At 40.4% G+C, this 72,089-nt stretch overlaps 1 protein-coding gene across 1 annotated transcript; it reads right to left on the reverse strand.

Moving 5' to 3' along the window:
- Positions 1-8,315: 8,315 nt before the first annotated feature.
- LOC126484342 (tafazzin) lies at positions 8,316-43,582 on the reverse strand. Its single transcript, XM_050107794.1, has 4 exons — positions 43,218-43,582; positions 42,627-42,755; positions 11,083-11,231; positions 8,316-10,999 (listed from the first exon to the last, which is right to left on the reverse strand). Exons 1-4 carry the CDS (start codon positions 43,330-43,332, stop codon positions 10,601-10,603), a joined length of 792 nt encoding a protein of 263 aa, XP_049963751.1. The 5' UTR covers positions 43,333-43,582; the 3' UTR covers positions 8,316-10,600.
- Between the last annotated feature and the right edge of the window lie 28,507 nt (positions 43,583-72,089).

Below are 72,089 nucleotides of genomic sequence, written 5' to 3' on the forward strand. Positions count from 1 at the left end.
AGCTTACCACCCACAGAGCAATTGTAGTGATGGCACCTTACCCTCAAGGCAGCAATTATGCAACACAAGGAGCAGTACACAAAAGCCTTGCCATGGGTGCTCCTAGGTATTAGAACAGCTTTGAAGGACGGCTTACAAGCACTGTTAGCAGGAATCTTATATAGTGGAGGCCTCATCCTTCTGGCAGGATTTCTCTCTCCTGCACCGTTACTGACTACTACTTATTTAGTTGTTTTAATCCAGCAAATTAGACAGCACAATTCACTTACAAGGAGGTCAAAAAGTTTCTAGCCTAACAAATAATGAATGATAGAAATTTCTTAATACCAATTTATTTTTCAATATAATACTCGTGTACACTAATACACTTGCGGACACGCTCAGATATCTTCTGCAAACCATTCAAATAAAAGGTCTTTGACTTTGAGTCCAACCAAGCATTAACAGCATCAATCATTGAATCATCATTGCCAAATAATGATCCTTTGAGGTCTTCTTTTAGGTTTGGAAAAAGAAAAAAGACTGATGGGCCCAAATCCAGAGAATATGGCAGATGATGTAACGATTTGAACCCGCAGTCGTGCAGAGTTTCCAGTGTTGTAAGGGCTTTGTGAACCGGTGCATTGTCCTGATGCAAAAGAACTCCACGCAACAATTTTCTGTGCCTTTTTTCTTTCTCTCTTCTCTCAAATGATGCAGGAGGGTGCAATAGTATGGCGCATTGATAATTATGCTCTTTTGCAGGTAATCCACCATAATTACCCCAACTGCATCCCAGAAGACTGATGCCATCACCTTACCGGCTGATTTTTGCACCTGAAAGTTTTTTGGAGTAGGGGATGAAGGATGTTTTCATTGTTGTGACTTGTTTTGCCTCAGGATCAAAGTGGTGAACCCACTTTTTGCCCTTTGTCACATACCTGCAAGAAACCCGTCTTCATGTGCTTCAAATTAGTGGATGACTTCTTCACAACACTACACACATTCCTGTCTCTGATCTGCATTTAAGTCTTTTGGGACCCACTGAGATGAAGTTTTCCGCATTCCCAAAATATCCACAACAATGTCATGAGCACACCCATGGGACATTCCAAATTTGGTTTCAGTGTACTGCAATGCTGTTCGACAATCCTGCAAAATTGTATCGTGAATTGCAGTCACTGTTTCACCGGTGGCAATGGTGCCGCGCCTTCCTTTCCTTGGGGCATCTTCCACACTTGTTCTTCCACGTTTGAAGTCTGACACCCAGCTTTTCACTATTGGATAAGATGGAGCCCTGTCCTTAATGTGTATTCCACATGTCCTCTGCAGTTTCCTTGGGCGTCATTCCCTTCAAATGAAGATATTAAATCACAGCACAGTTCTCGATTCTCTTGATATTAGCCATTTTGCTTACATTATGGTACACAACACATCCTAGCGGAAAAGTAACGAAGATAGAGCCGCGAAATTTGACTTGCATACCCGAAGAGTCACCATAAAAGTAGGTGGTGGTGTTTGTGCGAGACATTAAGGTAACTATCTCGGGCTAGAAACTTTTTGACTGTCCCTCGTATATGTAATCAGCCTCTGCAACAACGTGGTGAACATGTCTTCATAAACAAAGCAGATTGAGAATACATTATGCTCCAGGATTACACAGTCCACAGTGCTAAAACCTTCTTAGATAGGACCAGATTCAACCCTCAAGTGAGGAGAGTATACCTTTTACATTGTGTTACATGGGAAGCCTTCCACAGTCTTCTTACATTGATTAAAACCCACCTGGTTCCTGCAGAATATGTCAATGAGCAATATGGAAAATACAGTACTGGCTGACCAATAGTTTCTAGGGGTAGAAGAAATACTAAAACCCAACATCAGCCACTTACACCAGAGGAGGTCAAAGTTCTATGGCTTCAGAGATTGATTGACACAGACCACAACCAGCATTCACATTATGAGTAGTACCATAGGGCTTGTCACAACTTCTGTCAAGTTGTACTACTGAACTAAAACTGTCTGAACAGCCCTCGGAAGGCCCAACGGTACTGACCAACTACCGTGTCATCCTCAGTGGTAGGCATCACTGGGTGTGGATATGGGGGCTTGTGGTCAGCACACCACTCTTCCGGCTGTTGTCAGTTTTTGTGACTCTGCTTCCCAATCAAGTAGCTCCTCAATTAGCCTCACAAGGGCAAAAGGCGCCCCACTTGCCAACGGCACTCAGCAGACCTGGATGGTGGCCCATCCAAGTGTTAGCTAACAACAGTGGTTAACTTCGATGATCGGGCAGGAACTGGTGTTACCACTGCAGCAAGGCCATTGGCATCAGTTGGACTAGTCGGGCACCAAATACCCTTTTACCTGCAAGAAATGACCGAGCTGCTGTTCTGCAAAAGTAGCCAGCCACAAGAATAACTAGCCAGAAGAGAATATTGAAGAAATGATCCAGTTCTCTGCTTTGAAGCCTACCACAGCAGGGTCACACTCTGGCAACTGAGTGAACAGGAAATGGAAGCTCTAATGCCACGGCCAGAGTTTCCTACTGGTGCTCTGCACTGGAGAGGAAGAAACTCTGTGTAGACTTTGCCCTCCAAGCAATGGCTTATTGTGTTAAAATCAGTGTGTAATTATCTTTGTCAGACATTCTTTGAGTTTCTTGATGTCTTTGGGGTTTTGCATGAGAGTTCAGTTTCTTCTTAGCTGTTTGATAGTGCAGATGCCTTGTACATCTACTCCACAATTCTATAAATAAATACTGTTAATATTTTACCTGCAACCAGTGCAAGTGTCATTCCTGCTACCTACCTAGAATCCACAAACGCCTGTTACATTACATCTGCATTTATTTGACCACGTCAGTACCTTGTACAACGAATTAGATTCTTTGTGGGCAGACACGTTACGTGATTACCATACACTATATCTAATATATCGTCTTCACTTATGATGAATTTAGGGCTCTGAGTGCCTTTCTGAAAATTGCTCAGTCCTCACATCGTGTTGACTCTAGATCGACTGCTTCCTTCTTGCACTATGTTCAGCTGTGGTTCACCCATTCCTACTAACATTGTCAAATAGTGGCATTGCTCCTGTTCAAATGTATAGTGATTCATTCATTACTCCAACCCACTTCTTTTACCCCAACTTCATGTCCTCTTTCAAATGCTGACATCTGCTTATATTGTACAGACACACCTGTGAGGCATAGTTACTGCCCAACTGAGTACACAGAACGAAATTCACAGGGACTTTATGCCTTGGTATAAACATCTCCTCTGTTTACTGTCCATGCCAGCTGCACAGTGAAACTGCACTACAGCATCATACATTCGAATGTGAGCCACCAAATTTTACAATTTTGCACTGTCTGTAAATACCTGTGAATATCAATTTATGATCCGTTTGCATAACTTCTTCACGATGTGTGTGGTTTTTTTGTCTTAGAGCATATTTGGAAACAATGACTTATGAAAACAAAAAATCACATTGCATGTACTTGATAATTTATTTGTAAGATTTTATTTAAACTTTACTATGCAATTCCTCATATAAATCAGCTCGTCCCTAACCCTTGTTTTACAGCCACAGTCTTAGTACATGATCATAGAGTATAAGCATTAGTATTTGTATGGATCTGTAAGAAGTGTCATTATATATTAGCTGGGCATAACATGGTCATTCATATTGATCACTGAGCCATTACATTTTTTTATGCAAAGCAGATTGCTGAATAGCTGTCTCATTTGATGAGTATTAATTTTTGCACAAGCTTCATCCTGAAATTTATCATTGGAGGGGGGGGATGAGAATCATTTTGTGAATGCACTATTTCCTGTTCCAGTCAGGATGCGGGGAAATACCAGATTGTGAGGGGTACATGCTGAGTTAAGATTTATTTTTAGGCACAGAGTGCAGTAACGAAATAAAAGAATTTACATGAAAAGTCAAAAAGAAACAGAGGAAAGTTCTCAGGATTGAGGAAGTTTGAGAAGGATGATAGGAAAACCCACTTTTGAGGGAAGAATTCAAACTGCACGAAAGAGTATTGTTCAGTAGTCAAAGGTTTGAGATCCATCTATGGAAGTTATGTACTCTAGGCAAATGTATGGTTTCTTTAATCAGATATGTTCACAATGGGTTTGGCCATCGTGGTGCACATAAATGTTCTAATCATTTGAAAAAAATGTTGTTATTTTAAAGGGATGTGCAAGAATGTTCGAAATGTTATCTCAACATGTGAGCTATGATGCAAAGCAAAGTGGAAGTCCTACAAAATTGAGTACACACATTATTCAATTTTGCCAAAAGAGTTGTGGTGCTCAGTAGCAATGATTTTTATGAACTGTTATCACAAGGACAATGCGTACAGAACATTCTGGTTGTATTGGAGGTCTGTTCAAAACTTACATTACTATAGCTGACAGTTAGAGCTACAGGAAAAACAACAATGTGAATCGTGAGAAATGAATATTTTACCAAAGCAGGGATGCAAGTGAAACTATTGTTTGGCGATGGCCCACAATTTACACCTCAATATTTAAGGAATTATTACAGGAATAGGGAGTAAAGCAAGTTTTGATTTCAAAATTCCACCCACCAGGCAATCCATCTGTATGGTTAATGCGAGAGCTGGGAAGGTTCTTCCAAATCTATACATTGTAGTCATGGTATTTGAAGGAATTTGAAGTGATGTACCTCAAGACAGTACTGGAGAAGCACCTAAAGAAGTTATTGGGGATGAAGCAAAAGGGAAAAGATTTTGAGGGAATTTAATTGACCAAGTAAGGATTAAGCAGACACAAGTGCTATCACTGAGATTTTTAGCAACAATTTAAAACGAGGAGCACAGGGTTTCAAACAAGAGGAAAATCAGGTGTCAGAAGTACCAAATTTCAAAGTAAGAGATGACGTTTATATCACGTAAATAAATTGGCGAACAAATAATGACTTTTTTTCATTTGTATGAAGGGCCTTATGAAGTCATCTTGGTGAAGCACACGCATACCTTTGTGCTAAAAGACCCAATGTCTGGGAAGATTGTAGGCTTGCACAACATATGGAATTTGCTAAAAGGCGTACCAGGGCCAAAAATTAACGTAATAACACAACTTCATCCACTAATGGTTTGAAGCAAGCTTTTTGCAATAGGGAGTGTGTGAGAGAGAGGAGTTAAACTCTGGGGGAAATTAATGGACAGGCGAGACCAATTGTTATTGGGAGAAGTTAAAAGGATGAAAACTGTGTTGATTTTGGATTCAGGAAGTTTGTTAGTATAATTCAGGATGTGCTAAGGGAAAAAATTACTCAGAGTCAAATTTTCCCAGTAGCTGGAGTATATATTAAGGATATTACTGGAAAAACAAAGTTAAGGGGAAAAAAAGGTAGCATTAGTGGAGTTTTCTATTTAAAAAAAAATGAGAGTTATGTAATCAGTGTTAGTTGTTGCTAAAGTGAAGGTGAAAGTTTTCTAGGGAATGGAATGACTAGTAAAAAAATTTTACATACCTGAAGAAAGCTTACGAAGTAAGTATTAAGGAAAGAAGAGGGGTGTCTTTCTAGAGTATATGAAGACAGATGTTGCTATAAAGTGGAAGAAGGAACTTAGATGCAGAATGTGTGTGTGTGTGTGTGTGTGTGTGTGTGTGTGTGTGTGTGTGTGTGTGTGAACAATAGTATTTCACAACACATTGTTTACTTTTACTACTGGGTTGCTTATTATTTAGCATCAGTACTGGACTGTTTATTATCTTTTGTGTGTTTTACAGTATGAATGGACCTCTCAAGTAGATGAGACTTTCAAATACTAATTGTTACCTGTTGATGTGAACTTTCTTAACAGAGGAAGGTTCATTAACAATCAAAAGAATTCATGCTTTTTCCTTTGACATGTGGACTAGCTCAAAAGAGATAGTGGCTGATGAAAGTGTCAACTAAATTATTAACAATGCTGGAAAATTGCTTGTATATTTTCTGGTTCACTTAGTTAAATTATATGCTTTAGGCAAAAGCAATGTTTAACTCGTGTACCAGATTGATTAGCAAAGATAACAGATATTAAAGAAAAACGTTAAATGTAATAAATGACCTTCCTAATGCTTTTTACCTTTATTTAAATGTGGTATTTTGCATGAAAAAGTTACTGGACATGAAACAAAGCGAATTTTTTATCTTTTAGACATGGATGTAAGATGTAGAAGATTGTCTCAAGTAATATAACAGCTAATGGAGTTACTTAACTTCATGAGCACTGAAGAAAATCTGAATTTGTGGAGGCAATGTGTAATGCAGGAGACAAAATAAAAATCTTCAGGAAATTCTATATGTATATTTTCTGAAAAATTTCTATATGTATATTTTCTGAAATCTACAGACTGTAGTTAGGTTCACAACAAAGGCAGCACGCAAATTTTAAAAAAAAAAAAAAAAAAAAAAAAAAAAAAAAAAAAAAAAAAAAAAAAAAACCACACACACACACCATGTTATTTACTTTTGGATACAGGTTGGCCAGGTGACAGTTCTTTTAGATATTTACTACATACAGTACTTTTTTCACCTCATGGACAACGTGTGTGTGATATTACAACCTTATTCCACATTTTGTGTACTTAGCCCCTCCCACCATCACACCCATTTTTCCTCTTATTATGGCTACAGTAACATGATACTAACTTGTATCCATCTGGGCACACCTGTTCAATTTCTGTGACTTCAAGATTCTCTTTTATGCATACTGTTTCTACGGAACTACCTTTAGATGTTTGAGTGCCTTGTACTGGTATGAGAAACTCTTTCTCTAATAAACTTTTTATGTTTTGATGGAAAAGTCCAAGTGCATAATGATTTTTAACCTTCGTAATGTCCAAGCTGCCATCTATTATCACAACTGCCTCTATAGTCATTTAACAAATCTGTCTTAAGGAAAAATTTATCCTAAAAGAAGACCTAATGAAAATATTGGAAATCACAGGGATTGGACGGTGTGTGTGGTGCAACCATCTAAGGGGCGACACATTAGTCACCTCCATATGTGATCATCCCAATCTATCAAGTGACTCACAAAACACTGCATTTATGCATTCAATAGAAGACTTCATCCATGGTGCATCATATCGCTCAGAATGAAACAATTTTCACATTATTGTAATGAGCATTCTCTAGTGCCATCGTAAACCCTATTTGTCAATGTGTACAATTCTCTGGTGTTCTGGCTACTATTGCAAATGGTCTTCCTCAAAACGCCCCCAAACTGGCAAATGGACAAAGGCTACTCTTCAGTGATTTGGTTGGTAAGCACTCCATCTGCACTTCCTGGATCTTTCACTGTGAGATTGTCACACGTGTGTGGATGTCAATTTCAATCAGACAACAAAGTGCATGAGTGGGTGCAGTTGTGGATTCATCACCAGCCAAATGCATTTTACGAAACAGATTGATCGTCTCATTTCCTAGTGGGATAACGGTCATAATGTGTGATGGTTAATACTGAATGGTCCCACGGTGGCGGGTACTCAGTTTTCATTTGATTGCCCCTCATACCAGATAAGCTTTGAGTTTTAATATCAGCTGCTCTGCCGCCACATAGTGACACAATATCCAAACTACAGAAACGCCCAAGGCGAGCCACATATCCATTCAAGCTGGTAGTTTCGCAGCACCCAACATGAAAAAGGTGTAAGCAGTCTTCACATTGTCTCACTAGACTGCAGCAGTTTCCACAATTGTTCATTGTGATCTTTTGTTGCTTTAAGATAGATTATTATTTAACAGTTTGTGTTCAATGAAAAATTCTGATTATACAACTTTTAGTGGTACTGTTTAATAAAAACAATTGACTCATGATACATGTCTGTAATTTATAAGAAACTTGAGTATATGATATGCAAATGTTACTAAAATAGTTAAATGTTTGGTGTCTCCTTTATTTGATATGATTACTACTAGGTGTGCACATTGAGACCTAATTAAGACACATTCACTACAGAAGTAGAAAATCAACAAACTCGATGGGAACACAGTGTTCTTTTTATCATCGAAATTGATAAAGAGCTCACACCTGTTCTGCATAAACATTTAAAATTCCAACTATTGCTTACAACAACACTACAGTACATACTTAGCTTTTTGTCCTTGCAACTCAACTATTACCACTATCTGACAATGTAAGTTCCAAAAATACAAGCATGCTAACACTTATACAGCTGCACTTAAACTTTACCAATAGTTAACTATCACTTCCACAGCAGCCTCAACACCCCCCCCCCCCCCCCCCCCCCCCAAAAAAAAAGCATCCCCTGTTAGACCTGTATGATACAGGTCCCACACACTGGAGCAATATTCTAGGATGAGTTGCATGAGTGCTTTGTAAGCCACATTTCCTCAACTTACGTTACAAACCTATTTGCTGCTTATCTTGATTTGTTTACAGGACCGCGAAGTCAGAATCTCTGCTGTTAGAAATCACACACTTCTATATTAAAAATACAGCTACAAAAATGAGAATTCAATGTTTATAAAAATTTAATTTGCATTTAGAAAAACACAATAAATATGGCATGTGCTTACAATAACTGCACCATACCAGATCTTTTTTAAAAATTATTACAGTTTTTAAAAGCATGTCACCATAAAATACCAACAACCTGAAATATAACTTGTTATAAAAGCATATCATTTAAAAATTTAATGTCAGTTACTTGACATTGTGAAATGTACATATGTAACAAAACAATGGATCAGAATTTGTAAGGCAACAAAAATCTGTAAAGAAATAAAAAATAACTGTAACCTATTGGAGAGAAGTTGAGAATTGTTACAAACCAAGTTACTGCACTCATGGGTAATGTGATATTGCAACTCTACTCCACATACACTGTAAGAACATGCTGATCCTAATCTGTAATACAGTAATGGCAAAACCTATGACAATCATGGCTATTATTACTTTTATTTGCTGTTAGTAGCTTCATAATTTTTTTATTCCGAGTTAAATTCATTTATGTTTAGCACAATAAATTTTTAAATATGGAAAATGATGTTCTTTGACTTTACTCACTTTGCCTTTTCTGCAAAGACTGCTTAACAACTTACAAAAGTCAGACAAAAAATTAGCCATCTCAAATAAAATTATAAACCACAAATCTGATAAAAAAAACTACATCACACTAAAATAGTATGTATATATTCAATTTTTATTCATGTCTCACTAAAGATTATGTAGGAATTATATGTTGCTTTTAATAATGAGAAAGTCAACATAAGATTTAAATGAAACAAGTGTAACTTTAAACTGCTTTATAATCTGTAGTTTTTTTTCCAGGTACACAATAATGGAATATAAAAATATCTGGGACAACAAACCTGTCACAATTAACGTTTAGAAAATAGCTGTGAAGATGGATGATGTAGCACAAAATCATTTTGATTTTCTATAATATTTGGCAGGCACCTAGAAATGCTACCAATGGATTACTTATGATACAGCAAATTACCATTTGACAAAGCTCTCACTTTATCTTCATCAAAAAATAGCTTTCACACATTTTAGTTATTTTAAACATGCTTTCAAATACACCAGTTGATTTCAACTTCACCATAATTATTCATGTTTACCAGTAATACCAAAAGACAGTAAAACGACAATACACAAGAAGGCACTGATTCAATGACTAGAATGTGTTGTTCCACCTGCTGCACTTGTCGAAATAGAACCATATTATTACAAATCTTAAGTTGGATACTTAAGAGTGATGCACCAGCAACTGTGTCTCGGATACGGTTTCTTCCACAAATCCGCTTCTTCCATCAAGTTAGCACACAACAAAATTTGTTATTACACTGTAATATATGTCATAGGTACTAAATTACTGGTACATATACAACGAACAGCATAAAATGATTTTTGCAATAATTCGTTTCACTCTAGTTTATCTCTTTCGTTGCCAAGAAATTATAAATTCACAATTCAGTTCATCTGACTAGAGCTAGAGAGAGAGAGAGAGAGAGAGAGAGAGAGAGAGAGAGAGGGGGGGGGGGGGGGGGGGGGGAAGTAGAAAGGATGAAGGGGGCAGCATTTCTCTTACTTTGCACTTATCTACAGTGCAATTGCTGAAAAACGTTGGGGCATAATTCCATGCCTCCAGGATAAAATAATAACAAATTATATGTTCCATTTCACACAAATGAATAACAAACTTTTTTGTCAGATTTAACTTACTTTTAACTTCTTGTTTTAAAGCATGAAGGTTTAGACCACCAATACTGTAAAATTACCCAGGGCTTACAGGTCTTAACAGGATGAGATGAGTGCACACAACATAACCACTGTGGCAACTAAAACTCACATAATACTTTGAGTCCCGTGTAGGCCTATATATTACAATGGATGGAATTTACAAACATCAATAACAAGAATTGTGCTCTTATAGTCTTCAGAAGTTCCTTTTTGTAAATAATTTGCAGAGAACTATAAAAATAATTTAAAAAATGACTAGCAAAAATATAAATGTAAGACTTTTTCCTTCAATATTAGACTTTGCAGTCTCATGCTCAGCAAGTTAATGCCCACATCACCAAAATCTCCAACATTTTGAAGAAAAATGCAACAAACATTTTAATGTCAAGATTGCAGGGTAATAAGATGAAGTCTTTCAGTTTCTGCCTTCAGCAGCATCAGTGTGTTTTCTATTTTGTCAGTGATAACTTTTCTTGCCTCCTGTGGAGGGACATTACTTTCTCTGAGACCATGCAGCATATTTCTGAAATCAATAGGTTTACCAAAATTTAAAGTCACTTTCTTTCCCATTCGTAAAATGTAGGGTGGAGTGTTTGGCAATATGTTATCCATTCCAATATGGCACATCGGAATAACAAGTGGAAGTTTTGGGCATTCATATATCAGACGGCCAATACCCCATTTCAATCTCATGTATTCTTTGGCCATATTAACACGTCCTTCTGGAAACACATGAATCCAGTTTCCCTTTGACAGCTGCTCCAGACAAAAATCTAACGCTTGCTGAAACAATTAATTTAGAGCATTACTTGTCAACATAGTATCTCTACCAAAAAATAAGCAACATCAATAATGTATGTACAAACCTGATATACACCTTTCCCTCTAACTACAGGTACACATTTTCCCAACATAAAAAAGTATGAATGAAACATATTTGTAAAGCATATGTCGTGTGCCGCCAAGGACCATCTCATAATTTCACGATTCAGTAAATGCTTCAAGCCTAGACAACCTGAAATACAAAATATTTAGTTATGAATACCCTGCAAATGCATGATCAGATAAAGTCATTCACAAGCTTTAATCTTATGAAGACCGTGCTTAAGAACAATTAAAATACAAAGTGGTGTGCATTATATGGGAACTCCAAGAATAAAACAAGGTGTCTAAAGTAAAATTAAACAAAAATGGTGAGGAAAGCGTACGTACTTCCATGGCATGGACACTAAGACACTTTACACAGGAAAAAAATACCTTTCAAGTTTATTGGTTCTACTCAAAATGGGGTGCAAGTATTGGAAATGAATATTAGTTTTGGAGATAATACTACATGTTTCTACACTGTACACAAGTTGTGTATAGGGGATCATAATACACAAGCTTGTTGTAATGACAGTTTGCAGCCACCAGCAGGATATATCTTGAGCGTCATAAAGCACCTAGCAATAGTTTAGTTAGTGAAAATCTTGTATGCTGGGTGCCCTGCAGCTTGTAAGTATTAGTTAAAATACACCATCAGCTGCATATGAAAATATTTAATTGTCAGGCCAGTATCTGGACACACAGCTGACCATCAGTAAGATATAATGGCTCATAATGTATAACAAGATGTCTGTCACCAAGTTTTAATAAGGTTGTGCACAGTTAACTGGAGAGATTGTTGGTGGAGGTTTTAGTGTTGACTTTTTTGCCAGAAAACTATATGGCACCTAGTGTTGTTGATAGTCAGCTTCGGATTTACTGCGGAAAACAATAAAATTCCCTACAAGGTTTGAAGGACATAGTGCAACAGCTACTGACAGTTTTATTTTAGACCCAACAACCTGCTGTGATTTACCGTATTTACTGGAGTCTAAGCCGCACGCGAATCTAAGCCGCACCTGAAAAATGAGACTCGAAATCAAGGGAAAAAAATTTCCCGAATCTAAGCCGCACCTGAAATTTGAGACTCGAAATTCATGGGGAGAGAAAAGTTTTAGGCAGCATCTCCAAATCGAAACAAAGTTGGTCCACTGTAATATGAGACAATTTAGGTCGAATGAATGACGATACAGCTACAGTAGTTTGGTTCGAGTCGTAAGCTTAGCAGTTAAGCTTTACCAGGTAGCCATTGCTACGCGTCAGGCGCTCCGTCCGTATTTATACGGGTACCCTTCCTTTTTCACGTGCTTCGTCTGGTTTGAATTGATTGCTTATTTTTCTTTGATCTGATAAGCGCAGTTTTCTTTGTTATAGGTGTTTACGTCACTCTACGCTGAAAATGCATTACTGTACTGTGTCATGCATTGTTTGTCGTACTCTGATACTGCGTATTTACGGCCTGTCGCCGATCGCGGCATGGCTTGCTGTTGAGCGCGCTACCGCCGCTTACAAATAAAAAAAAAAGAAAAGGAGAGAGAGAGGAATCGTCTCATTAGCGAAACAATGGCAAGAGACTGCTACTTGTTGTTACTTACACTACTGCTTTCTTTGATAATGACTAACAAGAACCAAATAATAGACTGCGTATGATAGAAGATGTTCTGAACGAGAGTTTAGCAAAAATTTTTCTCCGTTTGAAAATCTTTGTCGGCGCCTCTTTAGTACATTACATTCTGCACAGAAATTAGAGTCATCTTAGATTTAAAAATCTAGGCAATTGCCTCGCTTCATTTCTGACTGTATCACTGTTTAGCATAAGAATAATACGAATATACACATGACATGATATTATATTCTTCCGCGTTTGCTGTTGTCTCACTCTAGTTTTGTGGTTTATTACGCGGACAGGATTTAAATGAGACAGTAGCAATCACGAAACAATACATGGCAAAATGTTTATATTCGTATTATTCTTATGGTGACGAGAATACTGCATGTGATTCACAATTTATAAAAGTTCGTATTAGCAACCATCTCTTCTCACAGATAGGAAAATATTCAGAACGTAGAGTTGGCCATATTGACAAACATCCTAAACATTCTTGCCAGTCGGGTTTTCGTAGTACATTGAAATGCTACTACATTCGAAGATGAACAATACGGAATTAGTATTTACTTCGTTGGATAATGTATGAAAATGCAGTGGTCGAAACTCGGCGCGGAGAAAAAAAGCTTGTCTTCCACCTTTTTTTTAATTTATTTACTGTCGCAGAGGTTTTGGCGCCAGTATTTATCTTTGTGCCTACAAACAGCACCCTACAAAGCATGCCTGTGTAGCGCTACATATATTCGACGGCAGAACTAAGTTGTGGCGGCACCTACCGACATTTTTAAGAACTTCCGCTTGCTTTGCACTCGATTCCAAGCCGCAGGCGGTTTTTTGGATTACAAAAACCGGAAAAAAAGTGCGGCTTAGAATCGAGTAAATACGGTAGCTAAAACTGATAGTCAACTGTTTATCTGATCTTGATGGTCAAATGTTAGCAATAAAATATCCTGATCATTTAGATATAGGTCATAGACGAAAGGCATTGTATCACAGAATCATCAACAATGTTTAAGGAGAATTTACATTCAGAATGATGAGGAATTATATATTAAACATAGAGTGTTGATGAAAAATTGAACTCTTTCTTAAAAATATTCCTACAGCTCCTTTGGTCTTGTTTTCCCTTAAAAACAACCAAAATTAAATTAAAACAGAAACAAGAATAATGGATGGATAACTTCTGGTATTAAAGTGTGTATTGCTAGAAGGAGCGAACTCTTTCTAATCCAGAGGACAAGGTGTACTTGAGACTTTAAATTTCAAAATATAAAACATTACAAGAATACAGGAAAAAATATTCAGAACATTATTAAACAAAAAACAAACAAGAATGGTGACTGAAATGAAATGAAGCACCCCAGAAAAAAGTTTCGACAGGAACTGTGACACTTTCAAAGCACTGACCACCAAATTCCATAATTACTTCCAGTAAACACTGCAGTCAGTAGTAAACTACTGAATGTGGGTTCCTGTACATACTGCATGCACAACCATCAGACATTAGTTTAAGAACTACAATAACTGACAAGGAGAAGGTGAGAAAGAGCCAATCAATTAGACTTGTATTACTCATGTTTGGCAGGTCACTTGTGTACCACCTAAACTGAAGGGTTCATATATTTTGGTTTACAACCCCCCACCCCCCTTCATCTTTGAGAAAATTGCATTTAAATTCATGATGTATATTCGACTCAAAATTGACAGGATCAACAGAAAACTGAACTCATTACTATATATGGCACCCACAAATGGGTATTATCAGAGAAATCAAGAATGAAAACTTTTATGTATACTGCTTATATACCCATAAAGCTAACAACACCCTTCAATAAAAGCAGGGCAAGCCAAGCATCCAAGGCGCTTGGGTGGAAAGTAGAGGATCTGTTTTTGATTCCTACATGTATTCCGCAGTTTCTTTTCCTAGCATATTTTTCTCCATATTGAAACTGATGGGAATATGAGGTTTAATAAGATAAGTAAATCAATTAGGAAGTAACAAGATATGTAAATAATTTTTTTTAAATTATTTGGATTAGTAAAGAATTAAAATTTTAATCCTGGTTGTTTTACAATTGCTCTTTTATTCACTCCAATCCTCAAATTTCTTTGAACAACTAGATGGAAACAGACAAAGTAAATATATTTGTGGCACCGTGAACATCTAAGGCATGCAACCTTTGTACAATTAAATTATTTTTTCCTGAGATTCAGTGGAATAGAGACTTAAATTACATTTCAAAATATTTGTTTTTCAGTAATTAATTTTGATGTGTACCATGCATAGGATAACGTTGCCTGAAAAACTGGCACTCAAAGTTGATAATGAATGATACTATGGGTTGTTACTGTGTGCACACTGCTGCGCAATATCTGCTGGCTTTTCAAGCGCAAATTGTAATTATGATGCCTCTAAATTAAGTTTTAACTTGCTGTTAAATTTTAACAATGCAGTTTGACGATATTACTTCTACTGTGCAAGTTGGGTGACCCTTTTAATCTATAAACATGTCATTATAGGCTATATGACAGTATTAGTTCATCCACCTCAAGAAATCCACATGACACAAAACTTGTTATCAGCAATATACAGTTCTGAAACATTCTCAAGATATATTTTGTAAATTGTGCAAAACATCTTAAGAGTCCTTCATTTTAGATGATACACAAGTGATCTGCCATGACCTGCCAATTGTGAGCCAAACCGGTTGGATGTGTCCGAGGCCTTCACCTTGTAAGCACATTACAAAACAAAAATGGAATAATTCATCTGGTTACCACGGCATTTCTCAAAGAATGTTAAAATCTTGTGTTGATTTAATAGGATTACTCCTACATTATCTTTGTAAACAATCAATGACTTTGGGAATATTTCCTGACGGGCTCAAATATGCAGCGGTAAAAAGTAGAAGTGGCCTAAGATGATTACTGACTCATTTAAGTGAGCAGAATTTGTTAACTTCCTTCTTTCAGTTTGGCCTTTGTAAAGGCTACACAACAGAGAAAGCAATGCACCACCTCACAAACTAAATGCTGTTGTTGTTGTTGTTGTGGTCTTCAGTCCTGAGACTGGTTTGATGCAGCTCTCCATGCTACTCTATCCTGTGCAAGCTTTTTCATCTCCCAGTACCTACTGCAACCTACATCCTTCTGAATCTGCTTAGTGTATTCATCTCTTGGTCTCCCTCTACGATTTTTACCCTCCACACTGCCCTCCAATACTAAATTGGTGATCCCTTGATGCCTCAGAACACGTCCAACCAACCGATCCCTTCTTCTGGTCAAGTTGTGCCACAAACTTCTCTTCTCCCCAATCCTATTCAATACTTCCTCATTAGTTATGTGATCTACCCATCTAATCTTCAGCATTCTTCTGTAGCACCACATTTCGAAAGCTTCTATTCTCTTCTTGTCCAAACTATTTATCGTCCACGTTTCACTTCCATACATGGCTACACTCCATACGAATACTTTCATAAATGACTTCCTGACACTTCAATCAATACTGGATGTTAACAAATTTCTCTTCTTCAGAAACGCTTTCCTTGCCATTGCCAGCCTACATTTTATATCCTCTCTACTTCGACCATCATCAGTTATTTTGCTCCCCAAATAGCAAAACTCCTTTACTACTTTAAGTGCCTTATTTCCTAATCTAATTCCCTCAGCATCACCCAACTTAATTAGACTACATTCCATTATCCTTGTTTTGCTTTTGTTGATGTTCATCTTATATCCTCCTTTCAAGACACTGTCCATTCCATTCAACTGCTCTTCCAAGTCCTTTGCTGTCTCTGACAGAATTACAATGTCATCGGCGAACCTCAAAGTTTTTATTTCTTCTCCATGAATTTTAATACCTACTCTGAATTTTTCTTTTGTTTCCTTTACTGCTTGCTCAATATACAGATTGAACAACATCGGGGAGAGGCTACAACCCTGTCTTACTCCCTTCCCAACCACTGCTTCCCTTTCATGTCCCTCGACTCTTATAACTGCCATCTGGTTTCTGTACAAATTGTAAATAGCCTTTCGCTCCCTGTATTTTACCCCTGCCACCTTTAGAATTCTTTACAGACGAATGGAAAAACTAGTAGAAGCCAACCTCGGGGAAGATCAGTTTGGATTCCGTAGAAACACTGGAACACGTGAGGCAATACTGACCTTACGACTTATCTTAGAAGAAAGATTAAGGAAAGGCAAACCTACGTTTCTAGCATTTGTAGACTTAGAGAAAGCTTTTGACAATGTTGACTGGAATACTCTCTTTCAAATTCTAAAGGTGGCAGGGGTAAAATACAGGGAGCGAAAGGCTATTTACAATTTGTACAGAAACCAGATGGCAGTTATAAGAGTTGAGGGACATGAAAGGGAAGCAGTGGTTGGGAAGGGAGTAAGACAGGGTTGTAGCCTGTCCCCGATGTTGTTCAATTTGTATATTGAGCAAGCAGTAAAGGAAACAAAAGAAAAATTCGGAGTGGGTATTAAAATTCATGGAGAAGAAATAAAAACTTTGAGGTTCGCCGATGACATTGTAATTCTGTCAGAGACAGCAAAGGACTTGGAAGAGCAGTTGAATGGAATGGACAGTGTCTTGAAAGGAGGATATAAGATGAAAATCAACAAAAGCAAAACAAGGATAATGGAATGTAGTCTAATTAAGTCGGGTGATGCTGAGGGAATTAGATTAGGAAATGAGGCACTTAAAGTAGTAAAGGAGTATTGCTATTTGGGGAGCAAAATAACTGATGATGGTCGAAGTAGAGGGGATATAAAATGTAGGCTGGCAATGGCGAGGAAAGCGTTTCTGAAGAAGAGAAATTTGTTAACATCCAGTATCGATTTAAGTGTCAGGAAGTCATTTCTGAAAGTATTCGTATGGAGTGTAGCCATGTATGGAAGTGAAACATGGACGATAAATAGTTTGGACAAGAAGAGAATAGAAGCTTTCGAAATGTGGTGCTACAGAAGAATGCTGAAGATTAGATGGGTAGATCACATAACTAATGAGGAAGTATTGAATAGGATTGGGGAGAAGAGAAGTTTGTGGCACAACTTGACCAGAAGAAGGGATCGGTTGGTAGGACATGTTCTGAGGCATCAAGGGATCACCAATTTAGTATTGGAGGGCAGCGTGGAGGGTAAAAATCGTAGGGGGAGACCAAGAGATGAATACACTAAGCAGATTCAGAAGGATGTAGGTTGCAGTAAGTACTGGGAGATGAAAAAGCTTGCACAGGATAGAGTAGCATGGAGAGCTGCATCAAACCAGTCTCAGGACTGAAGACCACAACAACAACAACAACCTTTAGAATTTGAAAGAGAGTATTCCAGTCAACATTGTCAAAAGCTTTCTCTAAGTCTACAAATGCTAGAAACGTAGGTTTGCCTTTCCTTAATCTTTCTTCTAAGATAAGTCGTAAGGTCAGTATTGCCTCACGTGTTCTAGTGTTTCTACGGAATCCAAACTGATCTTCCCCGAGGTTGGCTTCTACTAGTTTTTCCATTCGTCTGTAAAGAATTCGTGTTAGTATTTTGCAGCTGTGACTTATTAAGCTGATAGTTCGGTAATTTTCACATCTGTCAACACCTGCTTTCTTTGGGATTGGAATTATTATATTCTTCTTGAAGTCTGAGGGTATTTCGCCTGTTTCATACATCTTGCTCACCAGATGGTAGAGTTTTGTCAGGACTGGCTCTCCCACGGCCGTCAGTAGTTCCAATGGAATATTGTCTACTCCGGGGGCCTTGTTTTGACTCAGGTCTTTCAGTGCTCTGTCAAACTCTTCACGCAGTATCATATCTCCCATTTCATCTTCATCTACATCCTCTTCCATTTCCATAATATTGTCCTCAAGTACATCGCCCTTGTATAGACCCTCTATATACTCCTTCCACCTTTCTGCTTTCCCTTCTTTGCTTAGAACTGGGTTTCCATCTGAGCTCTTGATATTCATACAAGTCGTTCTCTTATCTCCAAAGGTCTCTTTAATTTTCCTGTAGGCGGTATCTATCTTACCCCTAGTGAGATAGGCCTCTACATCCTTACATTTGTCCTCTAGCCATCCCTGCTTAGCCATTTTGCACTTCCTGTCGATCTCATTTTTGAGACGTTTGTATTCAATTTTGCCTGTTTCACTTACTGCATTTTTATATTTTCTTCTTTCATCAATTAAATTCAATATTTCTTCTGTTACCCAAGGATTTCTACTAGCCCTCGTCTTTTTACCTACTTGATCCTCTGCTGCCTTCACTACTTTATCCCTCAAAGATACCCATTCTTCTTCTACTGTATTTATTTCCCCCATTCCTGTCAATTGCTCCCTTATGCTCTCCCTGGATCTCTGTACAACCTCTGGTTCTTTTAGTTTATCCAGGTCCCATCTCCTTAAATTCCCACCTTTTTGCAGTTTCTTCAGTTTTAATCTACAGGTCATAACCAATAGATTGTGGTCAGAGTCCACATCTGCCCCTGGAAATGTCTTACAATTTAAAACCTGGTTCCTAAATCTCTGTCTTACCATTATATAATCTATCTGATACCTTTTAGTATCTCCAGGGTTCTTCCATGTATACAACCTTCTTTCATGATTCTTAAACCAAGTGTTAGTTATGATTATGTTGTGCTCTGTGCAAAATTCGACCAGGCGGCTTCCTCTTTCATTTCTGTCCCCCAATCCATATTCACCTACTATGTTTCCTTCTCTCCCTTTTCCTACTGTTGAATTCCAGTCACCCATGAGTATTAAATTTTCGTCTCCCTTCACTACCTGAATAATTTCTTTTATCTCATCATACATTTCTTCAATTTCTTCATCGTCTGCAGAGCTAGTTGGCATATAAACTTGTACTACTGTAGTAGGCGTGGGCTTTGTGTCTATCTTGGCCACAATAATGCGTACACTATGCTGTTTGTAGTAGCTAACCCACACTCCTATTTTTTTTATCCATTATTAAACCTACTCCTGCATTACCCCTATTTGATTTTGTATTTATAACCCTGTAATCACCTGACCAAAAGTGTTGTTGCTCCTGCCACCGAACTTCACTAATTCCCACTATATCTAACTTTAACCTATCCATTTCCCTTTTTAAATTTTCTAACCTACCCGCCCGTTTAAGGGATCTGACATTCCACGCTCCGATCTGTAGAACACCAGTTTTCTTTCTCCTGATAACGACATCCTCTTGAGTAGTCCCCGCCCGGAGATCCGAATGGGGGACTATTTTACCTCCGGAATATTTTACCCAAGAAAAAGCTAAAAAGCTAAACAAGTAAAATTAAGCTGTTAATTCTGTGGCCTCGCCAAATCCTTAGCTGTGTGGATCACAAGATTCTAATCTGCGCACTAAGGTGTTACAGCATTAACAGTGAATCGCCTGCATAGATGCAGTTTTACATTCAAAACAGAAAACAATGGGTCTCATTAATAGACTATCTCAGGCATGAAAACAACTGCAGAGTGGGAGAATATAACATTTGGAATGCCACAGGGATTGGTACTGGGCCCACTCTAAATTTTAAATTGTGTAATGATCTTCCAATAACTTTAAAGGCAGTTCATGAACTATGTTTGCTGACAGCAAAAGTGTATTAATTAAGGTTCCAAACACAATCTTGGCAGACAAAGCTCAGATGAAAGCTGAACATGCCAGTCAGTTATTTAAACAAATTAACTTCATCTCACCACAATGGTCAGGGGCCCACAGCTTCTTGTTCTTCTACCTCAGTTCCTTTCCTTCCAATAGGTGCCTGATCTCTGCTTCAGCAGTGAGACGGCTGCATTTAGGAGATAGCACATTGCAACAGTATTTTCCATGTGGCATATTTTCCACGCATCACCCTTGGCTGCTTCACCTGCGGTCTCACATCCCTGCGATTCTCACATGCCCTTGCACCCAGCAAAATGACACCTCCTTCACCTTCCTCTGTAAAGAATGAAGGGTCACCTCAGAGGGCTTGCGAATCCACTTGGTACAGGAAATTTAAGAGGGTGAGAAATTAGTCACATGATCAAATAAAATTCTCTGAACCTTGTCCATCAATATTTAGATAACTTCTCTTTTCTCTGGACACGCTGACTGTAATTCCTGTGAAGGTATCTATCCGTGCGAGTTGGCTTTCTGCAGACTTTATGTCCTAAAGTTTTGTCAGGTTTTCTAAGTACGTTTACATCTAAAAATGAAATTTGACCTACACGCTCTCTTTTTCTCCCAGTGAACTTAATATTAAAAATTCAAAAACCAAAGAAACAACTTTAACAGGAAAGAAGGATTGAAACTAGACAAGAGGGCGCTCAACTACTAAGGTCATTAGCGCCCAGTCACAAATGTAAGTGCACATATAATCTGGAATAACTCAAGGGGGGAGGGGGGGGGGGGGGGCGGGGAGCACCAGAAAGTTCTTACAAAGACACAGATAAAATAATTAAAAGAGTTAGATGTCTTTGGACAAGTCCGTCAAAGTAATAAAACGAAGAACACGAGCAGCTGCTCGAGTGTCATCAGCTAAAATTTCCTGTAAGGTGATGGCAGAGACAGGACAACATGAGATTGATTAAAACGGGGACACGACAATAAAACATGGCGCACTGTCAATGCTTGACCACAAGGGCACTGCGGGGTGGGGTCACCGGATAGCAGGTAGTGGTGGCTAAACTGGCAATGCCCAATCCGCAACCTGGACAAAATTACCACCTCTCGCCGAGAGGGTCGGAAGGAGGTTGTCCAAGATGTTGGGAACGGTTTTATGGCCCGGAGCTTATTTTCTTGAAGTGACGACCAAGTATCCCACCATAATGACACAAACCTCTTACAAACAACCCCACTAATGTCAGACGATGGGACACAAAGGGAGGCTGGCCGAGGCAGGAGGACTGCAGCCTTGGCCACAGCAGCCTCATTCCCAGGCACTCCTACATGGCCTGGAACCCACATAAAGCTAACAGGAGAGCCATCATCAGCAAAAGAATAGAGGGATTGCTGGATCTGTTGCACCAAGGGATGGACCGGATATGGAGCTCCAAGGCTCTGAAGAGCACTCAGTGAATCAGAGCAGAGTACATACGGATAATGGCGGTGGCGGCAGACATACTGAACGGCCTGAGAGAGAGCAAAAAGCTTAGCCATAAAGCTGGAACACTGGTCGAGGAGCCGGTATTTAAAGGTGATGTCCCTGATGACAAAGTCACAGCCGACACCATCATCAGTTTTGGAGCCATCAGTGTAAATAAAGGTGTTACTGGCGAGTCGCGCACAAAGTTCGACAAACCATGAGCAATACACTGCTTCCGGAGTACCATCCTATGGGAACAGCTGAGGTCAAGATGAAAGTGAACCGGAGCCTGGAGTCAAGGTGGTGTCAGGCTCTCACCCTCTCTGAAGGTTGTAGGGAGGGCAAAATCCAATTGTCGAAGCAGGTGACAAAAGCGGACTCCTGAGGGCAGCAGGGCAGACACATACAACCCATACTGACGGTCGAGAGAATCGTCAAAGAAGGACTGATAAGAGGGGTCGTCGGGCATTAACAACAGCCAGCAGGCATACCGCCAAAGCAGTACGTCGTGCCGGCAGGTCAATGGTAATTCGGCAGCTTCAGCATAAAGACTCTCGACGAGACTAGTATAGAATGCTCCGGTCGCAAGACGTAACCCCCGATGATGGATGGAGTTCAGACGGCATAAGAGGGATGGCCGAGCAGACGAGGCTCCCATAATCCAGCTTTGATCAGACTACGGACCGATATAAGCGAAGCAGGACAGTGCGATCTGCTCCCCAAGATGAACCACTAAGAACACTGAGGACATTAAGGGAACATGTACAATGGGCAGCCAAATAAAAGACATGCGGAGACCAACAAAGTTTCCTGTCCAGTGTGAGCCCTAAAAACTTCGTTGTTTCCAGGAATGGAAGAACAACGGGACCTAGATGTAAGGATGGTGGAAGGAATGTTTAACATCGCCAAAAGTTGATGCAAACCGTCTTCTCTTCAGAGAACCGGAAGCCATTAGCCACACTCCATGAGTATAGGCTGTCAAGACAATGCTGAAGGCAGCACTCCAGGAGGCATGTTCTCTGGGCACTGCAGTAGATCGCAAAGTCATCGACGAAAAGAGAGCCAGAGATGTTAGGTGGAATGCAATCCATAATTGGATTGATCGCTATGGCGAAAAGGGCTACGCTCAAAACGGAGCCCTGAGGCACTCCGTTCTCCTGAAGGAAGACGTCGGACAATACGGAACCCACACGCACCCTAAACATTCGATCTGTTAAAAATGAACCAATAAAAAGGGGCAGGTGACCACATAGGCCCCACCTGTGCATAGTGCGGAGGATACCTCCTCTCCAACAGGTACTGTAAGCCTTCTCCAAATCGAAGAACACAGCTACCGCTTGACGCTTTCGCAAAAATGTGTTCATGATGAACGTCGACAAGGTCACAAGGTGGTCAACAGTGGAGCACCGTCAACGAAAGCCGCATTGAACATTGGTAAGTAGCCCTCGAGATTCAAGAATCCAAACCAACTAAGCGTTAACCATGTGCTCCATCACCTTACAGACACAGCTTGTAAGAGAAATGGGGCGGTAACTAGAAGGAAGGTGTCTATCCATCCCGGGTTTGGGTATGGGAACAACGACGGCCTCACGCCAATGCATGGGGACCTGAACTTCGGTCCAGACGCGATTTTAGGTACGAAGAAGAAAGCATTTGCCTGCCGGAGAAAGGTGTGTCAGCATCTGAACGTGAATGGCATCTGGCCCCGGAGCAGAGGACCGGGACAGTGCAAGTGCATGTTCGAGTTCCCGCATGGTAAAGGGGGCATTATAATCTTCCAGATTCAGCGAGTGGAAGGAAGAGTGGTAATGGGCGGAGCTTCGCGAAAAAGTGGCCAAAGGCGTTGGAGACATCCACAGGGTCCACAAGTACCTCACCCCAGACGACAGAGGAGGGAGTAAAAACGTTGAAGGAGCTTGTGAAAGAGGCCCAACAAGCTTTTTTGCTGTCTTTGATGACTCGACGACATTGCGCTCAGAGTCGTTTGTAAGTAATACAATTCACCAGTGTAGAATGGCAGTGAAAGGTGCGTAAAGCACGTCGTCGAGCACGGATAGCGTCTCTGCAAGCCTCATTCCACCAGGGGACCGAAACGCGACGTGAAGAAAAGGTAGTACGAGGAATGGAACGTTCGGCCGCATTGATGATAACAGCCGTGAGGTATTCAACCTGACTGTCACAGCTGAGAAAATCTTGGTCCGGAAAGGTCGCCAGGGAGGAGTGAAGTCCCCAGTCAGCTTTCGGTTCCATCTCGAGGGACGTGGGGATGGGGTGTGGTGCAGGAGACAAACGACACAGGGGAAATGGTCGCTCGAATAGGTGTCATAAAGGACATACCACTCAAACCAACGGGCAAGAGTGGTAGAACAGATCGAGAGGTCCAAGTGGAAGTAGGTATGAGTAGAGTCCGAGAGGAAAGTCGGGGCGCCAGTATTGAGGCAGACAAGATTGAGATGGTTAAAAACATCCACCAAGAGGGAGCCTCTGTGACAGGATGCAGGAGAACCCCAAAGGGGATAATGGGCATTGAAGTCACCAAACAATAAAAACGGCGGAGGAAGCTGAGCAATCAGGTGCATCATGTCAGCCCGACTAACTGCGGATGACGATGGAGTGTAGACAGTACAAACAGAAAAAGTAAAGGTAGAAAGAGTAATACGGACAGCAGGAGGAACGGTGGCCTCTGGGGCAGAGGGGACAGGGGCCGCGAGGGAGGAGGATTTGGGAGGCGGAGGCATAGACCCCGGATGGAGTGAGGAGGTGGAGGGGGGACAGGATAGGGGTGAGGATACTGCGGAAGGAGTGTACACGACCAAATCAAACGACGACGTCAACATCACGGGATGGAGGCGGTCATATTTCTTCCTGGCATCAGAATAAGACAGATGGTCCAAGGTTTTCAATTCTTGTATCTTCTTCTCCTTCTGATATGAGGGGCAGTCGAAAGATCTAGGCAAGTGGAGGCCAGGACAATTGGCGCACTGAGGTGGTGGGGTGCATATATGTCCCTCACAAAGAGGACGTCCCCAATCACCACAAAGGGGCTCAGCTTCACACTGTGATGACATGTGCCCGAAGCTTAAACATCGAAAGCATCGCATAGGACGCAGGACGTAAACTCGCACATTGCACCGGGAACACATCACCTTTACCTTCTCCGGGAGAACATCCCCCTCGAAGGTGAGGATAAAGGTCCCAGTGTCGACGTGACGATCTTTGGGGCCGCGCTGGACTCGCTGGACGAAATGCACAGACGAAATGCACGCCACGGCACTCCAGGTTGGCCCTGAGCTCCTCATCAGATTGCAGCAGGAGGTCCCGATGGAAAATAATCCCCTGTGTCCTATTGAGCGCCAGATGTGGGACAATGGACACTGGGATGTCCCCTAGTCGGTCACATGCCTGGAGTGCCACTGACTGTGTAGTGGAGGTGGTCTTTATCAGAATGGACCCTGAACGCATTTTAGTAAGAGCCTCCATTTCTCCAAAGATTTCCTCGATATGCTGTACAAAGAACATGGGCTTTGAGGTGGCGAACGTACCCCCATCGGTCCGAGAACAGATTAAATAGCAGGGGAAGTATTTCGCCCCAAGCCGGCGAGCCTGTCCTTCCTCCCAGGGAGTGGCCAAGGGTGGAAAGGCAGAAGTACCAGAACCAGAGACAGAGACAGAACCTTTCCTCTCAGAAGACGCAGCCACAGAGTGACCTGATGCATGTTGACGTTTCATCTGCGAAACGTCCGCCCCAATACCACCCACTCCGACCAGGGGCTCTCCCCACAGGCGCCACCCAGCCTCAGCAAGGGCCACCTGGCAGGATGACCGTTGCCGGGAGTTCTGATGCCCCAGGTAGACAGGCATCTACTCCTTGGCTTAGGTGGGGAGGGCGCAGCTCAGGTATTGGCAGTATGATCCCTGTGTTGTCAGGTGGCTACAACCTAGAGGGTACATGACGACCCCACCACAACAGGCTGGCTACCGTGCTGGATTTCCGGTGCCATGGAAAGTCCATCATGATCTAGGTGCAGATGGGGATGCACTATGGGCGTAGCTTGTGCAACCCATCAGGTGTTTAGGCCCAAATTGATGAATAGTGGGTGCAGTTATGACGCCATTACAATGATGAGTGCCAAGGTCTTAGTGCACTGAGGACCGGTGATACACCACGTAAGGTGTCCTTCCCCAAAAGGCTCGTACTTCTGTAGAATTTTGAAAAATGGAGGTCAAACCCCAATGGGGACCATCACATTGAAGGCCGAAATGGTTGAAACTCCTTTTAGTCGCCTCTTACGACAGGCAGGAATACCTCGGGCCTATTCTTACTCCGGACCCGCAGGGGGCACTAGACAAGTTGTGGGCCTAAGCACTAAATAAAACATACATCAACTCCTCCCCACTACAAGCTCCATAACATACATCAGTGGGACTTCAAAATCTTCTGCATCCATCTGATGATGAAGCAAACCAACTGTTGCATAGACACACAAAAACAGTTAGTATCACTGAGTTTGTTTGAGACTGTAACTGTTTTATGACTTGTTGACAACTCTTGTGATTTCTCTAGCAGTGGAAGATGAAATGTTAGGCAGAGGATTATGCATTGGACCATGGTCTTATGTCCATAAAACAAATATCAGAAACTATGAGAATTGCGCCTGTCTCTCATTTTGTTTATTGGTAAAAGGATGCAGACAAGGTTAAAATTTATACAAACATATCTTTTCCCAACAAATAATTGAAACCAATCATTTGGTTACTTAATTGTCGGCTGCAACTGACTATCAGTCACAAACCTTGAGGACGAGCAAAATGTAGGAAAGCTGTCCACAAACAATTGACTACAAACTGACTACAGAAACTGTGGTGTAATCCAAAGAGTGAGGTATCAAAGCAAGGTTGCTACCTTGCAACACAACCACATGAAAAGAGTTGCTGCAAGCTGCAGTGAAGAACAAATGACAATGGCTTAGCCACCCCCAGAAAAGTTTTGCTACACCGCTGCATTGACTCTTCTATTTACAGCCAAACACAGTACTGCTCAGCACATTGGATAAGACAACAGCATCGTCTTCTAATAGGCTAGCTGTGTGATCAATGTATTAGACAGAATACTATGTGGAAGTTATTGTTAAATGTACTCAGAGTAAGAGACCTGTATTTTGTCTCTACCAAGTGACAGACTCAAGGCATTCCTATGGAAATAGGAAGTACAAAGTTACGTAATTCTTCTTATCTAGTTTTTAATAAAGTGATATCAATATAATAGAAGGAAACATTCCACGTGGGAAAAATTATATATAAAAACAAAGATGAGGTGACTTACCGAACAAAAGCGCTGGCAGGTCGATAGACACACAAACAAACACAAACACACACACAAAATTCAAGCTTTCGCAACAAACTGTTGCCTCATCAGGAAAGAGGGAAGGAGAGGGGAAGACGAAAGGAAGTGGGTCTTAAGGAAGAGGGTAAGGAGTCATTCCAATCCCGGGAGCGGAAAGACTTACCTTAGGGGGAAAAAAGGACAGGTATACAATCGCACACACGCACATATCCATGGATATGTGCGTGTGTGCGATTGTATACCTGTCCTTTTTTCCCCCTAAGGTAAGTCTTTCCGCTCCCGGGATTGGAATGACTCCTTACCCTCTTCCTTAAGACCCACTTCCTTTCGTCTTCCCCTCTCCTTCCCTCTTTCCTGATGAGGCAACAGTTTGTTGCGAAAGCTTGAATTTTGTGTGTGTGTTTGTGTTTGTTTGTGTGTCTATCGACCTGCCAGCGCTTTTGTTCGGTAAGTCACCTCATCTTTGTTTTAATAAAGTGAACTATAATGAGTTATAGTATCCACCCATTCTGCTCCTGGAGTAAACCAAAGTATCCACCATTGTAATGACATGTGTAATTTCATCCGGTATGACAAAGACAATAACACAGTTACAGGAAACACTGTCATATTATAACAGATATAAATATTGTTGTAGTGCCATCCCCATCCAGACTAGACTCAAATGATAAACCAAACTGGAATTAGGTAGTTTCCTAGACCAGAAGAGTCAGGTCATGAAGTGATTCACCATGCATTCTCGCATCTTTTCCACACAGGTGGTATCATGCTATGGTATCTGTTGGGCAACAGAGTCCTTTCCTGGATTTGAGGCACAGGTGGACAGGGGAGGGGAGGGAGTGCAGCACAGAAATACTAACAAAACTTCAGATGGACATCCTCCATGGGTTGTGAAAGACTTGAGCCTGCTAGATTTGATTAAAAACAGCTGAGAGGATTTCTTTTGCCTGATTTTAAAGATGTTTGAACTGTATCTGCTGTAACCTTCTAAACCTCAGATACTGCACAATACAGATCCAAGATGGAAAAATCAACTTTTTCCATTAATGCCTGATGATGATGATGAAAAGCTGAATCCTGGATTTAAGTGATATTACCAACCTATATACTAATGTGTCTGTTCAAACAACCATTGACATCACTGAAAAAAAAACTTATGTACTTTCAAAACAGATATTTCTGATGAACAAATCACTGACTTAATTCGCCTGCTAAGAATAGTAGTAAAATACGACTGTCTTGCTTTCAATGGCAAGTTATACCATTGGCCTGATGGCCTGGCAATGGGTAACCCACTGGGAGGCATCTTGGCTAATATTTTCATTAATTTGCTGGAAGACAAATTCTTCAATAATTTTTCAGCTGCTGATCTTAGTATTTTGTCGTATGCTCAGCACGTAGATGGCATTTTGATCATACACAGTGGTTCCCAGGAAGGAATTCAGCATTTTTTTGAAATATTTAATAGCCCTCAGGAAAAAATTAGATTCAATTGTGAGTTGGAAAATAGTGACCATCAGCTTATTTACTTGTACCTAAGTATTGCTATTCACTATGATAGACTTACTTTTGGTATTTTTCAAAAAGCCACTAACACAGATCAAATTGTGCCCGCTAGTTCAGCGGATCCTCATTCCAATAAGAAAGCATTTTTCCATTCAGCCATTCATCGTGCAGTCTCTATACCTTTGTCACCTGACAAGCTTAATGAAGAGATGAACAAAATAAAAACTATTGCAGTTAATAAAGGCTATGGTCCTGTGTTAGTTGACAAGATCTTAAAAGTTAAAACTGGCACTAAAGTGGCCACTTTAGGCAGCAATGCTATTCCTGACAGTAACGAGTATAAAAATGTTTTCTCGATTATATTTTTATGCCCTATTTCATAAAAAATTCTGATTAAAAAATGTCAATTCAAAATTGCCTTTTCCAAGAACAATAAGTTGCAAAAAAATCTCATTCACAACCTCGAGTCCACAGTTGCTCCAATGCACAATTCAAGAGTGTATAAAATCACTTGTTATCAGTGGTGGATACAAAAAAACCTCAAGAATGAGCTGCTCACGTTATCTTCAGCTAACTTTACTTTTACCATAATAAAAAATAATCAAGTCACATGCAAAGTTTAAGAAAGTTTTATTTAAACTGATTATACACATATACAAGACAATGCCATCTTATGTGGTTCTCTTCCTTAAATGATGAATTCTGTGCGCCTATTCTTTCTGGCAAATTGGTTAACCACATTGTCAAGAAAACAATCAATGTCAGGGTGCGTGGTCAACAGAGCTAAGCCAGTAAGTAGATCCCTATGTGTCAGACAGAAACGTATAAAATATGACGACATGGATGCACGTGCTACTAGGAAAGTACAACTACGTGATAACTCGATTTAGTCGAGTCGACTGACAAAAGAAATGAACGAATAGCATGCGGTCTGACATTTGGGGGCAGCCGGGTGGCAATATGGGCGGCCCTACGAGGGGGAAGGGGGGGTGCCGTGGCCCCCATATGTATCCGCCACTGATTGTGATATGTGTTTTGTTTATTATACAGGAGAAACTGGAAGGTCTTTTAGTGTCAGGTACAAGCAACATTTGTTGGGAAAAAGAGGCACTCATGTACACAATTCCACTTTTGCTGATCATCTGCTAATTTCTGGACACAAACTGGAATGCAATGAAGAAATTTCCATTTCCATTTCACATAGAAAAAGGAAATGTCATAGGCTCGATATACTCTTAAGAGCTGGAGATTTTAAAGCATATTTCTATGAACGATGGCCTCATCCTCAATGAACAGTTACAACTGTGTAAGAAAAACTTTTTCTATGGTTTCAATCCACTGCTCAAGGAATTTTGATTCTTCTATATTTTCCCTGCTTCTAATTTCAAAACATTATTTTCTTCTAATCTCATACATATGTGCTGCTTAATGCACATATTTTCTGGATTGTACAACTGTTTGTAAAAATTTTTCTATGTGATTCTGTATTTTCAGAAAGACATTAACCTGTCTTAATATTTTGTTTTTTAAATTTACTGTCACTTTTTTCATTTATTTCTGTTACAATGTTTCAAATGGATACAGTTTACTGTCCTCACCTGATAGGCAGTGCAACTAGCAATGTAAGCCAATGGGCCAATCAGTCTGCTGCTGTTCCCAGCTAGGCACACAAGGCAAAGGCTAGAACCTCTTTAAATTCTAACTATTGCTTTTCAGTAATATAATTTTACATAAGTAACCTGTGTGCTTCATGAAAATTGTCATCTTTGTTAATGTGTTTTTTGTCACACTTGATTTTCTATGTATGTATTCTAGAATTTAACAACATTTATTCTGATGAAGACGTCCGTAGAAGATCTCGAAACCTAGGTCAATGTACCTACCATTTATGTGCAACCGGTTGGCTGTTTAAACCTATACTGAAACTAGTGTACCGTTGCTGAGTAGCAGCCATGGTCAAAATGTTGTCAATATATCTTACAGATCTTCATATTTGATGCATCAGCTTCTGAACTGGACACAGGAAATCTTTCTGAAGAATAACAGCAATGTATTATCTACAGAATATCTAGCAATACCCACGAAAATTTAACTGGCATGGAACACATTTAAGACTTACCAAATGAAACAAGAGGATACTTCGTGTAGCCCAAACTGCTGTCCTTAACTAAGGACAGAGCAATTATGTTTGGTTATATTTTAAATGAACAATGTAACTATATTCAAGTCTACAATTATGCACCCCAATAGAGGAGTTCCCTTTTGTAATCCATGCTGCTCCCTGAAAGGATCCAAAATTCACTTACTACTACGTCAGCACTGAAATTAATGTTAGTGGTTATAACTTCTTTATTAACTGACAGAACTTGTTTAAATGTCATGTGTGGTCTCTACAAAGATGCTTCACATCATCCCTCCTCCGAACATCCCCTCCCCCCACCCCCACCCGCCAGCTCCAAGCAGCTGTTAAAAGCAGGTGAGGTAAGTAATCTGTTGCCATGATAATAATCCAGGCACAAAGCTTTCCTATTCCAACAACGTTACTGACTTAGGTACGTTGTTAGCATGGCTAACCCATCCACAGTGTAAGAACATAAGTTCACAAAGCTTATACTAAGGATAAGAATTTCTTCTGATGGAGAGTCTTGCTAAGACTATCAAATTCTTGATGATCTCACAAATCATTCCGAGAGAGAGAGAGATGGGGGTTGCTGTGCTCTGAAGTGTGTATGCCATCACAGCATACTCCAAGTGTTGAATCTATTCTCAGAAACATCAGCAGTAAAAGTGGTTTAAACAAAGAAATTTTTCCACTGGTCTCCTATATACATACTATACAATCTTGCATTTTTGGACAAGTCTTTTCTTTACGAAATGGGAGTGTCAAATTCATGAATATGTAGATGCAATGATTTATTTTGCTTTGAATTTGTCTTTCATTTGGTTTATCTTTATTGTGAATTTTGTATTTTTACAGTCTTAACTAGTAAATCGAAAGAAAAGAAACAAAACTGAAAAGCAGAACTATAAATAGTTTACACTAAAAATGCAACCATTAATTTAAAAAAGGATATGCCTGCTTTCAAAGTAAGATTATTGTCCATTGATGGTATCCGCAACTGTTGCTTTAATTAATAATTAAGGAGAAGAAGAAACTGTAAACATTAACAATGTCTGATCATGATTTCATTTTAACCATCATGATGTCATAATGTCTACATTACAACTTCTGCCAATATCGAGCCTACTATCCATCAACAATGTATATTTTTTTGACATCTGTCATCCCATACACACCAAAAAAAACCTTCCCTATAGTCTTCTAAACTGTGGACAGCGCTTCTACAATTGCGAGAAATGCCTCGCCCACTTTGCCAAAAGTCTCACCGAGGCAAGCACTATCCCCTAAACCAAGTACACAGACAAATTTCGTGCCCCATATACTCCCACGCGCCTAATCCTCCTGCCAACTGCAAGAACTTGCTGCAAAGGAGCAATCCCTTCATCACCCATTATCATTAAGACAGGAACAACTGAACCAGATCCTTCATCAGGGCTTTGACTATCAGAAGGTTGAAATTAACAGTACACATAGTCTGCAAAAACCAGCAGAGTCCTCTAACTGAGGAGGTATCGAGAATGGTGTCCCAATCTTGGTTCTCTTATTGTTCTTAATATATGTCACAGCTGCAAAATACTAACACGAATTCTTTACAGACGAATGGAAAAACTAGTAGAAGCCAACCTCGGGGAAGATCAGTTTGGATTTCGTAGAAACACTGGAACACGTGAGGCAATACTGACCTTACGACTTATCTTAGAAGAAAGATTAAGGAAAGGCAAACCTACGTTTCTAGCATTTGTAGACTTAGAGAAAGCTTTTGACAATGTTGACTGGAATACTCTCTTTCAAATTCTAAAGGTGGCAGGGGTAAATTACAGGGAGCGAAAGGCTATTTACAATTTGTACAGAAACCAGATGGCAGTTATAAGAGTCGAGGGACATGAAAGGGAAGCAGTGGTTGGGAAGGGAGTAAGACAGGGTTGTAGCCTCTCCCCGATGTTGTTCAATCTGTATATTGAGCAAGCAGTAAAGGAAACAAAAGAAAAATTCGGAGTAGGTATTAAAATTCATGGAGAAGAAATAAAAACTTTGAGGTTCGCCGATGACATTGTAATTCTGTCAGAGACAGCAAAGGACTTGGAAGAGCAGTTGAATGGAATGGACAGTGTCTTGAAAGGAGGATATAAGATGAACATCAACAAAAGCAAAACAAGGATAATGGAATGTAGTGTAATTAAGTCGGGTGATGCTGAGGGAATTAGATTAGGAAATGAGGCACTTAAAGTAGTAAAGGAGTTTTGCTATTTGGGGAGCAAAATAACTGATGATGGTCGAAGTAGAGAGGATATAAAATGTAGGCTGGCAATGGCAAGGAAAGCGTTTCTGAAGAAGAGAAATTTGTTAACATCCAGTATTGATTTAAGTGTCAGGAAGTCATTTCTGAAAGTATTCGTATGGAGTGTAGCCATGTATGGAAGTGAAACATGGACGATAAATAGTTTGGACAAGAAGAGAATAGAAGCTTTCGAAATGTGGTGCTACAGAAGAATGCTGAAGATTAGATGGGTAGATCACATAACTAATGAGGAAGTATTGAATAGGATTGGGGAGAAGAGAAGTTTGTGGCACAACTTGACCAGGAGAAGGGATCGGTTGGTAGGACATGTTCTGAGGCATCAAGGGATCACCAATTTAGTATTGGAGGGCAGCGTGGAGGGTAAAAATCGTAGAGGGAGACCAAGAGATGAATACACTAAGCAGATTCAGAAGGATGTAGGTTGCAGTAGGTACTGGGAGATGAAAAAGCTTGCACAGGATAGAGTAGCATGGAGAGCTGCATCAAACCAGTCTCAGGACTGAAGACCACAACAACAACAACAACAACAACAACATATGTCAATGACTTGCCACTCTATATTCATGAAGATGCAAAGCTAGTTCTTTTTGCTGATGATACAAGTATGGAAATCACACCCAACAAACAAGAATCAACTGAAGAAATTGTAAATAATGTCTTGCAGGAAATTATTAAGTGGTTCTCTGTAAATGGACTCCCACTACAGTTTGAGAAAACACAGTAGGCTATATACAATTCTGAACAGTAAATGGCTTAACACCATTGATAAATATATACTTTGAACAGAAGTATGTTGCTAAGGCAGAATATTCAAAATTTCTGTGTGTATGCATTAATGAGATATTGAATTGGAAGAAACACATCGATGATCTGCTGAAATGGTTAGCTCCAGTTACTTATGCTATTAGGGTTATTGCAAACTTTGGTGATAAACATATCAGTAAATTAGCCTAATATGCCTATTTTTTCACTGCTTTCATACGGCATCATATTTTGGGGTAATTCAACATTAAGAGAAAAAGTATTCATTGCACAAAAGTGTGTAATCATAATAATAGCTGGAGCCCACCCAAGATCACCTTGCAGAAATTTATTTAAGGAACTCAGGATATTCACAATATATTTGCAATACATATATTCATTTACAAAATTTGTTATTAATAATTGATCCCAATTCAAAAATAACAGTGAAGTGCATAGCTACAACATTAGAAGAAAGGATGATCTTTACTAGTCTGGATTAAATCTGACTTTTGCACAGAAAGGGGTGAATTATGCTGCCACAAAGGTCTTTGTTAATTTTCGAAATAGCATTAAAAGCCTGGCAGAAAACAAATTAAAAGAATTACTGAATGACAACTCCTTCTACTTAATAGATGAATTTTTAGATATGAAGTAGTAACTATAAAAAAAATTAAAATAATTATTTTGTGTAAAGAAAACTTATGTTAAAGTGATATGATACACATCATTACAAAATTTCGTATTCATGATCTATGGAACAAGCATTAATGTATGTTTGTATGTACTGTGCCCGGAAATAAGGGTCATCCTATTAACAATCCTTCCTACCCCTCTTGAAATGGTGTTATGCCGCCCACCATACTTACATAATACTAGTCCATCCCTACGCCACTCCTGTTCTCAACCCCTTGCCACACAGGTCATATCCTCAGTGGAATATCCAGGTGCAACACCTACCCAAGTCCCTCACCCAGCACATACTATCCCAGTTCCATCACAGGTTTATGCAATATGAGGCACGGCCACCTCTGAAAGCAGCCATCATATACCAACTCTGCTGCAGTTTCTGTACAGCATTTTTTGTGGGCATGACAGCCAACCAACTGTCCAATCTGAATTAATTGCCATTTCCCAACTGTGAGCTAGAGCAAGATTCACCAACCAATGGGAGAATACACTGCTGAATACAACGGGCTTGATTTATGTCTCTTGCTACAGAAAAGTTTTAGAAATGGTTGGGTTTTAGTTCCATAGAAATATCACCACCCATATTTCCGTTTGCATTTAAATGTGACAGATTACAAGAACCGTGAACGGTGTTATTGGGTTCTTTTCACATTCTGGTCCAACAAGTTCTCAAATACCTTTGTCCCAATATCAACCAGAAACTCACTCAGTCCATACTTATGAAGTAAGGAAATTAATATCATGCATTCAATTATGGGAGGTTTGTAGGTGGTGCCAACTCAAGAGTATGTCTTAAGCTATATTGTATACTAACATAGCCATATATGGGCTACAGTTGCAGTTGCCATGGCTGGCCACTGATTCTGCCCTACAAATGCTTGACAGATGCCAATATAATGTCATAAGATGCTGCTTGAGCACTCTGCAGTCAACCTCTGAATGCTCTTCCTTTCAAAGCTAATGCCATTCAAAACCCAGACAACAGTATATTGGCTCCAAATATCTACTTAAACACGCACTATTTGGGCACGACCCTTTGTTTACGAGGATATAGGCATTGCCAAAAGCATGTTTCACAGGTAGACACTGGTTTGCAAGGAAACTTCTGTCATCAGCAAATATCTTATGACATTTTGTAATTGTCATCAAACAGAAATGTTATCACACCATACATTCAACCTATTATGGACTTGCAACTGTTAAAGGATTTTTTTAGTGGACGGGAACATCTATACAAAGATGGATCATGTCCTTCAGATGGTGTTGGCAGCATATATTGTGATGAACAGACATAACATAGTAGTCAATTCCCACTCTCTCCAGCAGCCTGGGTCCTTACAATGGAGCTCACTGCAATACTAGGACTGAAATATGCTGAATGCTTTAATAAATATACAATCATTATTTTGACACAGCTCTAGCACCACAACAAGAAACTCACCATGCTATTGGTAAAGGGGCATCAAGGCTTAAGGGGCAATGAAACTGTCGATAGTATCACTAAGTACCATCCACTGTGGGACAAAGACATAGTAACACATTCTTTACACTGAGCTTCTACAAGAAATGCTGTAGCAGACATTATGCAGCTCTGCTACCACGAATCTCTTCACGAGCATGGTATTCCCTTGGTACATACCACAGAAAGTTTCTGGTCACTATATTCCATCCCCATTTTTACTATGGATGGCTCTGACGGCACTTATATCGGCTGCAACTTCTCTGACTCACCCCTACACGACTGGTATGTGGAGTAGTACACCGACTACTTAATTTTTGCCTGACCACTGCGATGCTATGCAACAACCAATTTCCTACCGTGCTTAGTGGTTCTGCGGGGAACAACTGTCCATCAGAATAAACAACACAATGAGCAATAAATGTCTAGTAAATATGAGCTCTAAAATACATACCTTAAGAAGTAAGAGCACTTGTTCAACTTTGATATTATGGAACAAATCTTTTCTAATGGAAGGCCTTTGCTTTCCATATTTTTGGGACAAGGAAGTATTGAACAAAATAGGAAAAGAATGTCTAGTAAACATGGGGTCTAAAATGCATACTTTAAAACTATGTGCACTTCTTCATCTTCGGTAGAGTGAAACATCTCTTCTATTGAAGAAGTGCTCGTAGCTCTTAAGGCATGCATTTTAGAGCATTTTAGGTGCCATGAGCAGCACTGAAGTGGGTTGGGGAACTATTGTTGAGATGATACAAATCGAAGTTCATGATAATTTGGTTGATTAGGATACCCCAACCCGTTGAAGTGACAATCCACCACAGTGGATGGTGGGCATTGAAATCCCCAAGGAGAAACGGGTGCAGGAGTTGCTGGTTTAAGGTAGATAGTGCATCATAATCAAGTGGCTGACCTGGAGGGAGGTACACATTGCAAAGGGTGATTGCCGAAGTCGTTTGCACTCTAACCACTATCACTTCCAAGGTGCTACATAGGGGTTCCAGTCACTAAGAACATAAGAGCAAACCAAAGTGCAGACCCTGCCAGAGGCTACCCCAGGGCCAGCAGGGTTCTGACAGAATGCCCGATAACCACGGAGAGTTGGAGAGTGGTCATCACGGAAATGGGTTTCTTGGAGAACAAGAAATAATGCAGAATAAGAGGAGACAAGTTATTGCATTTCCGGTAGGTGACAATAGTATCCATTGCAGTTCCACTGGATGATCGTGTGGCGTGAGTCCGAGGTAGGCATAAAGGAGCTGAGGAGGAGGTCAGGCCACTTTGTCAGTAATAGTCACCTACAAGGATGGAGTGACATCCATAAAAAAGATGTCAGACTCAGGTTGCGAGAGGGGAGTTGGCACTTCCAGGGGGGCACCGGAGGTGCCTTGTCACGGGATTTAAGTTTCTTTGACTTCTCTTACTGAGGTGGAGGAGGGCAGGACACAGGGGGAGTACAGGCGTCTGCAAGAACGGGGACCAAAAGAGAGCGGGCGACCTTGGGGCGCACAGATGGTGTGCCTCATGGCCGAGTAGTGGTGAGAGGTTTCTGGCCTGTGAGATGTCAGGGAGAGGGTTCCTGGGAGGGAGCCCGATCACCAGCAGATGCTGAAGAAGGGGGGGGGGGGGGGGGGCACTTCTTCAGCCAGGGAGGGGGAGTGACTCCCTGACTGGAGGTCGCGGGAACTGCAGGGGAGGTGGAAGGGAGAGTGGGGCGGGGCTGGGGTGAGGAGGAGGAGGACGAAAGGAAGTATCAGAGGCGAAAGTTGAAGATGGTGACATTGGATGGAGTGTCTCATACTTTTGGTGAGCCTTAGTGTAAGACAGGCGATCCAGGGACTTGTATTCTTGTATCTTCTTTTCTGTCTTGTAAGCCGGGCAATCTGGCATGTGAGGGGAGTGGCGGTCAGCACACTTGACACACACAGGCAGCAGAACACAATGGCTTCCCTCATGGAATGGGTGGCCACAGTCACCAAACCAAGGGTCTGCCGTACAGCGGCAAGACATATCCCCAAAACGTAAGCACCGAAAGCAACACATACGTGGAGGGATTTACGGCTTTACGGCACATCTGTAGCACATAACCTTGACCTTCTCTGGGAGAAGCCAGAATGAAGGCGCCAGTATTGATGCGGTGGTTTTTGCAACCCTTCTGCACACGTCGAATAAAATGATTGCCACGCCACTCCAGATTAGCCCAGAGTTCCTCATCAGTTGGCTAAGATTTTATTAGTGACTGATAAGTTCAGTTGGAAAAACAGTGGCAGGAAATCCAAGTGTTTTTGTATAAGATTCCAAAATTACTGGAATGATGTAAGGAAACCAAAGATGTAGCAAATAAATATGGTGGAGTCTTTATGTGGATGCGGTAGCAATGAATTTGATGGAAGAAGTAGGAGTTAGAAACAAAGAATGGAAGGAACAGATAGGAAGGGACAAAAGGGAAGAGGGACTTATGGTTTTGTCAACAGTATCTATTTCAAATCATTGTCTTGGCAGCCGCATATTCACAATTTAATATACAGCACAATTCAAAGTAAATATCTTAACTGGGAAGAGCTGTAACTGTTTAAAGCACAAGAATACATTAATAAGAATTACAAAGAATGTAAAAGCCAATTTAATTTATTTTACATACTTTATGGGTAGCAGGAGAAAGAAAACTGGTGTCCTACGGATCGGAGCGTGGAATGTCAGATCTCTTAATTGGGCAGGTAGGTTGGAAAATTTAAAAAGGGAAATAGGTAGGTTGAAGTTAGATAAAGTGGGAATTATCGAAGTTCGGTGGCAGGAGGAACAAGACTTCTGGTTACGTGAATACAGGGTTATAAATACAAAATAAAACAGGGGTAATGCAGTAGTAGCTTTAATAATGAATAAAACAATAGGAGTGCGGGTCAGCTACAACAAACAGCATAGTGGAAGCATTATTGTAGCCGAGATAGACATGAAGCCCATGTCTTGCACATTAGTACAAGTTTATATGCCGACTAGCTACGCAGATGGCGAACAGATTAAAGAAATGTATGAGGGAATAAAAGAAATTATTCAAATAAAGAAGGGAGACGAAAATTTAATAGTCATGGGAGACTGGAATTTGATAGTAGGAAAAGGAAGAGAAGGAAAAGTAGTAGGTGAATATGTACTGGGGGTAAGGAATGAAAGAGGAAGCCGCCTGGTAGAATTTTGCTCAGAATGTAACTAAATCATAGCTAACACTTGGTTTAAGAATCAAGAAAGAAGTTTCTTTGCATGGAAGAGGCCTGGAGATACTGGAACATTTCAGATAGATTATATAATGGTAAGATAGAGATTTAGGAACCAGGTTTTAAATTGTAAGACATTTCCAGGGGCAGATGTGGACAATGACCACAATCTATTGGTTATGAACTGTAGATTAAAACAGAAGAAACTGCAAAAAGGTGGGAATTCAAGGAGATGGGACCTGGATAAACTGAAAGAACCAGAGGTTGTAGAGAGTTTCAGAGAGAGCATTAGGGGATGATTGACAGGAACAGGAAAAACAGTAGAAGAATGGGTAGCTCTGAGAGATGAAATAAGGCAGCAGAGGATCAAGTAGGTAAAAAGACGAGGGCTAGTAGAAATCCTTGGGTAACAGAAGAAATATTGAATTTAATTGATGAAAGGAGAAAATATAAAAATGCAGTCAATGAAGCAGGCAAAAAGGAATACAAACGTCTCAAAAATGAGATTGACAGGAGGTGCAAAATGGTTAAGCAGGGGCGGCTAGAGGACAAATGTAAGGATGTAGAAGCTTATCTCACTAGGAACATTAGAGAGACCATTGGAAAAAAGAAAAACACTTGTATGAATATCAAGAGCTCAGATGCAAAACAAGTTCTAAGCAAAGAAGGGAAAGCAGAAAGGTGGAAGGAGTATATAGGGGGTCTATAGAAGGGCAATGTACTTGAAGACAATATTATGGAAATGGAAGAAAACAGAGATGAAGATGAAATTGGAGATATGACACTGGATGAAGAATTTGACAGAGCACTGAAATACCTAGGTCAAAACAAGGCCTCAGGAATAGACAACATTCCATTAGAACTACTGGCGGCCTTGGAAGAGCTAGCCCTGACAAAACTCTACCATCTGGTGAGCAAGATGTACGAGACAGGTGAAATACCCTCAGACTTCAAGAAGAATATAATAATTCCAATCCCAAAGAAAGCAGGTGTTGACAGGAGTGAAAATTATTGAACTATTAGCTTAATAAATCATGGCTGCAAAATACTGACACGAATTCTTTACAGATGAATAGAAAAACTGGTAGAAGCTGAACTTGGGGAAGATCAGTTCGCATTCCACAGGAAAGTTGGAACTCTTGAGGCAATACTGACCCTATGACTTAGTAGATAGGTTAAGGAAAGGCAAACCTATGTTCCTAGAATTGGTAGACTTAAAGAGAAAGCTTTTGACAATGTTGCCTGAAATAGTCTCTTTCAAATTCTAAAGGTGGCAGGTGTCAAACACAGGGAGCAAAAGGCTATTTACAATTTGTACACAAACCAGATGGCAGTTATAAGAGTCGAGGGGCATGAAAGGGAAGCAGTGGTTGGGAAGGGAATGAGACAGGGTTGTAGTCTATCCCTGATGTTATTCAATCTGTATACTGAGCAAGCAGAAAAGAATAGAAAAGAAAAATTTGGAGTAGGAATTGAAATCCATGGAGAAGAAATAAAAACTTTGAGGTTCGCTGACGACATTGTAGTTCTCTCAGACAGCCGAGGACCTGGAAGAGCAGTTGAACGGAATGGACAGTGTCTTGAAAGGAAGATATAAGATGAACATCAACAAAAGCAAAGTGAGGATAATGGAATGTAGTCTAATGAAATCAGGCAATGCTGAGGGAATTAGATTAGGAAATGAGGCACTTAAAGTTGCAGATGTGTTTTGCTATTTGGGATCAAAATAACTGATGATGGTTGAAGTAGGGAGGATATAAAATGTAGACTAGCAATGGCAAGAAAAGTGTTTCTGAAGAAGAGAAATTTGTTAACATTGAGTATAGATTTAAGTGTTGGAGAGTCTTTTCTACATGTTTTTGTATCGAGTGTAGCCATGTATGGACGTGAAACATGGACAATAAATAGCTTAGACAAGCAGAGAATAGAAGCTTTCGAAATGTGGTGCTAAAGAAGAATGCTGAGGATTAGATGGGTAGACCACATAACTAATGAGGAAGTACTTAATAGAATTGGAGAGAAGAGGAATTCATGGCTCAACTTGACTAGAAGAAAGGATCGGTTGGTAGTACACGTTCTAAGGCATCAAAGGGTCGCCAATTATGTACTGGAGGGTAAAAATCATAGGGGAAGGCCAAGAGATGAATACACTAAACAGATTCAGGATGTAGGATGCAGTAGTTACTTGGAGATAAGGAAGCTTACGCAGGATGGAGTTGCATAGAGAGCTGCATCAAACCAGTCTCTAGACTGAAGACCACAACAACAACTTTACGGCTGTTATATTTTACTCTCCTCGGTTACATGGAATGATAATTCATTTCACATTGTACATATTGATACTTGTGGAGTCACAAATGGAAGTTCATAAATCATTTGTATTTAGGATTGTGAAACTATTTTCAAGACCCATACACAAAGTTGGTTCCATAACCTCATACAAAGAAATGCATGGGTGATAGGTACAGAGATCCGAGTAGTTGAAATTGGTTACTTTCTTTTGCAGCCTCTGTAATTTTTATCAATGTATTCCCGTGCATGAAATAGTTCTAAGTGTTTTCAATCAATATATTAATTTTGAATCCTGTCCTGAAGACTAATTGTACCCTACTCAAAAGTTCACACAATTTATCATGAAAACGTAAGAGTCAACTCATATTACTAAAGCCACAATGAGTACCACTTCCATTCTGCATTAAAACAATAACTTCCCTCTGGCCAGAAGATAGTACATATTTTGGAAGCAGGAGGTCAAATTAAGCAAAAAGATCGAATAACAACTTGTCAAAAATTAAGATTATCAGTCGGGAATCAAACAACAAAACAGCAAATCAGATTCATAAACTTGCCTTTTAGCCTGTTACAATAATACAGTCATTCTTTTCTTGAATAAGCAGCTTACATTCTTCCTCTATTTTTTGAAACTATGGTTCACTCTATGGGACTATTTGTTTAATTGCAAAGGCTCTGAGTTACTTCAAGAGGGGCAACTCAGGAAAGAACTGCATAAAGCATAACTTAACACACTTTCTAGATTGCTAATTAATTACTTTAATAGAGTATATATAAAACAACAGCACACAACGCAACTGAGTGCGCCAAGAGAATTCATAGCTTTCAATAGCGTTATAATGACCGTGAAAATTTAAAGGCATAATATTATGTGACTGACGAACCTTTTGTGGAAAACACATATTATGCTCAACTGCACCAGTATTAACATGTGGTGGTAGCTGATATAGCAACTTGTATAATTCATTGGATATACATGAAACATCACTACCGTACATAACAAAAAATCTACGAAGGATGGTCATCAGGTTCATAGAAGTCTAAAGGTCAACATTTCCTAGCAAGTGTGCATAGCCTACCTCATACATGACATCATATATGAAGTATGAGAAGATTTTCTGAGAGTGCTCAAAAGGATGGACAGTTTTTTTAGTCAATGCATTTTTTGACATAGATAAACAGGAATATTTTTGAAAAAGAAGTCTTTTAAAGACTATACGCACCCCATAAGCCTGGATCATCAAAGCAGGAATGGTGATTTGAAACTGTTATCAGTGGTACAGTGGGTGGTCTGTTCTCTAGTGCGTGAATCAAGATGTCACGGTTGTAGACCTTTGTGGTGTTCAGCCATTCTGAAAATATCATCAGACTGATTACATAAGCTATGGTATAACTGCAGTACTTAGTTGTTTATTAACTTATAATAAAGACATAAAATGCTATAACAAATAGTGAACGTAGAATGCCTTCATACTTAATGAATTAATAGTACACACAATAATAATTTCGCGTTAAGAGCACACAGAACAACTACTTTGGAGGAAAATGAAAAAAAAAGAAGATATGTTCAAGTCTCTCGCCAATCTGCCGTCCCAGAAACGGCCCAAGGGTCATAGTTTATGTACAACTTGTTCTGACAGTCTTGACAGTCCACAATGCTACAAATCCACACATGCAACGTTCACAAAACATCCTCACTTTTAAAGTACAATTATTATATACTAATCTGTCACCATGACGTCAATGTCCACTTTTATTCATAGTGATGACTACAAAAAACATAAAGTCATGTTATTGCTTCTGGTGAAACTAACCTGTAATTAATTTACTGAACATTCCAACAGCAGAAAGTGTGACCGTACTAGCAACATTCCACAGACGAGAAGGTTTCCTCAGTGCTGGAAATACCCAATCTACATCACAACACATCCTCCCTAACACTTTGTTCACACCCAAAACACATTATCATCATCCAATACATTACAATACCAAAGATCATCTGAACTCTGAAGCTGCAAGCTAGCGACGTATGAGACTGTGGTATCACTGCGTACATTGTAATGGATTGTTCCATACACTTCGGAGTTGCACCCAATACGCTTCACGAAATGTTTATTGTTCAATCATTTAAGGCAACAAAACAACAATATTTCCTCAAAGGGGCACCATACTGGTTTTCGAAAAGCATCACTGAAGACAAATTAACCAATATGCCAAACACCAGTAGTTTATTAGTAACCTATAAATACAGAGAGCGAAGTGTCAAGTAATACTATGTATTTATACAAAGCTGTTTATTGATCAATCTCTCTGATTGCTGGTCTAACTGTATACAAAGTTGTTCATCTGTTTTTAAACTCAAACTCGTCGACCAGTTGGCTAGCCTGATTTACTCCATGTGCTCGAAGAGCTTCCACAGCAACATCATAGATAGCGTTGCATATTCCCGTCTGGTGAGCGCGGCAGCGATGATTTGCGTCAAAGGAGCACCTGTAGAACTCGTTTGGATGTGAGTACGCGTGGTCGAGAAGTGATCGCAGTGTGTGACCGAGATGTGAAAATATCGGCTGTCAGCTCTATCGTGGACTCGTTACTTATGGCCTTCTGTGTTTATAAATAATATAGGAGACCGCAATAAAATTTATTAAAATTACAAAATATTTGCAAGCTGTCACGAAATAATAATATCGCAGTTACTAAATCAGAATGATGCAAAGTCAGCATATTGTAAAATACTTTTTCAACGGTTCTATATCAATGCTGATCTCTTAGATAAATGTGAAAATTCTTTTTTATTTTTTTTTAATCCGTTCCCTCCACAACAATTCTGTGAAGTCCCTCCTGTGATACTTATTGTGTTTGTGAAGTGTGCGTTAATAAATTTGTGTTTGTTAATAGTGTCAGTGATTAGTGAACTTTGTGGCAGTACCTGTGGGAAATCGACCTTATGAGACGGTAAATTTGGTGAGTATGATCAATTTGCTGTACCTAATGCGAGATGTCTTGCTATCTGGTTCCACACTTAATACTGCGCTTTCGCATTTACTGTCTGCTGACTCTTTTCAAAATCAAATGAGCTGCTGCTCCGTTTCGTAGTTAACTATAAGTGCTTTGTTATATCGGCCACCTGTATCCATCGCGTCAAATTTAGCGGTGGCGGGAGATAATCTTGTGACGTTTCGTCCTGGTACAAAAGTTTATATAAGCTCTACTTAAACGTCATCAGTATCACAAAACTAATATACAAAAATAAATTCTGTTGATATTTTAAAACTAGTGTCCTAGTCACAGAATTAATGTTAGTTACAAGAGATAAATTTTAACATACAATCCAGCTGCTGGGATTGTCACCTATCACTCCTGTGATTTGTCTTCTGCTCAATTTCATCATGACGGTTTTCTAGAGAGACAGTTTTCAGATGGATACAAATTGTTTTCATGCGTTCAAATAATCGCATTGATGGCGCAGTACATTTGTGTCACGACCGCAAAAGACTTCCAAAACTGCGCAATTTGTCGTCGTTTTCGTGTTTTGAGAATTCGAATGTCACCTGAAAGCGAGGAACAATGCGCAACAGGAAGTGATCGCCTGCAAATTTCTTTCTTGAATTACATTACCTGGGACCAAATATGCATAGCCAAGAGTGATTTCCTGTCATTTGGTGGTTGCTTTTCAAAGAAGCGGTGTGACCAAAAACATCGGTAATTTTGGACATAATGATCCTCAACAATTGCCAGAGCAGCAGTCGTAATATACTACTAGTACGACAGTATTCGGCACAGGTGTAGCAGACATTAACTAATGCCAGGCTTAGTTAAATGGTTCCATGTTCCGTAGATCATGTCGACGATAAATGTTAATAATATACATACTTTATGTGCATTTGTCAAACTACAAAATTGCCATTTAGTTAATACTGCCCACATTGTTTTTATAACAGCTTAACCACCCCATAAGATGGTTAAAAATGTTAATGGATTGCCATGTGACCTGTTTGCACTACCGGCAAAAATTTTCCTGTGTTTCCACTTTGCTGTCCTTGTCGCACGTGCAATCTGATCAGGGATGTGTGTCTGTGATTGACGAATTATTCCTGTGTCCAGACCGCTGTCATTAGTGAAGAATAACTGTCTTCTCACAGACATTTACGTTTGTGTCTCCACTATCTGTTTCAAATATGTAGGAAGGCACTGTATTTTACCTAAATCCTGAATTTAACACTCTTACCCCCGTACAATATCAGGGGGTTAAGTTATCTGCTCTGTGAACACTAGTGGAATCGTGAAAGTCGTTTCTATAGTTACAATGTGTTTCTTAGTCTGATTCGGGACCAGTAACATTTTTTTCTCGAGTCTGTCTAAATGGTCCATTCCAGAAAAAGCAGTTATTGTCTTAAATATGACTGTATTGAGATCAGCTGAACTGTTAAAATATTCGTTTCCGAGTGGGAAAACGCTTCTGCTTAACGAGGTGCAAATCTGGAAGACCGAGCATTTTCAGAGGTCAATCAGCTACATTCCAGTTTCTCCGTACGGAACCCTTAAAAACTGTGAATTCTTCAGAAGAACTGCACTTTTAAATTTTTGAAAAATGCTGCTATCATAGCACAAAAAGGCGAATATGTCCTTGACAGAGTTAGGGATATGAAAGAACGGAACTAGCTTTTCGAATTACCTGACAGATAAATCAAAACATCTTGACATGTTAGCACATTTTTACTTGTTAGGATTAGTACCCACGTCATGCATATAATGCACCGTGTCAAGTAAAGTAACATGGTCCTGTACAGATCAGTGTGTGTAACGTATTTTCTTAGGTGGTCTAAAAACCGGTCTGATGTCACATTTATGTAAAATCTTGCCCACCTGATCGGTTACTTTTTTTTATCAAAAGGGAGAGAAACCGTGTTCTCCCATAACTGTGTTTTGTCGTTGTTCTTGTTTCTATTGTTATTCAGTCGCGGAATCCCATTTACTTCTTTTACTGAACAGCCACTTTTCTCGAAAGCCTGCTTCAGGAGCTTTAACTCAGCATCAAGGTGTTTCGACATGCTAGAGAGGTGCCATTAAAAGTCTTGTTGCAGAGACAGTCGGGAGCGTCGCCCAGAAGAACCACCGAAGATGTCCAGCGCAGCTCTGGACGAAACTTCAGGAACAGAAAAGTTTGTTCGACCACGGCCATACAGCCAGGAAGATAGTGATGGGAACAACCGAATGAAAACAATCGATTCATTCGATTGTTGGAAAACAGTCTACTCAGTCGGTTGTAGTTTTACGTATCGATTGAATTATTCATTCATTTTTTGGAGTGAAACCAGTCTGGGAGCAGCCGAAAAGACAGTCGAGTTAGTAGGTGAAAACATTCGACACTGCTGTAGCTGTGCATACTGACTTGGAAACATTACATTGTTGTAGCTGTGCATACTGACTGAATTACTCAACCATTCTTTTCAAGTGAAAACAGTTAGCAGTTTTTCTGCCGGTTAAACCGTGTATTCATTCTTTCAACTGAAACTACTCTTCGCTGTTTTAGGTTCTTCTGGGAAAGCAGTCTGGAGTGTGTCATTAGTTGCCCGAAAGTAGTGCTACATTATACCGCCGAAGGTATACGCCTTAAGGGGATGAGTATAGGAGATCATGGGAGAAACGCTTTTTTAGGCTAATATTATCCAGTGATTCAACATTGAATGAAATTAAGCTTGCACCGAATGAAATTTAGCTTAATGAGAAGCTCAGACAGGAATGTACTAGAATTGTTAAAATATCTCAAGATTCTTATAAAAGTACAGTGAAAAATAATATTAGTTTAACATAAGCTTCTCATAAAAGTACAGTGAAAATAATGTTAGTATATTGCGTCAGAATATCAAGGGATTAAAAAGAAAGTAGAAGAGCTTCTTGTTTGTTTAGAAGATTTAGAAATTAAAGGTGGAATAGATACACTATGCCTGCTTGTACATAATATAGTCACTTATGTGGAAATAGGAAATATGGGTGGATATAAGCTTTCAGCGCTTGTAAGTAGACACTACGGAGAGAGCAGGAGCTGCCATTTATGTTAAAATTTATCACAGTGTTGAAAATTTAGGAACTAAAAATTTTTGTGTAGAGCAGCATGTAGAAGCATGTGGCTGTGAGCTTAAACTAAATAATGGTATACATCTTTTGGATCTGCAGTTCTTGTCTTTCATTCTGTGTTTGTAGATTAAATTACAGAGTATAGATTCCGCCTTTTGGCAAACACATTGTTTTTTCTTTTTCTCAAATATCTTTCAGCTCCTCTGTGCCATCATCTGTCGGTTTTGATTTCTTGAAAACTGTAAAAATTGATATTTTAGGTTGTAACTGGTGTAACAAAGTGAGACTTAAAGAAAGTTTTTGTTCGGTTTGCTTCTTAGCGTGATTTTATATTATATGGTTTTGCAGGACCAACTGTGTGGTGTCCTGCTCTGATCGCCAGTCATCTACAAACCAAACGATGTAAATGTGAATTATATCGTTGAGTTTACACATCCCTGCTAACCCGTATAATGTAAAATCACGGTAAGAAGCAAAACGAACAAAAACTTTCTTTAAGCATCACTTTGTTAGATCAGGTGCAACCTAAAATATGTTCACTTTTTAGTTTTCAACAGATGAAACCTCACTGATTATGACACAGAGGTGCTGAAACACGTTTGGGTAAAAAGAAAAAAACAGCGTGTTAGCAAAACAGCAGAATCTATATCCTATAAATAATGGTACTTTTGTAACTGCACCTGTGTGTATGTTCCCGTTGGAAAATTTTCAGCTATTTCTGAGAAACTTCGATTCTTTGTTGTGCTATCTGTCAGACAGAGGGAAGCAAATTATTGTTTGTGGGGGATTTAAATGTAGATTTCTGAAAGAAAGAATGGCTTAGAAGTACTACTCGGTTCTTTCAATTGGACGTCAGTGATTGATTTTCCTGCTCGGGTAGTACAGAAAAGCAGCATACTATCAGGTAATGTTTTTATAGACCAAGATAAATTTAGTCAAATAAAAACTTCTCCTGTAAGGAATGATCATTCTGAACATGATACACAGCTAGTGTAGCTAGCTATATGACATAGTTTCATACAGTAATGCAAAACGGTCCTCCAAAATAGTACGTTCATTTCATGATTTAACAATTGCAAATTTTAGGGAAGGCTTGAAACAGGTGTACATGGAGCCTGAGGCTAGTTTAAAATTTAACCTATTTCATAATATCTTTGTGAGTATATTTGAAAACTGTTTCCCTAAGAAGACAATGAAACGTGGTTAGAAGAAACCATCAAAAAGGCCGTGGCTTACTAAAGCGATAAAAACATCTTGTAAACAGAAAAGGGAAATGTATCTTATTTTATAAGGAGTAATGGTCCAGAAACAGTGAAACATTATAAAAACTACTGTACGTTGTTAAGAAAAGTTGTTAAAAAGTCAAGAAGTATATGCATTATGTGTGAGATTAGCGTCTCCGATACTAAAATTAAAACAATTTGGAATATTGTTAAAAGGGAAGAAGAGTAATCGAGAGCACGGGAAGACTGTACTTCAATCCAAGTCAATGAAAAGTTTTTTAACAAAAAGTCAGAAGTAGAAACTATTTTAATAATCATTTTTAAGTGTAGTAGAGAAAGCAAGATCCAGCCGTTCATCTGAAAATTCAAGGCTGTATATTTAAGAGGCAATACTTATGCAATTTGATAAAACTTACATTTAGCCCACCTCTCCTACTGAAATTACGAACCTAAAACATTGACTCAAAAGCAGAAGCTCACACGGGATTGATGGCGTTTCCAACAGAGTGCTAAAAGTTTTTTCTTAACAGGTAAGTTGGATTCTTAGCCACACATGTAGTAGCTCACTGAAACAGGGCATTTTTCAGTATAGACTTAAGTATGGTGTTGTTAAACCATTGGATAGGTATGATACAACTACCGCCCAATTTCACTTGTGACAGCTTTATCCAAAATTCTTGAAAAAGTAATGTATATAAGAGTAGCTTCACGTATTTGTATAACTGAAGTACTAACAAAATGCCAGTTTGATTTTTCAGAAAGGCTTTTCAACAGAAAATGTTATATCTGCTTTCACGGATCAAATATTAAATGCTCTGAATAACCGAACATCACCCATTGGGATTTTTTGTGTTCTCTCAAAGGCTTTTGAATGTGCGAACCATTAAATTCTTCTAGATAAGCTTAAGTATTGTGGTATGAGAGGGACAGTGCACAAAAGGTTTAATTCATATTTAACTGGAAGAATGGAGAAGATTGAAATTAACAGTACATATATTCTGCAAAAATCAGCAGAGTCTTCTAACTGTGGAGGTATCAAGAACAGTGCCCCCGCAGTGTTCAGTCGTGGGTCCCTTACTGTTCTCAGTATATACTAGTGACTTACCACTCTGTATTCATGAAGATGCAATGCTAGTTCTTTTTGCTGATGATACAAATATAGTAATCACATAAAAAACAAGAATTAGCTGAGGAAGTAAATAATGTCTTCCAGGAAATTATTAAGTGGTTCTCCGTAATTGGACTCTCGCTAAATTTTAAGAAAACACAGTATATATACAGTTCTGGACAGTAAATAGCATAACATCATTGATATCGACAGACATCAAGCAGAAGTCTGTCTCTAAGGCAGAATACTGAAAATCAATGGGTACGTGCGCTAATAAGAAATTGAATTGGAAGAAACACAATGATGATATGCTGAAACACGAGTCCAGCTACTTACGCTATTAGAGTTTTTGCAAATTTTGGTACTTTAAATTACTTATCTAATTAAATTAGCCTTCTGTGCCTGTTTTCATTCACTGCTTTCATATGACATCATATGTTGGGGTAATTCATTATTAAGAGAAAAAGTATTCATCGGACAAAAGTGTGTGACCAGAATAATTGTTGGAGCCCATCCAAGATCACCTTGCAGACATTCATTCAAGGAACTCGGGATATTCACAGTACCTTCACAATACATACATTCACTTATGAAATTTGTTATTAATAACCGATCTCCCAATTCAAAAATAATACTGAAGTGCATAGCTACAACACTAGACGAAATGATGTTCTTGATTATGCTGGGCTGCATCTGACTTTGGCACAGAAAGGTGTGAATTTTGCTGACACAAAAGACTTTGGCCCTTTATCAAATAGCATTAAAAGTCTAACAGGTAGCCAACCAGCATTTAAAAACAAAACAAAAATTGACAACTCCTTCTACTCAACAGATGAATTTTTAGATATCAAGTAGTAATTGTAAAGAAAAATTTTAATTATATTGAGTAAAGAAATCTTATGTTAAACTGACACGTTCCACAGATTACGAAATGTGGTGTTCATCATCTGTGGGACAAGTATTACCGTAATGTAATGCAGGTAGCCCTAATCTCAGGGGTAAGTGAAGACGTAGCACAAGGGGTATGCGAAAGTTAAAATGAGCATTATACATGTTCTTTCAATTACGTACTGAATGGAGTAATTTTCATTTTTACCATTTTTAAAACTAATTCATCTATTGTTGTGGATTTAGTTGTTCCAGGTGCCATTAACGCGTAACTAATTAAGCTGACACATCACTGAGGTAGGCCTGTTATCACTTAAATTGTCGAACCCAGACAAAAACTTCGAAAATCCCGGACGCCTGGCTCAAATAGATTTTTTTCTGTAGACGATAAGTTGGCCAATGGCCACGATGTACCGCGGGAAGCGGGGACTTGACAGACGGAATGTTTCCTCGCTTGCGCTTCAGTGCCAACAACGCCATACGGCGCGCACTTCCTACCGATCAGCAGATACGAATTACACACGAGAGTAACAAGGATTTGAGGAAGCGCATTATAGAGACGTGAAAGTTCGAACGTAGTACTCATTCGCAGTAAGGAACATGGTCGTAAATGAAGTCAGTTTTAGTTCAGCTCAGTGAGTAGAAGGCAAATGGCATTTAAAACATTTAGTTGTCTGGTGGGCGGGGCGCCGTCGCAATGCATGAGATCGTAGATTTTTGGCGGCTTCTCACTGTCTGCGAAGATGAGAAGATCGTGAATCACCTTTTGTCGGAACATGACATTTACGTTTAAATTCAATGTATGTATCGTATGTGGTTTGTTCGTCGCCTCAGCTTTACCGAAAAAGTTATCGATGTTGGATGTTAACCGGAGGGCAGAGAGAAATACATCAATAAATTTAAATTAAAATAATTATTTAAGTAAAAACTTTATAATATAACACTTTTTGAAACGGGCTAAAATGTATTAATTTCTCCTTGCTCCATACAGATTTATATCGACAAACAGATAATCCGAAAATCTGTGCTTGGAAATTTTTAATACCTGTGACAAAGACTGCAAAATTTAAAACTAAAAACGTGGGACATATGCAATTGGTGCATGAATAGTTCACCTAAGTCGTTAGCAATTTATTGCACTTCAAATTACGTAATCTTGTGAGTAGGCTGTTTAGGTTTTTATATTGGTAACGCCACGTAGCACTCTGTATGAAAATCACTGGCTGTGTTGTGTGCAGTCTGTGGCTGGTTGGCATTGTTGTAATATTCGCTATTGTAGTGTTGGGCAGTTGGATGTTAACAGCGCGTAGCGTTGCGCAGTTGGAGGTGAGCCGCCAGCAGTGGTGGATGTGGGGAGAGAGATGGCGGAGTTTTGAGAGCGGATGATCTGGACGTGTGTCCATCACAGAGAGTAAATTTGTAAGACTGGATGTCATGAACTGATATATATATATATATATATATATATATATATATTGACTTTTAAACACTATTAAGGTAAATACATTGTTTGTTCTCTATCACAATCTTTCATTTGCTAAGTATGCCTATCAGTAGTTAGTGCTTTCAGTAGTTAGAATCTTTTATTTAGCTGGCAGTATTGGCGCTCGCTGTATTGCAGTAGTTCGAGTAACGAAGATTTTTGTGAGGTAAGTGATTCATGAAAGGTATAGGTTATTGTTAGTCAGGTCCATTCTTTTTGTAGGGATTATTGAAAGTCAGATTGCGTTGCGCTAAAAATATTGTGTGTCAGTTTAGTGTTGATCAGAATAAGTAAAGAGCGAAATGTCTGAGTACGTTCAGTTCTGCTCAGCTGTTTGAAAATCAAATAATGTAAGGGGTTTACCAGCACAGTAATTCATTAATTTTTCTAAGGGGAGGTTTCAAACTGTTCTGTGATATTCCTCAACAACGGTTACTCACCACACTGCTTACTATTATCCGTTTCATGTGTCCCACGTTTTCCGTTTTGCAAGCATTATCATAGCTGTTAAAAATTCACAAGCACAAATTTTCAGGGATCACCCAGGGGAAGCCTGGGGGATAAAAATTCTTAGGGGGAGGCCAAAAGATGATTACAGATAAGCAGATTCAGAAGGATGTTTGTTGCAGCAGTTACTCGGAGGCTTGCACAGTATAGAGATACGTAGAGCTGTATCAAAAAATTCTTCAGACTGAAAAAAAAAAAACATTTCGGCCGTTTGTGGTACTGGGGAAACAAGGAACATACTCTGATAATTCAGTTATTTAAAGAGGGGACTACATCGATATTTGTGGGTTTTCTAAATTTGCTCGTTTAATAAATTGCTAAGAAAAGATATTACATTGTGATTGATTCTACAGCTACATGTATACTCCGCAAGTCATCGTGCGGTGCGTGGCGGAGGGTACCCAGTGTGAGCTATAGTCATTCCCTTTTCCTGACCCCTTAGCAAATAAAGCGAGGGAAAAGAGGCTATCTACATGCCCTAATTTCTCGTGTATTAACTTCGTAATCCTTGCGCGAAATGCATGTTGGCGGCGGTAGAATCATTCTGTAGTCAGTTTCAAATGTCGGTTCTCTAAATTTTTTCAGTGGTGTTCCTCGAACAGAGCGTCGCCTTCCTTCCAGGGATTCCCTCTCAATTGCTTCGATGTCTGCCTTTAATCCGACCGGCTGCGGATTCCAGACACTAGAACAGTACTCAACAATGGGTCGCACTTGTGTCCCCTATGCGGTCTCTTTTACAGGTGAACCATACTTTCCCAAAATTCTCCCAGTCGCCTTCGCTATCACAGTGCTCACCTGCTAGTTCCAAATCACTTTGCAATATTACACACACATGTTTAAACGACGTGACTGTTTATATCAGGACGCTACTAATGCTGTATCCGAACATTACGGGTTTGTTCTTGCTACTCATCCACATTAACTTACATTTTTACACGTTTAGGGCTAGCTGCTATTCCATACACGAAAGAGTAATTTTATCAAAGTCATCTTGTATCCTCTTACAGTCACTCGATTTCGACACCTTCGCTTACATCACAGCATCACCAGAAAAGTAGTCCTATCACACTTTGCTGTGGCACCCTTGGCGATTAGCTTGTCTCTGATGAATACTCGCCGCCGATGACAACATACTGCGTTTTATTACTTCAGAAGTCTTTGAGCCCACTCACATATCTGGGAACCTATTCCATGTGATAGTAACTTCGTTAAGTGTGCAGTGGGGCACCGTGTCAAATGCTTTTTGGAAATTTAGGAAACTGGCACCAGCATGTTGATCTTCATCGTAATAGTTCGCAGTGTATCGTGTGAGAAAACGTCGAGGTTATTTTCGCATGAGCGATGGTTTCTAAAACTGCGCCAATCGGTAGACATAAGCTTTTCCCTCCCAGGGAAATATTCGAACCCAAATATGTTCAAAAATCCTGTAGCAAGCTGATATTAATGGTATTGGCCTGCAATATTGCGTGTACTTTCTTTTACTGTACTTCAAATAAAGGAGTCACCTGCGCTTTCTTCCATTTGCTTGGAACTTTGCACTGTGCGAGAGATTCGCGAGAAACGCAAGCTAAGTAAGCCGCCAGTGCCGTAGACTACTCTTTGTAAAACCAAGTTATTTATTTTAAACTCTTTCAGTTATTTCTCTACGCGAGGGATGCTTATTACTATGTCGTCCGTACGGGACTCTGTGATGGTCAAACGACGGTATGTTAGCACGATCCTCCTGCGTAAGCTATTTCTTAAAAGCGTAGAACGGAGCTCTGCAGGAACAAGACATTCAGTGTTCCCTAGATTGGTACGGATGTCCCATTCAAGACGTGAGAATATTGACAAATAAAAAGTCAACTAAAATCGCTCGCAGAAAAAGTGCCGAAGAAAACTGCCATAAAGTGGACTCAGGTCAAAGGTGTGCGTTTAACAAGTTTGTGCGAGAAAAGGCCAGCGTTATGGAATGTACAGTTACTGGATTACAGGAACTGAGATAAAAAGCAAAGTTTGTTGGCTGGAGTGGCTGCAGTTTTTAATACCTCCATGGAAGGAATTTAACAGAATATCCCCAGTTTAAGGAATCATACAAGGTACTTTTATAACATAGATTAATTACCATAGAGAAAAAAGAAGTTATATTTGAAAGCAATCGCTTTGGAACTTGGAAAATTGCCATTTAACTTCACCTAACATGGCTGTATCAATAATTTTGTGTGATATATTTATTGATTATAATTGGTGTTGAAGAAAAGACGTTCAGGAGTTGACGACTGTTTCTTTAAGTCAATACAAATAGTTTTTATTAATGGATGCTCGGATGTGTACATTTATCAGATAACCTTCCTGTCTGGCTTTTGAAAGAGTACAGGCATCAAGACGAAATCTGTGTAATGTTGTTTCATCGTAATTGTTGCTTCACCAAATGTTAAGGAGAATAAATGTACCTGACGCTTGAAGTCTTTGTGTCACAAGCAGTCTGTCGTGAACACTAATGGATTTACCCGTAAAAGTATCCAGCTTGAGAATTCTGGGTCTAATTAAAAGGAGTTTGTCTTCCATCTACATCGCTGCCATTCTCCTAAAATTATGATACTGCTGTGGATCTTCCATCACAAGTTCTACGATGAGATTGTTGCAGTCTCCAGAATCATCCCGCCGTCTAATCCACTCTCTTATCCATCACAAAGACGGTCATTTATCTATTTTTCCCTGCCGCTAAAAGTATTAAAACTGCTGCTGCAGCCCGATGCTCTTCCATCGCAACCGCTTCCTTCACGCACAGAAATAAGACTGAAAAATCTCGCGGACAGTGGTCTCTCAGCTTTCACAGACTCTCTCAACTTGCTGTGTGTAAACACTTCGACCTCTGTCTTTGCAAAACTCATGCACTTACAGAAAGTATTAGCAGCTGACTATCACACAGGAACCAGTAGCGAAAATTCTCCCCTAATGTAAACAGTTCTGTGAGTACTGTCTGAGAGCACCAAACCGTTTGAGAGCAAAAAATAAAATAAAATAAATAAAAATAAAAACTTTCTCGTTTATTCCAACCACTAAGATTGTTCGGTAGTACAGCCGCTGATGCACCTGTTGTTGCTAAGCCTATACAACCGAGTGATGTGATAAAAATATACGGTGGCTGTTTTTTCAAATATTTGCAAGGGGGCTGCAAGAGTAGTACTTTCATGGCATTTAAGAACAAATTAAGTCAGTTAAGTTCCAAGGCGTCACGTTTGTTCGGTTCTCCGCCTGATTAGATTACTCTCGTCGTAAGCTCATGTGCTACGGTAACTTTCAAGGAAACTAATGAAGCTTGGAATACTGTATATGACATTTCACAGATATCGACGTGAAACGCACTCAGTACTGATCCCTCTTTCTTAGTCGGACTTCCAGTCGAAGCTACGACTTATGCATTGCCTAGCATCTTTCCAAAGCAGATGATCCACTACGTTCCAGTCGACGAGTTAACCTGCGATTTATCGCTCTAGAGGAAGACTACCTTGTACCGGACTAGTGGACATGGAAACTTTTATGTCTCCGTTGTTATGGCTTTAGATACCAGTCCGAAGACTAGTTCGATGCAGCTGTTGATATAGTCTATCTCTACTGGGTCTTTTAATCCCTGCGCAACTGCGTCACCCTTCATCCATTTGAAGCTGTTTACTGTTTTCAAGGCTCGGCCTCCCCTTTTAACCGCTCCCTCCCACTTTGTTCCCATACACTTCTCTACGTTGCCAAATTAACAAATTTGTTGATGTCTCAGGATGTGTGCTATGAACCTATCTTTCTTTTAGTCAGATTGGGGCATGAAGCGCTTTCCTCCGGAATTCCTGTTAGCACCTCTTCATTAGCTGTTCGACCTAACCATCTAATCTTCAGCATTTTTGGACAGTAGAACATTTAAAAAGATTTTATTCTCTTTTTATCCCCGCTGTTTATCGTCTATGTTTCAATCTCATTTGGGGCTACACCACAAACGAATAATTAAAAAAAGGCTTGCTAACAAATTTGTGTTCGACGTTCTCCTTTTCAGGGTAGCTTTTCGTGCTGTTGCCAGTTCACATTCTAAATCCTCCTTATTTCTGCTGTCGTCATTTATTTTGCTGCCCAAACAGCAAATCTCTTCTCTCAGATTCCTATTTCCTAATCTAATTGCCTCAGCATCATCTGACTTAATGCGACTGTAACCCATTATCATTTTTTTTTACTTCGTGTTCATTAATACTTTAACATTATTTGTTTCCCCTTTACGCTCATGTTACTTTCGCTTATGTTCCTGTACTACTGTAGCACTATTTATTTCCCAACAGGCCCTTCGCCTATTGCGTAAAGGCCATAAATCTCGCGGAAACTCGGAGTCGGCATAATAATGATGTCGTTTGGTTCTCAGGCTAGTGGAAGTCCTTAGATGGCGGCTTGCGTTTCAACTTCACTGCGTATTTTATTGGCGTCACGTGTACAAGTGGAAACCATTCCAGAGGTATCCAATACAGAAAAAAACAAACCCGGGAGGCTACCTTCATGTCGGTAACCACTAACGCTACCCACTAAACCATAGTGGCGAGCGCATAATTACAGTCTTGCAAAAACTACGTTTGGCATCATTACCAAAATGCTTTCTACGAAAACCGAACGCAGTTGGCGGCAGATTTTAGTGCCCTTCTACCTTTATCGGAATCAAGCTAGGATCGGGACATTGGTAATGGAGTTGCAATTGGTATGAAGCACATAATTCCGACAAGACAATATAATCTATCCGCATCTACATTAATTCTCTGCAAGTCACACATAAGTGCCTTTTAGAGGGTTCATCGAACGACCTTCAGACTATTTGTCTAACATTCCACTCTCGAATGGCGTGCGTGAAAAACGAACTCTTAAATCTTACCGTGAGTGCTCTGATTTCTCATATTTTATTACGATCATCATTGCTTTCTATGTAGGTGGGCGTCAACAAAATATTTTCGCATTCTGAGGAGAAAATTTGTAATTGAAATTTCGTGAAATGATCTCGCTGCAGCGAAATACGTCTTTTTCTTAGTGACCCTCCCTATTTCGCAATAATCCAAGACGATCTGCCATTCTTTCAACTTTTTCGATGTCCTCCGTCTATCCTATCTGGTCAGGATCCCAAACTGCACAGCAATACCCTAACGTAGGACGGACAAGCGTACTGTAGGCAATCTCTTTAGTAGACCTCTTGCATCTTCTGACTATTCTGCCAATAAAATGTAATCTTCAGTTTGCTTTTCCCACAAAATTATCTACATGATCGTTCGGGATTAAGCTGTTCGTAATTGTAATTTTTAGGTGTTTACCTGAACTGTCAACCTCAGATTTCTGTGCTTTATCGTTTAACCGAAATTTAGCAGATTCTTTTTAGTAGGTACTCTTATAGATGACATCACAAATTTTATTATTTAGAGCTAATTGCCACTCTGCGCACCACACAGACACCTAGTTTAAATAATTTTCCACTTGGTTTTGAACTTCTGATGACTTTAATTGACGATAAATGACAGCCCTCATGAGTTCAACTCGATTTCTAAACTGAAGGAAACACTTCACAGTATTCGCTTCAGAACTGCTACAAATTCGTCGGGCAATAGACCGCATCACTCGAACTGTCAACACAACTGGCACTGCTAAGAGTATCCTACGACTTCCACATCGCTGGCAACGGGCTGTACACAATGCTCATGACTACTTTGAAGGTCAGTAAGACTTTGGAACACGTATCTATTCTGTACGAGTTGTAAATAAATAATTGCCACTATTAAAGTTCCAACCCTCGTATATATACAACAAATGAAATGCACTGTAAACACACAAATGTTGATCACAGAATGAGAAGTGCAAGTGAAATATTGTAATAAATGTGGGTGAAAAACACCAGAAATTGGCCACCTGGAGTATGGGGACCATCAAGACATCTCTAGGACCACACACATGGTCTAGCAACACTGGAAATCGTAAGTAATACCAAGAAGAATTTAACTTCCCGAAACTTTGTGCTACAAATGTTTCTAATGTGAAAATCAAGAGAAAAGCAAGAGAAAACGTAACATAGCAATACAGGGTGTACATAAGTCCGGGAACACTTTCAATTATTTATTGCAGAAGAACTAAACATTGGACAGATGTCACACATACTGCATCTTGAAGAGAAACTCTGAAAGTTTTTTCTAATACAAACATTCGATATGCGCACCATGAGTGACCCGGCAGACGTCAATACGGTAATCGGATTCTTGCCATACCCATTCCAGCAAGGCATCGTCGACTGTGGCAGTCGCTTCCCATATTCTCTCCCGGAGCTCTGCTACGTCACGTGGCGGTACATACACCAGATCTTTAATGTGTCCCCTTAGAAAAAAGACACGGAGTGAGATCTGGTGATCGGGGAGGCCATTTCATGACACAGCTCGCTCCACACCTGAACTCACCATGTTTGTTACCAAACTAGCTCTAGTGGTATACCTGAAAAAAATTATCAAGGTTTCTCTTCAAAATAACATATGTATGATATCTCTACAATGTTCGGTTTTTATGCAATAAATAATTGAAAGTGTTCCCGAACTTTATGTACACCCGTATATTTGTAGCTACTACGTAATGCATATGTGTATTACAGATCAGTGAAAATGTGTCATAAGTAAAAGAAGCGAAACGCTTATGGTAAAAAGCAAACGGCCTTTCATTTAGACGCAAAGACGGAGCATACACTATGTGATCAAAAGTATCCGGACACCCAGAAAGACATACGTTTTTCATATTAAGTGCATTGTGCTGCCACCTACTGCCAGGTACTCTACATCATCGACCTCAGTAGTCATTAGACATCGTGAGAGAGCAGAATGGGGCACTCCGCGGAACACACGGAGTTCGAGCGTGGTCAGGTGATTGGGTGTCACTTGAGTCATACGTCTGTACGCAAGATTTCCACACTCCTGAACATCCCTAGGTCCATTGTTTCCGATGTGATAGTGAAGTGGAAACGTGAAGGAACACGTACAGCACAAAAGCGTACAGGCCGACCTCGTCTGTAGACTAACAGAGACCGCCGACAGTTGAAGATCGTAATGTGTAATAGGCAGGCATCCATCCAGATCATCACACAGGAATTCCAAACTGCATCCGGATTCACTGCAAGTACTATGACAGGCGGGAGGTGAGAAAACCTAGATTTCATGGTCGAGCGGCTGCTCATAAGCCACACATCATGCCGATAAATGCCAAACGACGCCTCGCTTGGTTTAAGGAACTAAACATTGGACGATTGAACAGTGGAAAAACGTTGTGTAGAGTGACGAATCACGGTACACAATGTGGCGATCCGATGGCAGGGTGTGGGTATGGCGAATGCCCAGTAAACGTCATCTGCTAGCGTGTGTAATGCCAACAGTAAAATTCGGTGGCGTGGCGGCGGTGTTATGGTGTGGTCGTGTTTTTCATGTAGGGGGCTTGCACCCCTTGTTTTGCATGGCACTATCACGGCACAAGCATAGAGTGATGTTTTAAGCACCTTCTTCCTTCCCACTGTTGAAGAGCAATTCGGGGATGGCGATTGCATCTTTCAACACGATCGAGCACCTGTTCATAACGCACGGCCTGTGGCGGAGTGATTACACAACAACAACATCCCTGTAATGGACTGGTCTGCACAGAGTCCTGACCTGAATCCTATAGAACACCTTTGGGATGTTTTGGAACGCCGACTTTGTGCCAGGGTTCACCAACCGACATCGATACCTCTCCTCAGTGCAGCACTCCGTGAGGAATGGGTTGCCGTTCCCCAAGAAACCTTCCAGCAAATGTTTGAACGTATGCCTGCGAGGGTGGACTCTGTCGTCAAGGCTAAGGATGGGCCAACACAATAATGAATTCCAGCATTACCAATGGATGGCGCCACGAATTTGTAAATTATTTTCAGCCAGGTGTCCGAATACTTTTGATTTTTGTACTCACTGTAATAAAATACATTGGAATCTCCATCAGGCGAAATTAGTACTGAAGTTATAATAAGAAATTCTTGTATTAGAAAAATACAAAATATAAAATTGTAATTTACTAAAATTAATAAAATTTAATAACGAACATCAATTTGTTACAATATAAAGAACACAATACACGGATACATGGAATCATAAATGGGCTTATATAATGCCTTTCCGCTGAGAAAATGGATTCAATATGACCTTTCTTTATAGCAGAAATATCCATTTTTCCCTTGTACACTGCAACGCACGAAATTTCGTAATATTTACAACAGCTGTAAACGTCAAAACATTGTCTGAACGACGATGCAAGGAAACACTGAAGAATGGTATACAACCCGTGGGCTTTGAAAAATGACGTCACAAGTTACCACAGATGATGTAGTGCAGATACATAGACGAATGCGCAGAAACAAAAGAAGGTAGTACAGAGAAAATAGGTCGTGGATATATACCACGTACATCCATATTTCGAACGTAATGTTACATATATCGCTTTTTTCGCAGTAGAAAGTCCTAGTATACTATTCTTCAGTTGACCGATATAGATCATCTGAAGTACAGGATACAGATTTTACGCATGTCAGATTTTTCAACTTTGCTAGTACTAATATCAACTGAGGAATAGAATACTAGTATTAGCGAAGCCGAAAAAAGCGACAAAAGTAAAATTTGTGTCCTGAGCTTCTGTTGACAAATATAGGTCAACTGAAGAATGGGATACAACCTTCGTAGTTCAATTGAGATACAGTATACCAGTGTTGCTTTTTTTTTGCTTTCATTAGTACTAGTATCCTATTTTCCCTTGACCTACGTAGTACAGGATACGAATCAGTTGCGGAGGAAACAATTGGAACGACTCACTATCAGACAAAGGTGTAATTCAAAATGTGTACACAAATGATTTAAAATTGCTACAAGCGACATAAAGCATGCACAATAATTGTCTCTTAATAACACATTCATTTATTTTTATTTACGATTGTGATGCTTTGCCACAGAAGATAACAGATTTATTATCTATGGCTCGAAAATAAACCAAACTAATGTCTATGATTAAAATGACGTCATTGGTCAAAGAAGACGATTTGTAGCCATTCTTCAGGTAACCACAAGGCCCTGTAAGATGCTGAACTGTATAAACAAACATTGTTACAGTAAATGTTATTAAAAATTCTTATACAGGAAAAGTTTCGCAACTCGGGATGTACCATTGTTCTTGAAAGACCCACGCACACCTGCCAGTAGCAATGCTTAAGTGAGACTGTTATTGTCGTGGGAGATCATGAAGTAGCCTGCAACTGACCTGAAGTGGGCAAATTGCGAGATAGAGGGGTGACATTTTCAGTGTACGTTGGGGCACTTCACATGTATGTATTTCTCGGTGATAAAAACTAATAATTGCCTTTTCTCGACTTGTCACTTTCCTTGACAGGCTGTGATATGCTGTAGGAATAGATTTTTCTTTCTTCACCTCATCTTGATTTTGCGTACGACACCGAAATGTGAAACTGCTATTACTGGTGTTCAAATCTAAAGCAACAAACGTAAGTTTTGCAAGGTAACGTTTATTTCAGCACAGAACAGTGTAAACAAGTGGTAGTGGAGTAGAAACAATGTAAATAATATAGGGCGTAAGCAACTTCAGCGATGACAAAAATGTTCTTTTTTTTATAAACTGAAAAGATTTGCACACATATTCCGACAACTAGTTAATGTGCTCGGTGTAGGGTGTGGCAACACCTGACAGGAATACAGCCATGAGAACGATGGGGCATGGTGTGAATGATGTCGTCAATCCCACGTAGAGGCAATACCACCCATTATTCCTGCAGAGCTGCTTTCAAGTCACGGACAGTGGTTGGTTGATGCGGATGCGATGCAACGCATCTCCCTAATGCATCCCAGACACGCTCTACGGGATTGAATCTGGGAGAGCGAGCAGGCCAGGCCATGCCATGCGTGCAATATCTTCAGTTTCCAAGAAAACATCAACCACCTGTGCTCTGTGAGGTAGAGCATTATCGTCCGTCAATACACCAAGATCTCATCACGATACCTGGCAACAGTTAAACCTTACCAGTTCACCGGTACAGTTTGGTGAAAAGGTGTTCGAATGGTCAACGTAATCCGTGCTCACACTGTTAGGGATCCTTCTCCGTGCCGGCCTCTGTCTTTCGTGCCGGCCTCTGTCTTTCGTGCCGGCCTCTGTCTTTCGTGCCGGCCTCTGTCTTTCGTGCCGGCCTCTGTCCACAGTGTTTGGGTCCTGAAGTTGTGTTCCACATTCGCTCCAGACGACAATCCGTCGAGAGTCACTCTCCAGACCAAATCGGGACACATATGTGAAAAGAACGTTGGCGCTTTGTTCGACTGTCCAGGTGGCATGTCGATGACTCTACTCTGGACGTTCCATTCTGTAAAGACACGTCAGAGGTACGCATGCAGCAGATCTCCGACAGTAAGGGCCACTCTGACAAAGCCTTCTGTACACCGTTTGCCTCGTTACAACATGTCCAGTGGATGCTGTGGGGTTAGATGCCAGTTGCCGTGCAGTACTAAGGCGGTACCGTCGTCTCCTTGTAGCCAAATAACGGTTCTCTCTTTCTGATGTCAGACGTCGTCAACCAAGTCCTGGTCTTCGGGGTACAGTTTCGGTCTCTATAAACTGTCGCCACATCGGAGAAACAGAACGATTCACGTTAAGCCAATAGACCACATCATTTTGCCACTGTCCTGTTTCCATTCTTCCTGTGGCCCTCCAGTGCATAGAGTCTGTTAGGTGTCTTCTCTGTGCCATATTGCACGATCTGTGACCGTGTACATAAGGGACTACCCCTGAAACAATATACCGTTTGATAGGTTCCATGACGTCATCGTTTGCGTGGTTGTCCGTTGACCGGAATGCCATCTTCCGCGCAAAACACGATCGTAACGACATCTGTTGACAGTTTGTATGGTTATATCGTGAATTAGACACAGGATGGGGAAAGAGCGGGTTTGTTGCTTTAATTTTGGACACCAGCGTACTTCCAATTCGAGTCGCCGAGGCTCGCAACATGGCGCCCAGAGGCCGCCTGCAGTCTGGAGGTCGGTTCACGAGCGCTGGAGCCGAGCGCGATGAGAGCGCGAGGGGGCCGGGGAGCGGACCCCCGGCCATTGTTATTCCGCGTTCGTCCTCGCCAGGAACGCGACAGATGTCCCATTGTACATGCGCGGCGCGAGATGGCAGCCTGGCCCTCTCTCTGACCCGGCTGCGACACGCTCACGTGCTCACAGCACCACAGTCTCCCGTCTTCCACAGCGAGGGCAGGGACCAATTAAAGGCTTACAATCTCGATGACGATGATAAACTGAGTCCACCTCGTTGCAAGAGCAAAATTATGTGTTTTCATTTTTATTTAGTCACATCAGTTTCAAGACACTTGTGTAATAACCAGAGGTGTAAACATATTCTCCTTTAAGTCTGCCTGTCCCATCTCCGCTGCAACCATTATAGCAACTCAACCTGTCGCAAGGGAGACATAAGAGTACACGTGTACTGAAGCACAGTAGTTAAAGCAGACCAGCTTGGGTTTCCACAAGACTGGCAAGCTTCACGGGACTCGTTTAGCCCGCTGCACCTGGCAACAGTTTGCGCGTGACTCGCCAGGTATTTGTTTCCGTACGGAGTTTCACTGCAGGTCATTTATCATAACGGTATGAACAAACCAGACTTACATGAGGTTGTCCGCCCGACAGCCGGCACGGTAGCTCAGCGTATTCGGTCAGACAGCTGGTCGGCATCCGTAATAAACAAAAATGAGTGGAAGGATCAAGAAACGAACTTTAACGGATGTCATGTGACGTCCTCAACGACCAAACCCAACGATAAAAAAAAGCTGAGTGGTCAGCGCGGCGCGGCGGTCTGTTACGCCAAGGGGCCTGGGTTCGATTCCCGGCTGTGTGGGAGATTTTCTCCGCTCAGGGACTGGGTGTTGCGTTGTCTTCTTTATCATTTCATCATCATTATCATCAGGAAGGCAACGGGAAACCACCACTGGAATCACTTCCCAAGGCGCTCATGCGGCGGACCTCTCTGACGAGGCATCCACCATGACAAGACCTGCCGCAAGGCAGAACACTTACATGAGATTTAGGAGAAAGTAAGAACTGAGGAATATATACCAGTCAAGAAACAGAATTCTAGTCCAGCAGGGGAAAGGGTTTACGAGGCAACTTCAAATAAATTAGGTGTCTCGCGATACAAATTGTGTAAAAAGTTACTAAACTCTCATTCGGGAACCTCGAGTATGTTACGACGTATTTGTAGATTTCACCGGTAGTTTCCTCTCTCCATCCATATTTTGAAAGACGACAAAGGTGGAGTGGCTGGTAAGGGTGTAGAAGTGTGTGCAAAGGACTCAAGGCTGTTTAGCAGTATACAGACGTTCTACATTTACGGAAAAACATTGATTGAAAGAGGGGGAAAATATCGCGCAGTAGATATTGAAAACCTGAAAAATATGGGTCAGTGTGTATTAACAACCGCATTCTGATGGTGGTGCGAAGAAAGCTTTGTATGAAAGGAAAGCTTCTCACAGACTTGTACTTTTTAGATTAACATAATATGAGAAACGAACTTCCTGTTTGCTAAAATGCATTCCGGGAATTAAGAAAGAACTATTCTGACCACCCGCAATACACATCCTGGTAAAAGTAATTAAAATTGGTATAACAGGGGTCATATTTGTCTGAAATACACTAAGGTTACAGAAAATAGACTCGCAAAACGTTACTCCAGTTGGTGTTGCGGTGTAATAGGAGTCTTCAGATTCTTAAGTCAAAAGTTCTCGACTTTTTTGGAGATGGTTCTCGTTATTACGGAAAGCATGTATTAAAGATGAGCTGATTATGTTTCGAATTGACCATAGCCAGTACTAGTCAAAGAGAGAGAACCTGCAGAGAAAACAGTTAACGAAACAAATAAATAAGCCCGATATACGCCAAAAAGAAAAAAAAGGGCAAATAAAAGCCACCATTTTATGCCCTACAATGATCCAAAATGAGTGTATATTTCATTGAGTCACGTCTTGTGATACTTGAATATTTTCATCAGCTTCCTGACATTACTCATAAAACTACGATGAAAGCGTACAGAATAACTTGGCACGTAGTGTAGCATAGCGGGAAGACGACCAGGCATTCAAGACTGCTTTAGCCTGGCGAGGAAATAATAAATAGGATGGAAACGTCGAAATTCTTGGGTGTTCATATCGATGGGAATTGAAATTGGACAAAAAACACATTTTGTACTCCTTAAACAACTTAGTTCAGCTACATTTGCGCTTAGAATCAACGCAAATCTTGGGGAGAAACAAATAAGTTGACATATTTTACATATTTTCATTCAATATTGTTACATGCAATAATGTTCTGGGCTAACTCATCGTTAAGAGATAAACTCTTCATTGTCCAAAAACGTGCTGTAACAATAATATGAGATGCTCACCCACGATCAAAAAAATGGTTCAAATGGCTCTGAGCACTATGCGACTTGACTTCTGAGGTCATCAGTCGCCTAGAACTTAGAACTAATTAAACCTAACTAACCTAAGGACATCACACACATCCATGCCCGAGGCAGGAGTCGAACCTGCGACCGAAGCGGTCACGCGGTTCCAGACTGAAGCGCCTTCAACCGCTCGGCCACACCGGCCGGCCACCCACGATCACGTTGTAGACATCTGTGTAAGGAGTTGGGCAGTCTGATTAACGTATTTTTATTCTCTCATGAAATTTTTTGTGAATAATCCACTACAGTTAAAAAGGATCAATGAGGTAAATAATTACAATACCAGAAGGAAAATGCATTCATTTCTCCACATTAAGGCTGTCTCTAGCACAAAAAAAGTGCACAGTGCTGCAATAAAAATGTTTGATCACTTACCCGGTGATATAAAATGTAAGACAGACAGCAAAGTTAAATTAGATAACCAACTGAGAAAGTTTCTCTTTGACAACTCCTATTCTGTAGAACTTCTATTACTGTAAGGTGTAAAAAGGGATGGGAAGGAATTACTAAATCATATATTTAAACCTTTTTTGTCTTTTTGAAAAAAAATATAAGCCTTAGAAATGTTGAGAATGTAACCGTACGTGCAAACTGATTTTCGATGTGAATGTAAAACGACTCTTTCCACGTCATTGCGAGCTATCACGCAAAGTGATCCATGGAACACGTAACTATCTAGCTAGCTTGAGCAGGGCTTAGCTTGGCTTGGATGGGAGTAAAGAAGCCTAACATTCAACTGATAACGTGCGGCAGCTTGCCTGCAAGCATGGGTTGGTTAACAAAAAAATGGTTCAAATGGCTCTGAGCACTATGGGACTTAACATCTGAGGTCATCAGTCCCCTAGAACTTAGAACTACGTAAACCTAACTCACCTAAGGACATCACACACATCCATGCCCGAGGCAGGAGTCGAACCTGCGACCGTAGCGGTCGCGCGGTTCCAGACTGAAGCGCCTAGAACCGCTCGGTCACCCAGGCCGGCGGCTGGTTAACAGCACAATGTGTACACGTCTGATCATAACAGAGCGAGGTTTTATTTATTTCTTTTGGAAATAATGGGTATTTCAAACAGATGTATCTGATATCACAGAATCACATCGTCTACACGAAAGAAAGTAGATACAGTGAGTAAGTTTTAAGTTACCCATAGTGCAATATCCCTATCACGCTTCGCTTCTAACACTGTTAATTAGAAGCAGACGCTTCGTCTCTGCACATGGACATTGCTGTCACGGAAAACCATGTCACTGAGGGTGGCAGGGTGAAGCTTGTCCATCCTTGAGTTAACCTGCTGAGTAACTGCTTCTTCTACCTGCTCTGTATTGCTATTCTGCCGATGATATCCCTCACAGTCGGTATCACTATTGTTCTACAGGCTGATAGTGTCGTTTCTCACAGGAATGTGGAAAGCTGTCATTAATAAATGAGATACAGGGATGTTATCACGGCGAGGTTGTTGAAAATAATCACAGTAAACTCTACACAAAAGCACTCCTGACAATAACTAACGTAATTAAATGTAAAATATTAAGGTCATGGCCTAATGGAGATCTCGACTGAATAGTGCTTAAGTGTCGACTAACTGACAAGGTGAACTAAGAGGTTTTTGAGCTTTGCTCCGGCTCGCGTTGGTGCTGTTGTAGGTTTCCGTCTTCTGTTGGAGGCCAGACTGTATCGTTTAGATGGCATGGTTGCGGTTGTTTGTCTTCTTCTTGTGTTGAGTGGCGCCACTTGATTTCGCAAGTGTTGCCTGTCCGCTAGTGGCAGCAGTGGCGTTATCGATAAGTAGTAACTGTGGCCCTATCTTTGGGGTGACGTCGTTGTTCTTCCGTGTCGTGTGAGTGAGCAGTTCGGTTGGGGAGGCAGGAGGAGCCAGGTCCGCGCAGAGCGACAACACGCCGGGGCCGCTGGCGGCGCGCATGGACTGCCGGATGGAAGGGCTGTGGTCACGAGGGTGCACGACCTCGTCGAAACCGGATCCTGAAAGTTTTAAGTTGAGTGCATTTCAATTCGAGTAGGCAAACCTCCACCATTGTGAAATCTCGCGAGTCTCCAGTGACTTGGGTTCATGTTACTACTCTAAGTATGTCGAGGCAAAGAGCAGCGAGTGGAGTGCTTGGGAAGGCGGATCTGATTAGCTTTCCTGGGCTAATTACTATTAACTACCTTCAGCCTGTTACAGTTGTTAAGTTCAACCAGCGGTATTTTCCTGCCTGGTGGCCGATAACACCCCAGATACCTGCCCTGGGGGTTAGTGGATGTAATGGCAGTGTACGTTTCCTCGCCTTGCCGTCGCTGTCCGGTGAGGCGTGTAAGTTTGACAGCTTTCTTGATTGTAGGTTGGTTGGAGATTCTTCTACCTTGGTGATAGTGATCCATTTCTTGTTCCGGGCGCCCTAAGCACAGTAGTCTGTGGGCAGAGTTCAGACCGCTGGTTCCGGCTTTGGCGTATTTTTACATCTTTGCATTTGGTTTATTGGACGTCAGGTAGCCTCACCAACATTATCATTAGTCACTCGTTAGACTGCCACTTGTCTGAATCACCATCTTGTGGTGTGAATGCAACTCAGTGTTTTTGGCCTGACCTACTCAGAGGCCGATTCCTGGAGCACCGTCTGTGACTGGCCCTTGTGTTTTTTATTGTGTTATTATTTTATTATTGTATTACCAAGTTACCATCATTTTTCTCACCTGTTTCGTGATCAGTTGCTTGTCCTTTTGAATTAGCCTTTATTATATTTTCTGTGTTATTGCATGTTTGTTAATTTTTTAAAATAATTGCCATTCTTGGCGTTTAAGGCCTTCAGCTGTGAAACAATTCTTAATTTATTGCCATTAAGGCCTTCAGCCGTGAGTGTCGTTACTTGCCTTAAAACTTTAATTTGGTAAATGTGTTTTTGCAGCAAGCTTTAAGGTCTTGGTCACTTGTCTTTTATATTTTAATAACTGTAATTGTAAGTTGCAGCAAGTTTAATCAATTCTTAATTTATTACCATTAAGGATTTTAACCGTGAAACAATTCTTAAGTTATTGCCATTATTTTAATTTGTTGCAGATTTTAAATAAATTGTGTCTGATTAAAAGAAAAGCCAACCAATAGTAACTGATTACGACCCCGTGCACAATCGTAACCGAATCCTGCCTTCCCTTGACTACCAGGTTTCAGTTTACTTACACGCGGATCTGGTGTTCGTCTCAAGCAAGACAGGCGGCTGCTTGGGGAGCCAAGCTGAAGGGTCGCTGGAGCTGCCCAGGTGCAAAATTTTTACACGAACAGTGTCGTAATTAACAGTGATAACTAACTCGGGTGGAAGTATACGTGAGAAATGTAAACGTTCCGATAAACGAGGATCCGCAAATGAGCCGCTGGCGAGGTATGTAATTGCGGGTGTGTCGTTACTTCAGTCACAAGTATTGGCCTAGTTAGTATAAAGTATCTGAAATGAAAACCTTTCGATTAAGTTCCCAAGCAACGTGACTCTAATTTCACCCGAGGTCTACTTTACCTGGCGCAGTGTTGGGGAATGTGGTATATGCATGTGGAGTACCGGCACGTTTTGCTGCCAATATGGTCCAAGGTGGACCGGTAATTGTGAAAGTACTTGTTGTTTTTTGTATTTCTGTCCAACTTCTTCTGATTGAAAGTGAACTAATTTGTAAATTATTGAATTAAAAAGAATAACAAATTTTATTTTTTCATTCTTTCCACTAAGTTTAATAGCTGGAATAATAGGCCTACAATACATGTAGTTGTGCTCCCACCTAAAGCTTTTGAAGATCTCAAGAATTAACCGTAAACGTAAACGAATCATTTTTTCTTTTAATATATTTCTTTAAAATTGGAATAAGATCCAGAAGTTTGTTTGTTACACAGAAATGTGTAGCATTTATCTTTAAAAAACGGTTTCCGTGATTAGTGGATTTATATTGTTTTCTTACTCTTTTACCAAGAGTCCACGGAAAGACAACTAATGTCTACAACTACCTCATACTCCGCAAGCCACCTAATGGTGTGTGGTGGAGGGTACTTTTGTACCACTAATTGAGCCCTCCAACTCCGTTCCACTCGCGAATAGCGCCTGGGAAGATGGTTGTCGGTAAGCCTCCGTACCGGCCCTAATTTCTCGAACAGAATCCTCTGTCATTACGTGAGACGTATGTGTGGGGGAAGTAACATGTTGTCCGACTCTTCCCGGACAAGTACTCTCTCGAAATTTCAATAGCAGACCCCTCCGTGTTGCACAACGCCTCTCTTGTAACGTCTGGCTTTGGAGTTCGCTCTGCATCTCCGTAAAGCTCTCATGCCGACTAAACGATCCCGTGACGAAACGCGCCCCTCTTTCCTGGATCTTCACTATCACTTCTATCAGTCCTACCTGGTAGGGATCCCAGATAGACGAACAATACTCAAGGATCCGTCGAACAAACGCATTATAAGTCACTTCCTTCGTGGATGATACATCACACACTTTCCATGAATCTGAGTTTGGAACCTGCTTTTTCCACTATTTGTTTATGTGGTCATTCCACTTGAGGCCGCTCTGCGCAGTTACTCCTAGATATTTTACGGTAGATATTGTTTCCAGCGGTTTGTCATTAATAGTGTAGCTGTACACCCAATATATACAGGGTGGCCCATTGATAGTGACCGGGCCAAGTATCTCACGAAATAAGTGTCAAACGAAAAAACTACAAAGAACGAAACTCGTCTCGCTTGGAGGGGGAAACCAGATGGCACTATGGTTGGCCCGCTAGATGGCGCTGCCACAGGTCAAACAGATATCAACTGCGTTTTTTTTTTTTTAAATAGGAACCCCCATTTTTATTACATATTCGTGTAGTGCGTAAAGAAATATGAATGTTTTAGTTGGATCATTTTTTCTATCTTTGTAATAGATGACGCTGTAATAGTCACAATCGTATAAGTACATGGTATCACGTAACATTCCGCCAGTGCGGATGGTATTTGCTTTGTGGCACATTGCCCGTGTTAAAATGGACCGTTTACCAACTGTGGAAAAGGTCGATATCGTGTTGATGTATGGCTATTGTGATCAAAATGCCCAACGGGCGTGTGCTATGTGTGCTGCTCGGTATCCTGGACGACATCATCCAAGTGTCCGGACCGTTCGCCGGATAGTTAAGTTATTTAAGGAAACAGGAAGTGTTCAGCCATATGTGAAACGTCAACCACGACCTGCGGCTGTCGCGGCTAATCCGCACATCAGTGGCAGACAAATGGCGCGAGAATCTGGAATCTCAAAAACGTCGGTGTTGAGAATGCCACATCAACATCGATTGCACCCGTACCATATTTCTATGCACCAGGAATTGCATGGCGACGTATATAGTTCTCCCACTGGGCACAAGAGAAATTACGGGACGATGACAGATGTTTTGCACGCGTTCTATTTAGTAACGAAGCGTCATTCACCCACAGCGATAAGGTAAACCGGAATAATATCCACTACTGGGCAACGGAAAATCCACGATGGCTGCGACAAGTGGAACATCAGCGACATTGGCGTATGGTGCGACATAATGGGAGGAAGGATAATTGTCCCCCATTTTATCTATGGCAATCTAAATGGTGCAATGTATGCTGATTTCCTACGTAATCTTCAACCGATGTTACTACAAGATGTTTCACTGCATGACAGAATGGCGATGTAGTTCCAAAATGATGGATGTCGGCACATAGCTCGCGTGCGGTTGAAGCGGTATTGAATAGCATATTTCATGACAGGTGGATTGGTCGCCGAAGCACCATACAATGGCCCGCACGTTCACCGTGTCTGACGTCCCCAGATTTCCATCTGTGGGGAAAGTTGGATATTTGCTATCGTGATCCATCGACAA

This window comes from Schistocerca serialis, chromosome 6, assembly GCF_023864345.2.
Source record: "Schistocerca serialis cubense isolate TAMUIC-IGC-003099 chromosome 6, iqSchSeri2.2, whole genome shotgun sequence".
NCBI classification, from domain to species: Eukaryota; Metazoa; Arthropoda; class Insecta; order Orthoptera; family Acrididae; genus Schistocerca; species Schistocerca serialis.

What these genes read in the sequence shown, in the direction of transcription:
- LOC126484342 (XM_050107794.1), bottom strand. Translation starts at nt 43,332, where the DNA reads ATGTGTTGTGATGTAGATTGGGTATTTCCAGCACTGAGGAAACCTTCT. An exon ending in TGATGATCCAGGCTTATGGG is followed by an intron (nt 11,232 to 42,626) that starts GTGCGTATAGTC and finishes TTTGTATTTCAG; the next exon opens with GTTGTCTAGGCTTGAAGCAT. An exon ending in GAGGGAAAGGTGTATATCAG is followed by an intron (nt 11,000 to 11,082) that starts GTTTGTACATAC and finishes TAATTGTTTCAG; the next exon opens with CAAGCGTTAGATTTTTGTCT.